Source organism: Seriola dumerili, unplaced genomic scaffold, assembly GCF_002260705.1.
Source record: "Seriola dumerili isolate Sdu_G_001 unplaced genomic scaffold, Sdu_1.0 BDQW01000052.1, whole genome shotgun sequence".
In the NCBI taxonomy this organism is placed as follows: domain Eukaryota; kingdom Metazoa; phylum Chordata; class Actinopteri; order Carangiformes; family Carangidae; genus Seriola; species Seriola dumerili.
Genome location: NW_019174307.1, coordinates 12,030,852 through 12,102,940, shown reverse-complemented (window position 1 = coordinate 12,102,940; position 72,089 = coordinate 12,030,852). Strand labels below are relative to the sequence as shown.

Genomic DNA, 72,089 nt, shown 5'->3' with positions numbered 1-72,089 from the left:
AAAGTGCCTATTGGGTCTAACTCATGGCTTTTTAATCTATACTAAGCTGTTTTCGCTTGGGTGTGTTTGCTGCAGTGTTTGTCGCAGTGGTGCCTCACAGTAGGTGTATTGTAAATCAACTGGGTGCTGTGTGAACTGTCATTATAGTGATCATTAACACTCGTGATATCATCAGCGCATGGCAGATACTTAATTATCGGATCCCTTCTTCTGTTTCAGAGGCCCTGATGTATTTTTCTTTTTCAGAACAATTTCTGATGTCTGCAAAATCCATATAAGCCTGTCTGATTAGAACAAGCTCAGTTTAATGAGTTTTTCCTGTGCCACCATTTCAGATGGATCTCATTAAGGGTAATCATACTGTAGTCTGAGTTCTAAGGAGGACTTTATACACAAGCCAAGGCTATGTAAATTGATTTTCCCTCTCAGTATTGAGTATTTAAGCGGTGAGATTCTGTTGGTCAGAAGAAAAATGTCATTCTACTAATCAGATATAAAGACTGATCAAGTAAATGTTTCTGTCAAACTCCACTGTGCTTTGACTATATAGAGCATTTGCCAGCATTTCAGTGATAATCAAATTTAATGATGGCATTACTGAATAGCTGAGGATTGCTGCAAATGCTCTTTTCTCTCCTGGGTCTTCCTCTGCTCCTCAAAATGTTTCAAACTTTTTCTCTTCCACAATTCCCTTGAGCTAGCCTCCCATCATATCTGAAATGTGCTTACAGCAGTGGCCGTCTTTTGCTTGAGAGCTCTTTGCCTTATGCTTCCATCAGAGGAGACTGAGTCTCACAGATGCACTGCTTAACAATGCCATCCCCTGCTCCCATCAGAGGGGGGAAGGTTGCGGAGCTGCGCCCCGCAGAATAAGGGGGGCAGGTCCCCTGTGATTGGCGAGAGCTGAACATCGATGCCAGCTTCCATCTGTCATGATAGCCTATCTCTGAACCTTCAATCTGTCAAAAGCTTGCTGCCTAGCTGAAGGCTCCAGGAGATTTGGCGTGCTAAACAGATTTGACAACAGGCATTATCACTGTGAGGGGCCCAGCGAAAATCGCCATCAACGTGTTAATTGTGGCTGTAGATGTAAACTGTCACTTCTCATCTCATTTAACACTTGCTTTGCCAATTTTTTCTCACCTCGTTTCCTCGCTGTGGAAAACATATGGAAATGTTAAGGCTGACACTCTAATCCTTGAATAACAACATCAGCTTTATGACTTTCACTTGTAGTTCATTCTTAGAGGTGATAAGGCCTCAGAACTAAGCAGTGTTTTTGCCCTTGGTGTAGTTGAAAAGTCAACACAGACACTTCTACTGCCTGTTCAAAGACATGCAGTCTGAATACAACTGTGATGCGCAATTTAATTTGAAAAATTGCTGCAGTATAACTGAGCAAACATTGTTGACATTAAAGTATCAAGTATTGCTGTTCAGGTCTCAGGTGTGAAGTAACATGTAACTTCAAGTTACCTGTAAAGCCCATTCACCTTTTTCACAGATTATGACTGAAACTGTGTGTAACACTTACAATTTTACAGTTTGAAGACACATTCAATATTTATCACAGTCTGTCAATTTCAAAATAAAACAAAATGAAATGTTATATTTTCTTTGATTTAATGGTGCCCCCGCTAAAAGTAAGGTTTAAGCTGTTAATGAAAGTCTAAATTCTCATTTCTCTCACGAATTTGTTGTCGTCTTTTTGTTGCTATTTTTTTCCCTAACAGAATGTCAAGCCTCCTTCCTATTATCACTAATTGATTATCCTCTATCAAAGCACCTTATTATTTGTGAGTTGTAGCGATCAGCCCTATTATTTGTGGGCTTTCCCCTGACAGGCCTTTAATGGTGATGGTTGGTTTAACCCCCAGGCCTTGCTAATAGGATTTAGCAGCAGGTGACTGGTAACACAGACACACACACCCCTCTAACCCATTCACCCCCAGGAATATCAGACCCTCCCACTGCCTGCTCACAGAAAAAAGGCACACACACAAACACTGCACTAATTCAGCCTCGTCATTCCCTCGGAGCTGAATGTATTTGGATATACTGTGGTAAGGCAGGACTGTGGTGTCAGTCCTGGCTCCCCCCCTTTGTTTTGATTCTGTGGAGTCAGGATGAATGCAGCAACGCAGTCATATGCAAAAGCCAATGCAAATAGAGCCGAGGCAGACACGGCGCCATCTTGGAGATGACAGACGATGGCCAGACGAAAAGGCCACGGCCCCCATACTCTGTTTGTTTCATGTCAGTGATGTCATTAGAAGGCACAAGGTTTGCAGTGTTTTATGATGTAGATTTTAATGTATGGAAGTAATTCATAGATTAGACTGCAAATTGATTTTTACCCTAAGAGAATAAAACTGATAAAATAACTAACTGTTATCAGGGATTAATCAGCATATTTTACCAGTGTCATTAGCTGGAGACCATCAGTGGTAGTGGGCTTGTCGAAAGGGTTTCCCCTGTGTATATGGCTAACAGGGCTGTCAGAACTGCTAGTTTATCCAGGTGAGGCCTCTGTGTCATTATAGTGCCCCTGTCCATCAAGATCAGAGCCGCTAACCGAGGCAGGGCCATTCTCTCAGCTTTTATCACTTTATTTGGTGTCCATCCTTCCACTGTCTGCAGACACCAGCAGAGGCAATCCATTTCTACCCCGACACTGATGGGAAGGAGGAGCGCAGGAAGCCTGGGTGGTGGCGACGTTGGCTGAGGGGGAAAGTAACATGAGGAGAACAGGACCATGAGGAGCAGGGAGGGGATGGGTTTGTTATCCTGGTAATTAAGGACAGAGTGGCTTCCATGCCGGGTGTGCGGACAGGATGTGGCAAATTACTGGAGTCTTTGTGAGGAAAAGCTGCTCCCTCTCTGCTCTGTCCATTCTCAGGGGACCTCATCATCTTCTCTAACAGTCAGGATGGGATTTTGTACCCTCTATTCCCTCACCCTCTCCTTCCCTCTTTCTGTCTCTCCGTTCATTTCTTTTCACTTCCCTCTGTCACCTTCCTGATGAAATGCATCTCAAAGTCTAAAGTAACATTGCAGCTTTATAACTGTAGATGAGTATGCTTATGGTGGACATTTTGAGTGCAATAGAAAACTTTCAGAAGCTATAGGTCTTTTTCCCCTAAAACATGTTTTCATGATTAAATATGCTTTCATATTTACCTACTTAGAAAATTTTCAATTAGCCAATTTTTCTAAGATCATTGGACTGATTTTGATAATTAACTGTGTGTGTGTTTCACAAGGTAATTCCCCTGACATGCAGAGAAAGATAGAGAAACAGACAGACCGTAAATGGTAATTTATGTGCACATTTCACTTCTATGAGATGTCACAAGCGACAGCCCACCAAACACCACTGAGACCAGAAGAAAAGTGTTTTGTTACTGTGGCATCGCTGCATAATTTCTGGAAAAGAGGATATCATGCCTTGTTTTCTGTTGCATGGACATTTTTTCTCTGGGATCCTTAAGTCGTGGTACTCAGGTGGAGCTAGAGAAAATGTTGGCCCTCACAACGACACACGGTAGCAGCAGCAGCAGCCGCATGGCAAGACAGCAAGAGAACACTCTGGGGTTTAAAAGTACCCAAAGCATCCTGGGTAATTAGCCATTACGGCGCTGTCACAGAGGGTTCTGCAGTCAATACAGAGATAATTTGGGCAATGGTGAATGACAGTGCTGTCCAGGCTTTTGGGATGATCAAGGACAGATCCAGCTGCACCAGGCATCTGTCAGGCCCATGAATCACTCCTCCAGCCAGCAGCTGGGTGAGTGGAGCAGAGAGAATCGCTGGAGAGGCATGTGCAGACACACAAATAAACATGTTCCCCCTCTCTCCCCTTGCCACACCGGGAAATGGCTATTAAAGGTCTGCCGTTACAGAGCACCGAGTGGAAAAGGCTTGTTACCTTCAGTGGCAAATGAATGACATTGGGAATAAGGTGAGGAATAAAAGTCAGACCAAGGGGACATTTCTCACAGTTATTTCGGCTGCGTAGCTAAAACCAAAGAATTCAGCTGGCATGCAAAATTATATCATTCAGGTTTTAAAAAAGAATATTATAACTAATGAGTTTTACACAGAAATAACTAGATTTCATATCTTGATGCAAAAATCTAGAGACTGCTCTCAGTGACTTACCTACAGACAGTTGAAAACAGTTCGTGTATTTTGATTCCAGTAGATTTTATATTTTAAGTACAATGGCAGTCACGTCCAACGACTAACACTAACAGTGAGCTGAGAAGATTGTGGTAGAAAGCAGCAGAACAGGGCTTGTGTGTCATACTGCATACACAACATTCCTCCTCTTTAAAGTGGTCCCATCCAAGTGTATGTCAGGCCTGATCCAACCATTTTTGTACCCAATATGTCAGCTAGTGTGGGTAGATGATTACTGACATTTTTAATTTTCATACCTGGAAGTGTAGTATTGTCTCTTACAGCATCCCAGGTGATACTGCAAAATATAATTTTGCCTATAGATAAATAAATAAAAAGAAACACTGGTGCATACATAAAATTCTATTTGACTGTTTTCACCATACTGTTGTGAGCTGCACAAAACTGATGGTTTGTGCAACAAAATTATAATTCAGATGTTTTTATGTTGGATTCTTCAGACCACCATGAAATTTTGTATTTAATCAAAATGGAAAATCTTTTATCATTGTTGTGGGATGAAAATATATGTATGTGTCACATATATACAATATACATATATATATATACAATGGGGCTTTATTACCTGGAAATGGGAAAAATGAGTTGATACTTAGTCAAACCACTTTCATGGTATCACTATAGCGTTTAAACAACTACAATCAACTTGACCATAACAAAACCTTGTTCCTGTTGATATCATATTTTTTTACATTTATTTTTATATACAAATACTTTAATACTTATTTTGTTTTTATAGGACAGAACATAGAGTGTAATTCTAAGCACAAAAACAACAAACATATCATTATTTTTTTTATGAAGTTGTGCCTCAACCTTGAAATCTTTTCAGCTGTGTACATGCTACATACTGTTCATGTCAGTTGTGTGCCACTGCCTTTTGAAACACCATGTCCCTTGTGCCAACTGCAAATATTTACCTCCACTTAAATTTACAGAGTAAAGTCTATTTGGATTGAATTTATAAATTCTTGCAATTCATTTCTATGACCCAATTTTATTGTGGCATCATTCTATTAGGGATTAGTTCCCTCAGTACAGTACTGTCCATTCCTACATGTATTAGTTGTACTAGTTGAAAACATCTTCAATCAGTGATTGCTTACCCATAACTACTCATTATAAAGATGTTCCCCACCTGTAATATAGTCATGGTTTATTTTAAGTCACTTACATTGGGCCTGACATCCAGAATAATAACATAACAAGCCCCTATTACAGCAACTTATATCTTATAATTGTCTCATAAAATGATTGTGTTATATTCACTGTTGTAGGTACAGTCTGGCTTACTTTTTATATTATCTACTATATTTGTGAGAGTAGTTTGGCTTTTCATCATTTTGCAGTTTCATTGCATCATCTTGTACCTGTTATGGCCAAATAATAAAAAGCTGTGACAGTTGTAGTGGTGTGATCCAAAACCGGGGATTATGTTTGAAATATTTGGGACAAACAGGTATTCTCTGAAGTAGGGTGCAGTCGTGGACTGTATCTACTTAGATATCAAAAGAGCTATAATTAGGGTTTTTAGGGCTCTTATACACTTTGATTCTATATTAGTGGGAAAGATCATTTGCTGTATACAAGGTTTGCTTCTCTCCGAGATATAGGTCCTAACTCGCTGCAGTGTATTTAATCATAACTGTAGAGGCTCTGCCCTGGGACTGGAGCTTCTTCTTCTTATCATACTTTAATCAATATCGCTCTCACTATGTTAACACAAAGCAGTCCTCTCAACACTGAAGAGGTGTAGTGTCCTGTGCTACGGCTGATGAGTCTCTGGAAATATACATGGAAATGAAATATGATTTTGCGACCTGTGCAAATGCTGTATTATTTCACTTGTGTGTAATTTTTCAGATTTAGATGAGCCAGTTCTCAGTATGTATTTAAACAATAAGCCTTTCTATATTCATCTTATTGATTCACAGCATGTCTTTAATTTCACCTCTGATGATTGCCACAGTATATAGTGTGATTGCATAAAAGAAAGCAACAACCTATTATAGAAAGGGAAGCGGATTTAAAGTAAGTCACCTTCCTCCAACATAATCACTACCATTCATCTAAGAATGGAATTAACTTCATGATAGACAGTGAAAGTACCTATCCATCTCTGATACAGTGAATTCAAAGGTGCACTGACAGTCAATTAAAAATGAAAGATAATCTGCTCCTTGCTTTTAGTGGAATCCTTATATTCAGGTTCACATATGCACTATAAATACTTGCCATGATTTTACATCAGTTTTGCCATTTATCTGTCTTTTTTTATTTTTTCCAAAGTGGAAAACCATAACATCTGAATGTTTACCTGTTTTAGCAGGGCTGCTAGCATCTTGGTGACTGTTGTATGACCACATTTTACTATTCCTCTGGGATCCATTCCCATATATGCATCTATAAAGGGAATTTGCCGAGAGCAAAGTGAACATTTTATGTCGGCCATTTGCTGTGCAAGGATATTTTCTCCAAACTGCATTTTAAATGCTGTGTTTCTCCCCATTACTCTGCGCCGAGAAACATTTAAATGCCCTTTAATTAGTGTGTCCTTCCTCTCTATCGATAGGCCACTGGTAATCACTCAGAGGTCTAATGACTCCTAATTGAATTGCTTTAAAGTGAAACACAATAGGTCCTGTCATCAGTACCCAAACAGCAACATTTGGGAGTGAATCCAAAACACAGGTCGTTTTGTTCAGCATTTCACTAATCGAAGTTACATATTTTCACAGTAGCAGAGAGAAGCCTGATGTTACTGTGGTGATGTCAGATCATGCTCTCTCAATAGAGCCTGGGGAGGGGGAACTGGGTGGGGGTGGCTTGTGGATCATCAAAATCTCAGTAGATATTGATTTGATCTTTTCATATTGTCAAGGAGAAATCTAATCATAATAGAGCAACATAGCATGATATCTCCCTCAAATGCCTTTTAACAGCTATTGCAGCTCATTATCCAGTTTGCCTGCACCAGACCCTCTGGTACAGTGTGAAATACTCCTGAGCACTACAGACCCGTGAGGCTGTCCTTTTCATTCACATCTTGTCCTAACAATCAAACACCGCAGCCTTAATCTGCAATAACTACATCTCACAACAAGACTGTTGGATTCGCAGAATAAGTAAAAGTGGGCAGTCGTGTGAAAGGACAAGAAGAATTCGTACATTTCTGCAGCAGGTCAAAGCAGTAATTATACCAAATATATCCGCAGGTAGTTATAAAGATAGTTAAAGTGGCTACATTCTGACATTCCTCTAAAACAGAAGTAAGGGCTGCACCTTAAATTAAGCAGAGCTCAGTTGTAATGAAATGAAAAGTTGTAATGAAAAGGATGAAGAGGATGAGCAATGTTATATAGATACACTGTACATAGAGGGATTTTATATAGAACTTAATGATCCTATTTCCTGTAGAGTGTCATTGGCATCGCAGAAACTTTCTGTCCTAATTATCCATTTCAGCCTGTCTGTTTCACATCTCTGCAGTCCCTCATTATCCCCACAGCCACCTCACAGTCTGCTCAGTGTTACATTAGTAAAATAGAGCCTTTGATTTGTCCTCAACAGCATAGATGTTTGAAAAACAGAGAAAGGAATGTGAGCGAAAAAAGTGAAACAAAGAAAGGGAAGAGAAGAGGGGAGAGATGTCTCCTATATTAGCCTGGACGTGGTCTCGTCTGTTGAATATATTGACCGTGTCACCCTGCAGTTTTTGGGAAGAAGCTACATTCAAGGCCACACCAGGGATTTGATGCATCACAGACATAATAGGGGATATTTTGGTTTGCTCTCTGAAGTATGAGAAACATTTTTTCTCCCCCCTGATGTAGGCAGTGCGAACAGCCGGAGGGCATTTGTAAAACAAAATACTTTACTTGACTGTGGAAACAATGAGTGCCCACACCCCCGTGGTTGTAATGATGCAGTGAAAACCAATTCAACTGATCAAAACTGGCCTGATTCAGAGAGGCTCACTCACGCCTTATTTAAGCGACGTTCTGCACGTTAACCTGTGTTCCTGAAACCAAGACGTACTGTGCAAAAAATATATCTGGGCTACATCTACAGTGCGTTAGCAGTCTTGTACTCACTTGCTATGACATTACGTCGGTCTTATTAAAGCACTGCCTGTACCTTACTGGCCATATTTCAGAGCAAAAATGACAGCAATAAGAACCTGATCATGTTGGGTCACTCTGTTTGAAAGCAGCTCCTGCCTCGGCTTCCCTTAATTAAACCCACACAGCGCTCTTTCATCTTTGCATATTCCACGGTTGGGACATTGATACTCATTATTTCTTGAGTCTAAACACCAAGACTGTGTCAAGAATGCATCCATCACCGGTGGGCTGCTCGGAGTCAGCAGAAATTTTTCCACTCTGTCAGCAAATTTGGCAATTTGCAATTTTCTTACTGGGGTTCTGACATGTATTTATTGGCGAAGATGACTTTCAAATGCAGAGATCATGAGGACAGTGGCTTGTTAGTCCTCTCTCCTAGCCCCTGCTCTAATGACAGTAATTAACAGGGCCATATTAGAGAGCCACCTTAGGAAGCATCTGACTGTTCATTTGCATGGCGTTAATACAGGAGGATGCCGTGCTTCCGAAAGGCTTGCCATGAGTGCAGCAGTGCAGTTTTGTACTGTTTGGCTGTCCTGTTCTTAACAGCGCCAGGGCCTATTCTCCCATTCATTATGTGCCTAAAGCTTGAGTTATCCTCTCCTTGGTGCGGGGATGAATGTTATTAAAGGCATAGCTGTCTGACACAACTCTAATGAAAAATAGGATGTTTCTGAAGGTTATGTTGCCAGCTAGCTCAGAAATGCCTGCTTCATTTTTCCCACCCCAGCACAGGGCAATGTAATTCCCACCTCTTGATAGATCTTTTTTCTTAAGTTTTTTTGTGCCTGTGTGCAGGAGCCTCATCATAAAGAGACCTTTATTATCCGTGTTTCTTCCTCTGTAGATGCTCAACAAAGGGCGAGACGGGACTTTTTGGCAGATCATACAATTGTGAAAAACTACATCTATGTGTTCTAAAGTGGTGGCTGCTGCTGTGTGGGTTTAATTGAAAGGCATTGCGCTGATTTTATGCAGACAGGGGAATGCTTTCATTTTTGCTGCAAAATTTGAATTTGCCGTGAAAATTTCAGGTATCTATTTTTCTTTTACTTTCATTTTCCTATAAACTCATATAGGTCTAGTTATTTTTGAGATTATAATTTACAAATTGCACAAATAGACAGTATGAACAGCGGAGCATAACACTAAAGTAAGCGATCTCCATTCAAATGACACAGGCTTGTGACAGTGAGGGACGACTGTTCAGCATTAGGGTCAGACTGCACTTTTCAGAGCTCCATCAGAGGTGGCAGGTCACGTTGAAGACGACCCGACCCGCCCACACTGACGGATCCCAGCTCTGGCCTTAAGTGTAAATCCTCCCCTCCCCCTCGATCCCTGCCCCGGTTTGGCCTCGCCAGTCCCTAACAGCCCTATCAGAGCCACATGGGAGGCCTGTGACAGACATGCAAGATACCAGGCTGCTCCAATTTAGCCTTGTATTTAAATGAAAGACTTTTCTGCAAAGTCACCATGTCAACATCTTTTGTAAGTTCATGACTGTTGTCATTGCCATGAACAAACACATACTGACAATGTTGCAAAACTTATTATGCACCCTAAAGACGTGTGTTTTCCCCTCGCGGCATTGATTCCTTATTAAAAGCCAATATTGAGGATATATCAATGCGACATATATTCTTTTTTTAAACCCAATAAACTGGAAACCTAAAACCTAAACAACACTCCCCTTTATTAAAAAGAACCTTAAGGTAGAAATCATGTACAGTTGTTCTTCCTTTGATCTTGTACTGATTTTCTAAAATGTGTGAACATAAACAAATGTCACCAAGTTGCAACCATGAAAAAAGTGAGAAAAAAAAACATTAACATCATTCAAACATAACACCAGCTATAGTCTTTTGAAAAGGTTTGCACTCATAAGTCATTGTTTTATTGGTGAATATTAACACATTGGTTGAGTTTCTTTTTATCTTTGGACAACAACAAAGATAAAAGAAAAAAAATCAATCTTTGTCACAGAGTAACTGCAAGCAGTTTTTTGTTGATCAGAAACAGTTTTGGACAGTGGCAACATTTTTGAGAAATAATGAAATATTTTAGCATTATTTTAGCAAACGACATAAATGAACATATTTTGGAAATTTGACAATGTACATTTTGAGTGACAGGAAAGGTGGTAGCGTCCTGTGCAAATACACTCATGGGAAAAGTGGGTTAATGGGGAACCTTCATTACCTGAAATCTAAAAAAAGAAAATCTCTATGTAAACACAGATGCCACTTACACTGTGAAAACAGCATCATATCTTTACCTTATAAAATACAACTTCATATTTCATAGTGAGCAAAGATTTCAGTTAGCAATTTTCTACCATTAGACTGATTTTGATCATTAATAATTGCAAGTTAACTGAACTAATGAAAAAAATCTAACAAAAAAAATCTAAAATGATCTGTCGAACCAGTTATCAATATGAAAATGCTGTCCGCCATAAATTGGCAAAATTACAGTTTTTTTCTCCTTATCACTTTAAACTGTTAGACTTGTCCCCAAATCCACATTTAACTAACAAAAATAAAACGTTACATAGAATTTTGTTTCAAGGGGAGTTTTCCTTTGAAGTCAGGAAACTAATTGTTGGCTGACTGAGTCAGTATCAGAAAAAATCTTAACATCGCGGAAGTTCACCTTCAGGCATAAAGATTTATCAGTAATGATTCATCTTTGAAAAACAATTTTTGACAAGACAGAAGACATCCAGCAGGAGATAACAGATAGAATGTAACTCCCAGCAGTTTTTGATAGAAGTTTTTATATTCTTATAAATCTTTGGAAATCTGTTCCTGCTTTGCTAAAAATTTGATTAAATTATTTGTTGTTGCCTTTCAGTAATTTCCAGGCTGCTCTAATTCCAGGGTTATATCGTCCTCTTAGCTGCCCTGTCTGCTGTGTAATCAGCAACAGACCCTAAACACAGATGTTTCGGGGTCAAGCCAGCAAGACCTCTGACAATTGGTCACCACCTCTTACTGCATGTAAATCACAGCCAACGTCAGCAGCCCCAAAAACCATGGGTATGTGGGTGTTCCCCTTGCCAAAAAACATGAGTTGCAAGCTGATAGTGGTGACGTGGTGGTGTCACTTTAACGCTTAATCCTTGGAACCTAAAATTGTGGGGTTGTGACCCGTGTCAGCTTTTTATTTTTTGTAAATGCTACATCCACTGAAGTGTAAACTGAAAGCTGGCGGTCATGAAATATACAGTATTTGGTGTAATCCTGTTTCATTAGCACTTTTTGTCTGAGCGATAAACAAAAGGAATGTTTTCTCTCATGTATAATACCTGGTTAATTTCATTTCTTGTTTCTTGCGGCTGGCTGATATTATAGCTCCATCACCTGTGGAGCGTTTAAAAACATGCAACTATTGTGGCTGTTGTCGGGCATCGTGGTTTGTTAGGGATGTTTTTGAAGCAGCGACTCGCCGTGTCAGATTATGCCACATATCCATTTGACTTTCATAAGCTGTTTACGCTTCAGAAATTGTGGCAATGGCTTCTCTCTTGTGCAAAGGCTTTTACATATGTTGTGTGTCTCAGAAATACTGCCCCAGTTATAGCTATCATCCTAACAAAAAAAAAAAACCACCACCACCACAAGGTTACATGAGGCTTGTCATTTTCAGTTTTCTTTTGTTATGTGCATCTTGTTTGGTCTTTGAATAATGCATGCAGCGACAATTTCATTGCGAAAAGGAGACAAAATTAAAAGTAACATTGAAGTCTTACATCTGTCGAGCCATAAAACAAACTAATTGCACCGGTACCTTTGATTTAGTTTAACTTTATCACCATTAACCTAACAGCAGTTCCATTATTTCTCCATTCTTATTTTTTTAAAGAGCAATTTCTGTGAATGTATTTATGGCTTATGTTTTACACAAAGCCTGGTAATAATGTGTTTAATGTGGACAATATTGCTTACACATGGGCTCTTATTAGTGAGTGGTAGTCTGGTCTCAGGATCAGTAGCAGTATCCTTAAGGGATGGCCTCTCTTAGGGAAGGATGAAGCAAGTACATGTGAAAAAAACCCAGCGTGAGTCCTGTTCAAAGGCACAGACGAGTTCTGACTGGATTAACATTTATTGACCGTTCAAGCTTTCCTTTTTTTTTCCACCCTCTTTTTTATTTTCTTTTTCCTTTTTTTGCTCCAGGACAAAGATTCAAACTTAATTGCAGTGGCTGTTCCACCAACTGATCACCAATGTGCCAACAAAAGCCTCCCTAATAGGTGCTTCATTAAGGATTAGAAACTCTCTATTACAAAACAAATTAAGCATGCTCTGATCTTAACCTATAGGTCGAACGGCATTACAGCAAAGTTTAAGCTGTTAGATGGCTGAAAAACTTATTACGGGTTAGCGCTGAGGTAGCAGTTTGGTATTGATTTTACGATAGCTAGGTATGATGATTTATGGAGTGCTTGTGTCAGTATAACAAGCTGAAGGACACACAATATCATCTCCAACATCATTAAAATTCAGAGGTCTCCAGAGCTAGCTCATCAAGTACTGTTCACCACCTTGGAATTTCATACAGACACACACACACACACACACACACACAAACACACACACACTCTCACATACACATACATATAGTCAGAAATATCAGGAGTGGTGCTATTATTTTGTTCCACTTTGATGCAGTGCTACATTACATTGTGAGTACATTTCTGTTTTCTTTTAACTATGTTTCAGCCTGTTTTGCATGTAATTTGCACTATTACGGCATGCTTACATTCTGATTTGCGTATAAGCTTGGTTAATGTTTATATCAATTGTACAGCACAGCAGTTCAAAAGGTCTACCCTCAACACAATCAGCGCCCTGATCTCTGAGCAGCAGCTAACAGACTCAGGGCCGTAAAATCTGTAGTACACTAGAGCCCCCTGTGGGCACATGAAAGTAATGCTGGCTGTTAGTAATGGGCCCCTCTGTTAGTTATTTATAATTGGATGAGGATTTGTTGTTGAAAATTTGTCCCAGTGATGATGATGAACATTATCTGATTTCTATTTTTTTAATTGTTTCTAAGCAGTTGTTGAGAATATTCTCTACAATTCAGCATCAATCTGCATTTTAACATATGACTAATTGCTACATTTAAAAGATGGCTATAAATCTAAATCTAATGTTGTTTTCTTGGAATGCTAGGAGTCACTTATTAGGCTAGTGCTGTAAATACTTATACTCTGAACAGACATCACGCACAGGGTGGTGCTCCTTAAACTTTCTGCAATCGCACTTGGCCAGCATTTATTTTTTTCTTAAGGCGCTAATTCTTTGCTGTTTTTTTTTTTTAATACATTCTATTAATTACTCTTGTAAAGTCAGTTGGACTGCCAAATATAAATTCTTCAATGGTATTTTAAACAATAATGAATTGAAATTGCACTGTCAACATCAAAATCAACATAAAGCTGCTGTGCTAAAAAGATGCCTGTAGAATTGATAGTACAGTAATAAGGGGAAGTGATAATACAATAGCAAACAAATCATTTAGCTGTCATTTCACAGAAACACCCCCTCCTGCTTCTCCCCCCAAAGAACCCCAACAAGGAGACTTCAGACTACCATATCAGGTCGTGCTGTCCGAGGATCGGCCTGTGGGATGGAGGTAAGCTTCTGGGCTTCTGTCTGTCTTTCTCTGTCTCTCAGATTCCTCTGGATCCACCCCCCTCTTGGATCCCAGATTCTCTCCATCATCTCCTCCAACCGTGAGGTCTAACCGGCAGGGCAGGGGCGTGTGGGCGGACATGCTGGGTGCTGGCAGCGTGCTCCGTCTGCTAGTGAGTAATGCGAGTACAGAGACGACCCCCCCACCCCCCACCCCCACCACCCAAACACACATCTCACACTCCTAGAAAGAGATGGGCCATAGATGGAGAGGCAGGCACTCCTGCTGTGACTTGGCGCACCCCACTGGACAGCTGGAGACTTAGGGAAAGGAGACGCTGCCAAACATGCCTGACAGAGCAGGGGAGTGCTGGAGGTGCAGGGCTGGGTGAGGCCTGAGGTGGCTCCCATACCTGCAGCTGATCACCGGCCCATCATCTGTAATTATCTACACTTACATACCAGTGAGATAAAAGGAGGGATGGTGGACATACGCGTGTGCGCGCGCACACACACACACACACACACACACACACACACACACACAGATGCACATAGACATTTATAATTACATTAAAATACTGTGAAAACAGACAAGTGACCAACCCGTAAAAACAATTTTCCAGTGAGTTTGGCATGAACACACCTACTTATGTTACCCTGATGAGGATGTGGTATCTGCTATTATTATTTTGATTGATATTCTTGTAAGCAGTAATAGAGATAATGAGCTTCTGCTTTGTTTAGCTAATGCCAATTATATTGTATAACAACAACAATTTGCACAATTTCAGCAGTGATTTCTGAACCCAAGGCAACAATGAAATCTATTAGTCTCATGTGAATCATATGAACGTTTGGCAAATGAAAGCGGTGTTGATTTATCGCTGCAGCTAATGATTCATTATCAATTAATGTGACAATGATTTTCTTGATTTTTTTGACTAATAGTTTTGTCAAAAAATTAAAGAAAAAGCTGAAAACAGGAGAAGCCATCTTGTTTATCAGAGCCTAAGATGACATCTTCAAATTGCTCATTCTGTCTGACGAACACACCAAAATAAAAAAAATAAAATAAATGTTAATTTTACCATCAGATATCACAAAGAAACTCAATCAATTCCTCAATTCCTCACACTAGAAAGGCTAAACCCAGAGAATGTTTTGCATGAATTGATTCAAATCAGATTTGTCGGTGATTAATTTTCTGTAGCGTGACCGACCAGCAGTTTCATGTAAATAAAAACTCTTCACAATTCTTCCAGAAAATATATGGAAACATCAAATTCTCCTCTTCCAGGTCAAACCGCTGTGGCAGATGCACATTTAGAGAAAAGTGTTGTAATCTACAGTGAGACTCTTCATCCTGGTGCTGTTGAGCTGGAGCTGTTTTGCAACCATAGCCTCTAATGCAGGATAGACCCCTCCCTGTAAGGAATAATACCACTTTAATGTTATGAATATCAAGCTAAGCCCCCTGCAATGTGGCTGTGGCCCATTTTCTCCTCCTTCATTCTCAATCTATCTGCTTAATCTTGATTCATCAGTTACTGCAGCTTATTATGGAGACCTGACAGCATGCTCGGGTCCTTGATAAATGACACTGCTCAGGCCAGATTCAAAATGTGAGGCTCAAGTGCCAATTATCTATGCAGACCTAGTTAATAAGGGGATCTCTTGTTAACTATCTGATCTCAGCATGAGCGTCATTTGTCATGAAGGCCCTTGTTTACCTCAGAGACAGGAGTTCCCAAGACCTCCCCTGCCTAACATATGTAAAACCTGGATCTTTGTTCCTTTAATAACCTTTTATTAACAGCCTGACATCATGATTAAGTTTGGTCCAAACACGCGCACAATGAGGTACACAATTACCCTCACCCACTCGCACAACCGCAGCAGATCACAGTCAGAGAGAATAATGAATATTGAGCCAGTGTTTGATCCATTCCACATCGAAAGCCCAATTTGCTCGAGCACCTGGAGCTGCGCCGCTGCATGCAGTTTTTTGAGGTGATGATGGATACTCATGGGAGCTTATTTCCATGAGCACATCTTCTCCTGATTTGTAAAGATGATAAGTGCTTTGACCTTAACTCATCATTACAGCTCATTAAAGCTTTTGTTTGTTCCACCTTGGAAGAAGATGCTGGGTTTAAATCAGCTCATTGCAAAGCATTATGGCTCTTGACTGTTAAGAAGTTGGAGATGCACTGCGCCTGTGTTTTAGTTTTCATTTAGCAACTTCTCCGAGGTCTCAAGGTCTCAGATTAATAAACACTCGCTGTGGTCAGAAGTGCGGAGCAGCAGAGGGAGGTGAGATGCCCCCTGTCTTCTCTGAAACCCAGCATTGCCATCCTGTCAGCCACATTTTGATGTCTGGCTCACAGGCTCACTGCTCGGTCTTAGTATGTATTCTCTTCCTGGGAAAGGAGCAAATAAAATATTTTGCAGGTCTGCCCAGCCAAGGGACTTTGTCTTCCATCAAGAAACACCTCTAAGCTCGTAAGTGCAGAAGTTGTAAAATACTTCCAGACGGCACTTGGAACATTCCTTTTAACCTTAGTTGTCCAGCATGAGATATAGAAAAAAAATGATTCCTTGAAATAAATAATTAATCAGTGTGTTTTCTATTATTGCTTGGATATGGAGTCAGTAGGAAGCCAGGTGGAGCGATCAGATCTTCACAGCATCCCCACTTCCTGTCCCCCACAGAATGCTAGACTGTCTAGGCAGCATCTGCTGAGGAAAATAAAGTCCCCTTTCCTTCTCATGTAGAGAAGATCATTTGCATAATATCCCCCTCTGTAAGGTGAAAACAGAATAATAATTGGTTTGCCCTTTTCTCTCTGTGTGTTGTAAAACAGTTAGGAATTAATTTGAGGATAACTGTGCAATTAATTCTAAATGCTAAAGATGGTGTGGGGGCTTTGATTCAAAGGAGGGGAAAGGATACACAGACTGAGGTCATGAAACAAAGACTTTGTGTTTCTGCTGCTGTTAGAATTCATTCCACTGTATTTAAAGAGTGCATGTGGGGGTTTTGGGGGATATTTTGCTGACAAACAGGGGCAACTTGCACGCTCATTTACCCCTCCACATTTATTATTACACTGCCTGTTAAGTCTCAACGTACTGCACACACTCAGCTGTGTTTGGATATTCTTGTCTTAATGATGAATAATAGTGCTGCAGGAAAAAAGGTTGCATGAATGCTAGAATTCATGAGTCTGTTTTTAACCTCGTTACACAACGCTGTAAATTCCACATGCATCCCCATTATAGCTAATGAGCAGCACTGTAATCAGTTCCTGACTGGGTGTTTTGTTTGTTTTTTGCATAATACTGTGTTTAGAGTGAAAGAGGACGCTCCAACTTCCTCAGTGAGACGAAGGTCAACATCAAAAAGTGTAGTTTGATGTGACAATAGAGTTGGTCTGACATGAGAGTTTAGGAGATCTGACACAAGCGCACATCTGTTGAGCTTCCATTTAGGCCAGAGATGTGATATTAGGACATAGTTTTAGTGCTGTAGCAGTGGCCTGGACGTGTCTCCCTTCTGTAGAACGTCCTATTGCGAGTAGCAGCTTCATTCCCTGATACTTCCGCGGCGGAAAAAGAACACGCCTCGCCATGAGTCCCAATTACACCTAATGATGGCGAAAGGATGGAGCACATGCAGATTGTGCCGCAGTTCCTTTGTCACGACAGGCACAAGGCGTGATCATTTATCACACCAGTCATATCCTGCACTCCTCCCTGAGCACAGACAATGAATCCCAGCACATCATCCATGCTGTTATTTGTGTTTAACTGCCAGGAAAAGGAAAATAAAAGCCCAGTTACAAGGCGTTGCGAGAGCACGGCTGTTTCCTGTAAGCACACGTGAGAGTCTTCACCTTCAGGGAGGAAATGTTGCCATCCTCCAGTCCTCAGAATAGGTCTGTCCTGACAAAGTCTACACACACACGACCAACCGCCTTTACCCCTTGTGTTTAGATGATTCAATTTGTAATCAATTTTGTCTTTGAAATCCAAATGAGATGACTGTAAGGTCTGTGTGCTACATGTGGAGAGGCGGGGGAGAGCTTAGTGTGAGATTTGGGAGGTGCTGTGTGAATGCGTGTGCTGCTGCAGCAGAGAGGCGGCTCGGCGCTTGTCAGTGGCTTTCTCCTAATCCTGGCCTGATCTTTGTGTTTGATCCGCAGCATGGTCCTGAGACAGCATGAGCAGCAGCTATTGCTGTAATTTAAAGTCAATATTGTACTCATGATCCCTCTCCCCGGGCTAACCGAACAGCCTCTCACCGCGATGGAGAAAGTCATCTCGGCTGCTTAGAGGGAATCCTCAGCTTGAGTAGTTCTCTTCTCTGTGATTCTCAAAAGAAACCTGGCCAGTGGGTTGTGTTTGCTCCTGCAAAAAAGAAAGATTTGGGATTATATTTGCTGTTTTCCTCTTTGCTGGTATCTCACCTCTTTCCTGACTGCTGACATGCCATATAAACCTTGTACTATGAATTGCCCAACTCTTCAAAAACACAAAAAGATACTGAACTGAACCTCCAATATTTCACATTTTATAGTTTTATTATGCTACAAAACTTAAAACATCAAATATTTCCTAATCTTTGAGAAGCAAAATGTAAGTACAAATAGCATATGCTCACTTTATATATATTTTTCAATAGACGATATTACAATTGTTCATAAAAAGTTAGTGTTTGCAACCATTCCTACAAACCCCATCAGAAATTGTTATTGACTCCAGGATCCAGCTAACAAGCCCACGGTGACATCAATAGCTTTGATGATTCATTCAGAAACACTTTAATAGATCTAAGATTAGAAATGGAGGTCTCATCCACAAATCTCCTTCCGTGTTATTACACCAAGAGCTAAGATATTTATCCTGTGTGAATGGCACGAGATATATAAGAGTGGCTCAAGGGCCCATTAAATCCATACATGTCATGATCTGCAATGTGTTACACTAAAACTTTCGACAAAAAGCGTTGCTGACAAACACTTTGATTGAGGCGCTACAGAGCTGTAAATTTAAAAGCCAGGGTCACTGAACTCTCTGTAGATAGAGGTGAAATGTCAAAAATTGATTCCTTTAGCGGCCACAATTTGTTTTGATATAGTGTGAACCTTTTATTATGGTACAATCCTACCATTTAGTGCAATGGTTCTGTAGCAGGTTTTGGTTTCAACCAAACAGCTGCTGACTTCACAGATTACCATGTGCAACCGGAGAAGAGGAAGTTACCAATCATGTTTTGATTTTTGTGGCAGTCTACATTCATTTCAGAAAGGTCAAATGGCCTTGTCCTGTAGGAATACAATGACTTGTTGGCAGATTGGTTGGTTGATGAGACAATCCATGCATTCTTGTGCTTCATGTGCTTCTTAGCATATACTGAGGTAGGTAATAGTGACTAGCATGTCCTCAAAATCCAGCCCTAAGGTTAAATATGTTAGTGTATGTGACAAGTCTGGTAGATAAAGTCTCTTTTTTTCCCTGCAATACTAATTGTTGTTTTTTGTGTCCTTCGTCCCGACACTTTTTTTTTTTTTTTTTTTTTTTTAATTTAAAACAAAAATGATACTGGGTTCTGGAAAATCACAAGTTTATTTGACAATCTCACTCCCTTGGCAGATTTATTCCACTTGTTTAGTATTTTAAAGGTGAAAGACTAAATGACTCATTATGGAGGTTTTTGCATACAGTGTACAGCAAAAAGTGAATTAAATTACCTATTTTTCCATAGATGTGTGTGCTGTATTAGTATATAAGATTGTGTACAGCTGTAAAATTACTGAACACACTCTCCTAAAGTAGCAGCATTAGCATTCTTGACTTCATTGCATTAAGTTTATAAAACGTATGAATCCCCTGATCATATAATTAAAAAAACATTTTTTTTTAATTACCAAACTGCTATTGAGTAGTAGTTTAGTTAAACCTTTGGTTTAGTAAGAGTCAGTCGTGCTGGCCATATGAGAGCCCTTAACAGAGCCAAGAGTTAGCATGGAGCAGGTGGACAATTCTGATGTCTTTGTTCTCTTCATTTACACAAGTCAGATTTAACCCTATAACCCCAAAACGTGGTGTATTGCTTTACTAAGATAATTTCCACCTGTGTGCTATGTGCTAGCTTAAGTGTAATAATGTAATTCATTCATTGTTATCTAAACATTCAGGCCCACAGATGAACAGCTAAAAACCGTCCCTTTCTGAACTAACAAAAGTAAAGGACACAAATGCTGCAATGAGTAAATTGTTTCTGTGAATAGAAAATTGAGCAAACTCTGAAATCACACTAAGCTTTTCAGTCGATTCTGTGAAATGATTTTGCGTTTACCAACACGACCATCACAATCTTAAATACAGCATGACTAATGATGAATAGTGGGACCACCTAATTGAATATGAATATCAAGCTCTTAATAAACAGTTGTCCTTGAACTGTACAGTGAGCTACTGAGGTTGTTTTGAAACCATTCATGAATTTGTTTGTACTTTTTGTTTCTGAGCATGTATCGTGACATTTACATTTTGTAATTACATACGGAAGCAACTCGAGTTAACACTGCTGACACCCTAGGGTGCACCTAACCCTGCAAAATATCCTCAAATTCCCAATTTGTTATGAAACCATACAGAGTGTATTATCAGTGCTGATGACTCCTGCAAAATGGCTGCTCTCACCATGTGTGTATATCTTTTGGTTTTCTCTGTTAACTTGATTGCGTTTCAGAAAAGCGGTAGCAGTTCAACAGACGATATTCATCTATACAGCAGCTTATGCACAGAAATGTTACTGTCAGTGACCTGTTATTTAACACATTATATCATGATTTCTGAGACCAATTCCTTTGCTCTTTTGTTTTATGGACAATTTCAATTATTTTGTCCAGCTTCTACACAGGGGTAACCTTTAACTCTTCCTCAGTGGTGATTAAACTTAATCCCCCATGGAGCATATCTGTCCACCGAACACCAAATTATTTAAATCAACACTAGGCTAAATCTAGGACCATGTCTATGAAAACCAACTAGAGTTACTGCAGCACTAAGCTTCATCCATATCTGTGGATGCAGACATACGCCAGTGGCCCACTTATAACTTAAATGACTAGTTTAGTTAACCTTCCTGTTTAAGTCTAACATATTGTTATGACAGCAATAGTGCACTGCATAATTTCCGTGGCATTAGCATCAGTCATCGGCCCGCCTGCTATAAATACACCTGACAGCAGAACAGTTTCAGTAGTGTTGTTCGCGGGATAGTGCACAGGACTCCAGAGGTGAGGTACTTTGATAGTACAGCTCATGAAATATTTGCTGACTTCTATCACCTATGGGACTACTGTTCTGATGGAGCCAATGATATGTGCCCCTATTAGTCTCTAAGGAGTTTTCCTAGCCCACTTTCACCCGATCCGTGCCAATTAAGCAGCAGAATTATGTATATTAGTTGGAGTCACTTGTACTTCCATGCAAAGGAATGCATATAGGAAAGGATGACAGAGGGATACCATTGAATAATTAGAGTGAATTTTCAGAGCCCTGCAAACTCAATCATATGCTGCCATATGCTAACTATTTTTAACCTATTCCTTCCTCTTCTTCTCCCCTCTTTTCCTTCATATATTCCACTGCAGAAATGAAGAACAGGACTCTCTGTCCTCACTGCTGCTACTTTGCCCGAAAATAATTGTTTTAAGTCCACATGGCATCTAAGGAGGTTGGTGGGGTGAAAACAGTTACTTTAAAAAAAAAAAGCCCCCCTTGAAATTATAAAAAATCCCAATGCAAACTTCCTTTGCATGAACTTGTTTGGATGATTTGTGAGTATCAAAACAACTTTCATTCTCATGTCTAATTCTCATTTTCCCTCCATCAATGATAAACAAGTAAATGGATCCCAAAAGCTACGCATGAAAAAACATTAATTGAGCTCCTCAGACTTTCTGTAAACTCATTACGTCATGCTTGGCTTGTCATCCATACAATGCTCACAGCAATTGCTCTTTAGTCTTCTTTATGGTGCCGGCTGGTTTGTGGAAATATGGAGTGTCACAAGCAGACCTCTCATCCTCACAGACACTTCCCACAGTCATCAGTATTCTAATGACTCACCACCGCCATCCCAGGGTGTTTATTTTTAGAGATAGAGAGATTGATGAGATGCTCATATCATCCTTAACCACCAACTAATTAACTAATTAGGACATTCAAATGAAGACTTGCTCTGGATAATGCAGCGTGGCTTTGGCATGGGCAAACAGCTCTTGATTCTAACTGCTTGACTCAGCTGAGGCGGGGTTCAGCATCATGGTCTCTTGCTCATGGTTCATGTTTGCCTCATTGGTGCCAAATAATTCTGCTGCACTATTGATGAGTGCAGGTATTGATCAGACAAAATGATGCCGCATCGGGTGACAACAGCAGTGACACTTGACGTTATCATTTTAACATTCATGTATTCAGGCACTAAGCAGAGCGTGTGTTCCTTTTTACCGTTTCTCACACAGGTGTACGCGACGCAGCCTTATGTAGATCAATGAGGTGTCATCGAACCCCGGTCACACCAATGCACCCCCTTCATTGTCCGAAACACACTCTTGTTTTTCAAGATATTCAATGATTTTCAATCACACTCCACTTAGGCTGACTTTGAACTTTGAACACACCTGCTCCAGAGGTGAAAGGCCTTGAAGGCTTGCCATGGCAACGATTTCGCTTTCTGTATCATAATTAGTTTTTTTTACCATTGACTCACTCAACCCTTCACCTTGTTCTCACCCTATTTAGATTCTCTCTGGTCAGAGCTGTATCATTATCCATCTATTTGCACTGATTGTTATCCCGCCAGGTATAACTTGTCAGCATTCTGCAGACTTTAATTGGAAGGAGATATGGATAATGGCTTATTGCTGATGTAAGTCAGCTCCTTATAAAAGATAACATATAACACAGCTATGAGCCATCTGACCAACCAGACAGTCTCCTGATTGTGATTGAAATGATGTACCTCATTCTCAGCTTGTTTAGGATAAAAACGCTTTTGACACTAACATTCAAGGGTTTAATCCCACATGGCTCAATTTTAAAGGTTAATAATCCTTTTAATTAAAGGATAAGTCTAGTATTGAACACAAAATGTAATCACCAAAGGATTACCAGAGAGATGAATATAGCCATAGCAATTAGTTCAATAATTAAGGTTTTAGTGCTGGACAGAGATGAGAGAGCTCTGGTGATGTGTCATAAAATTCATAGAGTTGTTAGGACGCTGTGAAAATGTTGGTTGCAGCTTTACAGCAGCGTGCCTGCATGTGCACTCAGGGTGGTGGTGAAACATGGCGTCCCAGTGGACGGAGCCGCAACAGCTGTTCTTGCCTGAGCCTGGTGTTTCACACAATATGATCGCTCCATCAGCAAGCCCGCTCTCCAAACAGCCGCATCTGCATTCATCAAACACACTTATCAATAAACAGGGCCGCGCAACAATAAATGATCTCTGAGAGGGAACAAAACAGCAAGCCCGGAAAAAAATGTCAGCCGTACACTTTAATCACTGATGTTGTTAATCAATAAAACAGCTTCATATCTTTTAATTAAAGTTTTATTCGCAGCAAATGTTTGCCGAATCTGTCTGCAAGTCTTTTGTTTTGTTTTTTTCATTAATGGAGCCAGTTGGGGCTGGGGAATGGAGGTGGCAGCTGCTGATGACCAGTCACGATGGGGCACTTGTGTTTGTAATTGCATTTTGTCACCTACAGAGGGTGTTAAGAATCCTTGTTAAAAGCTGGGGGAAATCTCACAGTAACAATTATTGTAGAGCAAATTACCAGGTAGGCAATATCTAAGCTGTCAGGAAAGGTTAGGAGAAATGAGAGGAAGAAGATGGACTATTCAGACATTCATCATGGCCATAGTTGCCACTTCCAAATTGAAAATTGGAGCGAATGCATCCTTCATTTTCTCAAAATTTGAATGAGTTACTTCTGATTATTGCTGTGATTGACAGAAAGGCCTGGATAAATAAATAGGATGGTAATTCCGTGCTTGTGCCTTAGATCCTCTCCCACATATAACTTCACAGTGTTTTGTCGTTAACAATAAATGATGAACGAGATGTGGCCACGTGTAGATCAGGATCTGACAGCTCACATGAACATGGATGTGAACAGGCACGTGATAGATGCACATGAATGCGTATTAATAGATCTAATCTGGCCTTGGATGGTGTTGGGAGGATTTCTTCTTTGGCACTGGCTGCAGTGGTACCATTGCACAGTGTTGCCACATGAGACTTTCACTCTACCATCTGTCTCTTTTAACTCTGTATATTACATTTACACCACGTGCTTGGAAATGTAGCTTCCTCGTTTTAATGGGAATGTGAGGCAACCGTAAAATAAATATTCTCTCTTTCCTCTGGCAACCACGGTGATGCTGGAGCCAAAAGCATCGTCTGTGTTCATTTGCAACAGCATTGTCCTTTGAATTCCATTTATGGCGAGCTATAAATTGAATTATTGAAAAGCTATTGTTTGTTGCATGAAATCAGTGAAGCAGTAAAGGGGTTAAAGTCAAAGAGTCATAAAAACAATAAGCAAGGGTGTGAAAAAAATCTACTCCAATCAGGATTGGGTCAATATTTAGCCCCTCACCATATCACAGATTTAATAGGACATGCTCCATGTGTATTTATAGATTGCAGACATCTGCTGAAAATGGGCTTAGGTTTAGGCGGTATTGATTCTGGATTTGAAAAGTTTTGCTCAGTAACACATAGGTAACTTTAAGTTTTGGGGATGATATATTTTGGGACATGATCTAGTTTGGTAGAAAAAGTAGGCCTGAGTCTGAAAACAACTTCTGCTAGTCCTGTGGGTACAGTGGACAGGCCGAGTTTTACCTGCTGCACGTCAGTTTGAATTATAAGTAATTACATGCTCTTCTCATTCTTTTTAAAACATATTTTATCATATTGTTTGCATATACAGTATATGCAGTGTAGGGCTGAAATGATTAGTTGATTGATTTATGGGCAACTATTTTGATGAGCAATAAACCAATAATTTTCTTTGTCTTCTATCATACTGAAGTGAATATTTTGGGGTGTTGGACTGCTGGTCAGACAAAACAGGCAATTCAGGCTTTTGTAAATTGTGATGGCCATTTTTCAGACTATTTTCTGAAATTTTTATGGACCAAATTATTAATTGATTTATTGAGAAAATAATCACCAGAGTAATTGATAATGAAAATAATAGGTAGCTGCAGACCTACTACAGTATATACCTGTATCAAGCTGCAAAGACACATGTCACACAGGCCCCGCTGTCTCTGCTCTTATCACAGTCTCTCTGTTTAGCCATTTGCGAGCTGTGACCATTGTTGATTCAAGGTGAGACCTGATATTATTGCCGTATAGGCTTGTATTTTTATTGTTGTTATTTTCAAGAATGGGCCCATTTTGTCATTTAATTGAGGCTCATGGGCTTGGCTGTGAAACGGCACACAGGGGAATAAGACGTCAAGCGGCTGAATTTCCACAGCCATTAACTGTTCCACACTCAATTAGAATGCATAGGATTCTGACATTTCATAACTTATGGGTCTCCAGGCTGATATAACCCCTTGCTATAAAAGAATCCACGTTCTTAAGACACAGAGCCAGATACTTACATCCTCTTGGAGATTTAAGTGATTGCTTTGTGAATTTTTGCAGTGCAAAATCAAGGCTGAACAAAAGGACATATATGATGTGATGAAAACCTTCCTGGAGCTCAGTGTTATTGCTGCAGTTTCTGTGTTAGTGTGGCATAAACATATCATGCAGCTCTGCACAGAGGATGCCACAGATTACTCTTTAGAAGCTACGTCTTCTCTAACTATCAATTAAATTTGGCTTCATGGCAGAATTCTCATATTTCCATGTCTAATAAATCATGGTGCAAACCAGAAATCACAAGAATGTGGAATACATGTATGACGCCGTTGTAATGCAACATAAATATGAAATATGAAGAGCAGCAAATTGAGCCACTTAATAAAAACTGGGATTTGTTGTGCTGTTATGAGCCATCTTGGGAAAGGTGATCCTGACAATCAGAATTATGATGATAGAAATGTACTTTGATTGCTGTTTAATTTTCTTTGGTGATCTCTCGCCACCACTATAACTCAGTTTCAAAACAGACAGGTCCTATTTGCCAGGTAATTAATAACAGGCCGCTGAGGCAAGATCTAGCTATTATTTCTAATATGTTGTGTGATTGTGAAAAGCACCTTTTCCAACAGTACGATTGCATTCATTTATATCTTGTTATTTTGTAAATGCTTTTCCAGAGCTTTAATTTATACAAAGTGAAAGCGAATTTTCAGCACAACCATCAGTAATCTAATTTAAAGAGAGCCTGCTGCTATCTGAAGGGTTACCAATTAATTCAGATTGATTCCTTGTATAATTTGGTATATTACAAAGAGCAGTATTAAGCTTTCATTATGCTGTGCATGACTTGTTCGCTCCTTTGAGCTTCTCAGCTTATTTTTCATCATAACACTTTGAAATAAGAAGCCTAGTCTGATGCTTAATCACTCAAATCACGAATACTAAAATGTAATGTAGAGGTGATGAGTTTTAAGAGAGTCACTCCTAATCATAGAGTACCTAACATGGATTAGGACCAGAGCAGAGAAATTGAAGTCAGAGGTTGGGCAATAGATCACACTTTCTTTGGGTTCTCCGTTGGTGGCAAACCCATAAACTTAAAATAGGTGAGGCCCTCTGCCATGAACAACAAAGCACCATCAGCCGTGCCTCCAAGGTGGAGCCTCCTATGGGTCACTGCTGCTGTGACTCTCGACAATATGACAGATTAACGACAACAGGTTGAGCCCTGCACTTTCGGCCGCCCACAATCCCACTTATGTCTGTCGTAATGTACACTGAACAGCCACAATCGCAGGGCCATGGACAGGGTAAACACACTTGCAGGAAGCAGACTAGTGACAGGATAATAAAGTGCCATGATTGATTCGGCTTGCTGTGTGCCAGATCGGTTTATTGTGTGGGAGGAGTGGTACCAGATTGTGTAGGTTTCTGTGGTGAACTATCTGTTGTCTTGGTTCTAGAGGGGAGCTGAGACTGGGGGAATGATCCCATGTAAATGTTAATGATCTGGCTTCCTATAACTGTTGTGTTGTACTGTGTGTGATGTTTTTGTATCGTTTTTTTTTTTTTTTTCACTACCTCTGTACGTCTAAATACTGTTTTATATTTTAAAACCCATATTATTCCAGTTGTAGAGTCTCCTTTAACTACTCGTTGATAGAGTAAAAGGTAATACAAACGTAACACTGTTAGTTTGGTGGGCTCCATAACAAGCTCAGTTAAAGTTGCCATTTTGACCAGTTTTTGTGTCACTTTTTGTGCCACACTTTTGGTTGTTCTTACCAACATTTAGTTTTAATAAGGTACAAGATTTCAGTCATTTGAGTTTAGGATCATAAGTTAAAAGTGACTTTAAGTTAGCTCTGCCTGGTGGCTAGGCTAACCGGTTGCTTTTTTCTAAGGTATTAAGTATCAAAATTAAGAGTACTCAGCAGATTGCAATGCAGAAAATTGCCCCCTGTGAGAGTTATACTTTCAAATACCACATTATCTGATTATTATTATCGAGGCACCACTGTATAAGTAGCATGTTACTGTTGTAGCTATTTGAGGTGGAGTGAGTTTTATCTGTTTCATAGACTACTAGGTGGTTCAATCTGTGACTATTATTACTGTTACTATTACTATTACATATTTTGTATGGTCATCATGTTTTGTATGTAAAACCTTTATCTGCAATGTAACTAGCTTCTTTAGCTGACAAATAAGTGCACTGGACTGGAAATTAAAATATTTTAGGGCTGCAGCTAACAATTATTTTCGTTTATGATTAATCTGCTGGTAATTTTCTCAATTCATTTATTGATCTTTTGTTCTATGAAATGTCAAAAGAAAAAAAAAGCCTAAAACCTAAGTAACCATATTGAAGTGTGTTGTTTTATCTGCCCAAAAGTCCTAAACCATCAAATAAGTCTGTTGTAATATATGACATACAAAATCAGAAATTGTTGATCTGTTATTAAGGAGTAGAAGTATAAAGTACGATGAAATGGAAATACTTAAGCACAAGAATCTCAGATACCTCAGTACTTGATTCTATGTACTTATTTACATTCCATCACTGTATTTTTTAAATGTAATTGTATTTCAGTTTCAGCTTCTTTCTTATTTCTAACATTGGTTATTATGATGCCAAAATGATTAACGTTCTACAAAGGGTTAAAAAAAAAAAATCAGTGTTACCTGGCTGATGTGTCTGCAGCAGCGACTGTTTGTCTGTGCTCGTGCATTGGAAAGAGAGTTAATGCATATTAATGGGGCCTATAAAAGCAACTAATTGAGCATTCCGGATCTTGCTGAGTTGGGCATCTGTGAGTGACATTGTGCAGCTCCAGGACCTACACCAGACTGCCTCTCTGAACTGGGATGTAGGTCAGGCCATTAAAAGCAGGAAGGGCTCTTTCACTAAACGTTGTGACAGCCTCATATTTGACACCCCACTCTGTGAGCAGTGCTTAGGACATGTTTGCAGCAGCCACACAGAGAGCGGCTCTAAGTAAGGAAAAGTGATATAATTGATTGCCGCTCCAAAAAGTTAATCCTAGTTTAAAGCAATTTAATTGAGCACAATAAAATGCAGCCATATGCGTCCCATAAAAATCAACAGTGTTCCATATGAGTGCTAAGTAAACATGCCTTTAATATCAGCTTATGTGTAACAAGTCTCATATCCAGTGCTGGTAATGTAAATTTAAATGTTCACCTGCATTCATTCTTTGCTTATGTGGTCCTTTTTGGGGATATTCACATTAGTTAAAGGGTGACGTATTGATGGTAAATAAGTTTAGAGGTTGAAGATTATGTTCCCATCATTATTTTAAAATATACATTTGTTCTGTTTAACAAGAGAACAAAGCTTTGACAGTCTCCATATTCAGGCATACACGTATTTAGCAGTTAAATAGTCTTTAAATCAAAACTCAGCCATTAAATTTCAGCGCGACGACTGAAATAAACTAAACTAGACAGAACACCTCACTAAATCACCATCTAAAACAGTAAGTAGTAGGGCAATAATATTTCAATAGGGGGCAGCACACTGCCATTACAGATTGGCCTTTAAATCATATTTAATTGCTCTTTTGTGTAGTAGACTGTAACTGCAGTTTGACTGGAGCTTGAAACGCACCATTCTTCTAATCTACTATACTGTGTGCACCATATACTGTCTGTCTATCAAATCCATTCTCCATATGCCATCCTTAACAACCTTCTGTCTGCAAAAACTAACGTGCATATCTTTGTTAGGTGTTGTAATAAAAACAGACAACAGCACATCCCAGTAATGGACCACAGCATGAGGTCAAGCAGATCCCCCTAAAGTGGCCGACTCCTTTTCTTTTCCTGTCATCAGCTGTGGGTCGCTTTTACTAAAGTGTCATAAGCCATTTGATTGTAAATCTTAGTGACCTTGAAGTCACTAGAGAAAGCACAGATCCGTAAACCAATCATCGCACGGCTGCCCCTGTCAGCCACGCTCCTGTTCACACAGTCACTGCCTGAATTTCCTGATGTTAAACAGAGGAAGGAATAAAGCTCAGTTCACGCTAGCATTTGTGAGAACCCAATGTCAGTTTTAAACTTTATTTAAAATCCAGCCTATATTGGCATTATAGTATTTCTGTTAAGGAATTATTTAATAAAATCGCTTTGTTCAGTTGAACACTCCTAAGCATAGGGCATCCAGTGGATATAGAGGTGTTACAGACTTCAGTCAGGATAAAGACGGATACTGCAAGCCTCAGCATTTCTTACACCACTTCCAACTGCTCTGCTCACCAGCTGCACAAAGATCAGTGTTATTATGGATTCGTTGAAAAATCAATTTTGCAAATGCTAATGTCCTTTAAATCTTTCAGAGATGAAGAGTGCATTTCTGTAGGATGATTTCCAGCAGTATCAGAGATTTGCCGATGTACTCTGACTGTGGATTATTGGACCAGCTGCTTGAAGGCTGTCTACACTCTCAGTGAAAAGAGTTCTCAGGTTCTCTGTGTGACCTACACAGGTTAAACAATCTTGTTTTTTTTTTTTTTTTTTTTTAAAAAAAAAAAAAGAAGAAAAAAAAGCTGAGACTTTGTAGAACTGTGTTTTTTTGTGTGGGTCTTTAAAACATGTGACCTGGATTCAGTTTCCACCTGATTTTCCACCTGTTCTCCTGTTTGCTCTGGGAATAAAACTACAAGCGTTATCATGGTGTATGATCATCACTGTTGTAATTATCAACTGTGCCACCCAGGAGAAATGGCACCATCATAATGTACTTTCAAAGCTTTACTGGCTATTTAGAAACGCTTCCTTGTGATCATTTAATTATCACCTAAACTGAATCTCCTACTCCTGCTACATGTTCCATAACTGGCTTGTTTCATGCTGCCTCTGAGTGTCTGAAAATCTTAAATTGATCCAATGATATAAAAGCAGAATACGTAACATTTTAATCGATAGCAGAAAAGAAAACAAGTTCCTTTCATACTGTAAAGACTAAACTTGGAAACTCTTCTAGGGATGTAGTCTTCATGCCATATAATAAAGGAATCCAAATTACACCCACAGGTTTCTGAGTCTTGAGCCTGCAATACATTTCTTGCATTAAACGGCAGAGTACCTGTTCAAGCATCTAAGCACCAAACCCTGCAGAGTGTTAGCTACCCTCTGACTCTGCTGTGGTATTTTTCAGTGTTGGTGCTCAAACCTTTAACTCCTCAGGTGTGTGAACTACCACCAGTACAACAGACATGTCTTTCTAGGAAGGCAAAGTTATGTGTTGACCATTCATGAAACAAAATGTCATTGGAATCACTGGAATTACAGAAAATAATGCCAAGTTCAAACTAATGGTTTTACTTTTGTGAACTGGGGACGACTGGCTTCCAGCTTTGTGCACCTCAGCACTGGGATGACTAACACCAAAACCTCAACGAGCTGAGAATATGTTCCTCTTTCCTGCTTTATGACTGTTTTTTGTTTTTCTTTTCATCTCAAAATTGTTTTTAAAATGGTTTCTCTTGCTCAATAAGTAATATTGAACAAAAAGGAACACTTAATCACTTCTGGGCAAAAAGGAACACTTAATCACTTAATCATCAAATTTGGAGATACATGGTTTTCTCTGGACAGTTTTGAAATGTGGTTTGTCCTCAGGTCTCTCCTTAAAGGATTTTGATCTCAGATAAACTTGATAAGCCTGAGTGAATAAAACTCAAATCTTGAGTGCAGACACAAAATGTTGTGGTGAAATATTAATGTGGACGACTATAATTTCATGTAGCTCAGTCCTTTATATCATTTATATTACCCGAAACAGTCAAAAGCAAATGTTCTCATCTTACTTAGGCTACTCTTTTTTCTCTTTGTCCCCACAAAGAGATTTAGCAAGTTTTGAATAGCTTTTTGCCTTTAATACCGACAATGCGATTAAATCCAAGCCAGATGTTTCCATAAGAGGCAATCTGGTTTAATCTGTTACTGGGTCTAGTTAGTTACTTCTAAGAGAATAAACTGCCTCAGTTGATGTACGTGAGAGTAAGAAATCAGACATAGTACACAGGTGAACTGTAGCCGCAGAGGCTGTGTATCCTTGGTCTTGACAAAGAAAGGAGCCTCAATAGTTTTGTGCGCCATCCAGAGATGGAGATTAGCATGGAGCCATCAGCAGCGCTGCAGTCCCTCCCTACCCTGCTTCTGCTGTCAGACCGCCTCCTCCCTGCTTGTCAGGAGCTCCGACGAGGAGCTGTAAAAACCTTTTCCCCTCTCCTTAACAACTGCAAAACAACACGCACACACCCCGGCTGAGGTGCCTGCTTTTCTGAGGCCTCTGACAGGACGTGCTGCAGGCACAAATTGTAATTCATAAAGGTTAAGGGGGTCAATGCCTTTTATTACCAGTCTGAGTGCATCCAGCTTGATGGGGCGGGCATGCAAATGGAATGTCTCAGAGTGTTCTATGCAAGAACTCAGACAGCGAGTGCGTGCGTGCCTCTGAATGGGAGGAAGTAAAAGGTGGGTAAAGGGTGGGGGAGGAGGAGGGGGGGGGGGGGGTGCGTGAGATCGGCTGCTCTCTCCACCTTCCACAGCCATGTAGGACCACACAGCCACTGCCCGGTTAATTAGACAGTATGACATTGACCTCAGGTAGTTAACGGCCACTTTGATATGTGCTGTCTTGCAATTAATATATTGTAAATCTTCATGTTTTATCATAGGGTTTGCTCCGACCTATAAGTGACTCCATTACACTCGGCCTTACAATACTTTCTTACATTTTACATTTGCATTAACAGAAATACAATATCAACAGTATATAATTAAAGATCTGTCATGTAATTATTTTGCTTTGAAAGGTCTCTCTCTCTCGCTGCTCTGAAGATGAAGAGGTTTCGGCCAAATCTGGTACAGTATCAAATATGGGATACAATGATTTTATCTTTGGGACATTGGGTTATTTAGGTGTATATCAAGAACATAAAAATATTCTGTTCGGATTAATCCATCATTGATTTTTATAACTGTTGAAATACAAAATCTGTTTCTCTTCCCTTTTGTGTAGTTACCATGACCCCCGCAACAAAGGCTATGATCACACTAGACCCTATTGCACCCTCTGCTGGACTTGATAAGAATGACCTTGTTTTTGGTTTGCCATGTTCCAGCTCCTCAGGCTCAGGCCATACATGGCATGTAATGGTGCAGTAACAGTTTTGTGACTTAATGAAAATTACTGGACACGACAAACAGTTTAACCAGATTATAGTTCGCTTTTTTTTTTATGGAATTTTGACACAAACATTTGGTTTGATCAAAGCATATGATATTGTTTACACAATGATAAATGCAATCATTCAAAATATCCCTTGAGAAGGAACTAACTGGAATCCTGAACAAGTCAACAAGCTCAAAATAAAAATATGCCAGAACAGAAATGAATAAAATAGAATAGTAAATAATGAAATAGAACAAAATGGAAAATTAAAGAATAGATAGAATAAATCAGAATAGAGAAAAATAGTGTATGCTATTTAATTCCAATCTCTTTTGTTGTAAAACAGAATAAAAATGAACATAATAGTCTAGAATAGAAAAGAATAGAGGAATATAGCAGAGAGGAGTAGAATAGAATAAATCAAAATAGAATGGAACAGGGTAGAGCCGAATAGAATAGAATGGAACAGGGTAGAGCCGAATAGAATAGTATAGATTAGAATAAATCAGAATAGAGTAGAATGCATCCAGCTGTTCTGTGCTTTTTTAATGCATGAGATAGTTCACTGTCTCAGTATTTCTGGTACACAAATGATCTGCTGACTGTTTCTACTCAGTGCTCATGAGGTCAGGAATCTGTGGCTTCATGTTCGCTGTAAAACTGAAAAGATCATACCTGAGGAGCCACTGGGACATTCCTCCCTTAAAGCCAGCATTCAGCAAAGGCAGACTCCCTGTGCTCATTACCTTTCCATCACAGACCAGCTGCTGTGGAGTCATTCATCACGATTACAAATCCACCCGGTGTTGGTAGCCTACAGCTCCACCATCAGCCTATGAGATGCACAGACAGGGCCCCAAGCCATCAGTCCCTCTGGGCAGAGTGTTACATTCACACCACAACAGGTGATAGTAGTGGACAGCAGCAGGCAGGTTTTGTTTTGAGAGAAGAACTAATGCTGGAATACTAGTTGAATTCTGCCTCCTCTGGACCTGCAGCCATAGGATGTTGATAATTAGTCAAAAATAGGGTGTGATGTCCTTATTTCCCTGAATATAGAAATGTATGTTTAAAAAGCAGTGCTATCATGTCAGATTATAATTTAGAATACACTTGAACTTCCTCTTTTTCCAGCTAAATTGATGATCCAGTTGTTAATCCATCCCAATGAAAATTGTATCACTGTGCTCCCTGTCTTCATAAGCAAATATACAGGAAAAGGAAAGCGCATGGTCTTCCAGTGAGAACCAGGCTAATTTCATCTAAATTGTCATTTCCTGGTTTGATGTGGCCCACAGGAATGCCACAGTCAAAAATTTCCAGCCTTGGAACAGACTCTTGTTCCCACAGTTAAGCCAAGGTCAAAATATAAATATATAAATATAAAGAATGACATATTCATACTTAAAACTGAGTGCTTGGTCATATTTACTTGTTATGCTGAATGCAGCTTTAAAGAAATCAAATAAAATTCTCCATAAGTTGGAGAAATCATTTTGTTCTACACTGCACATTTTTGCATCATGTTGTTCCAAGTATTCATTGCAGCCACATGTTCTTCATGTTTACACTAGTTACATATTCAAACCCAAGACTACATGTTTTTATAACTGCACCATTCCATCAAATGGAAATATTCTACACTGTCTAATAAATTGTCCTGTCTGGTATATTTGGAAACTGTGGGATCTCCAACTAAATTGAACAACCTGTTTCAGAAAGCAGGTTTAACCCTGAACTCTGAGTCGACTAAACCTGAGATGGGCAGAGTTAGTTCAGTCGCTTCTGAGTATGTTCACTGTGAGCCGTCATCACTGTGATTATTACTATGATTCATCATGGCAATGGGTAAATAACGATAAGAGCCTCCCACATTTTAATACAGTGGAGCCAGAAATATTCATGTGTGACAATGCACATTTATTTAAAACACAGCAGCAGTGAAAGAGCCTGAAGAGTCAGTAAGTTAACACATTTACGCTTTATTCAGCATAGCTCACACATTCATTATTTAGCCGACTTGAATTCTTTAGTGGATGATAAAGCTGGAATCCTACTGATAGTTAGATTAAAATTTTAAATATTTTTATTCAGCTGCAACCTGATGGGGACAAAGTGCTGCTGGCAGCAGAAGATGAAATCAAACAGTTATGTTTATTCATAGACTTATGACTTTAACCTCATAGTCTGACCCAGTAACACTCTGATTTGGTGACTTGCAGTTGATAAAAAGTTGATTGATTGTATGTTTATAATGCATATTCTGCATTTGAAAATCTTGCTGCATTTAATGACTATATTTCAACATGTAGTAAATTTAAACAGCAACTCAAATGCTTTTAAAACAAGTTAAGACTATATAGACCTATATTGAAAAACTTAATTTTTTATTACTTTCAGTCCAGTTTAGTCAGAAAGAAATATTCAAATAATCTCCAATATGAAATGATAACTATGACAGGAATGCGCCATCAGTGCAACCAGTAACGGAATGATAAATTATTATTAATTGATCAGTGTCTTTTTTTTTTATTATCACTTAAAGTGATAACTACAGTAATGTGCGGTAAATGTTTCAGTGTTTAATGTCCACAGAGTCACAGTGTTATAAAGACAGACACTACAGATTTTATTCTGGATTGTAAGGATAGACATTGCTGTCTCTATCCTTCCATTGATGACTGATTGGTCATAAAAGCAGTGCCGTTAGTAAAAGATAGTCCTTGGGCAAAGAAACTAATGTACAACCGGGATCTTCTTCTCCCGATGCAAACTGCACTCCGATATGTGGTTTGACATCCACTGTATAAATGAGGAAATGAAGTGTCATGTCAGACAGCTCCTTCAGGCTCGCCAGGAGGAGACAGACAGAAACTCTTGGGTTTCTCTAAGAGAAACCTGCCAGTAAGCAGGTTAGGTTCACAGTGCAAGTTACTACAGTAACTGACTCAGAGTTTAAGTGATTTTTGTCTCTGGAACTGAAAACTCTGAGATTCCTTCAGCACAGTGTTAACAAATGAAACCTGATTTCTGGAATACACTTCAGGCAAAGTGAGCAACTGCCCCATAGCCCCAGACATTCACAGACCCAAGAGGTTCCACATTCACTTTGTGTCTTTGTTTAGAAATACACACCATGAAATCAAATCAAATGATTGTGGCCTTAAAGCCTAAGGCTGGAGTTTTTCTATATTTTTATTATCGCCAAGAAATTTCATGAAAAGGCTATAACACTAAAAACATTGTGTTGCTTACCTGTCAACACTTTTAAGCACATTTGTTTGTGAACCTTTAAAAATGAGACACAAATGTATACTGTTATTTAAAAATAATGATTTCCTAAAACTGCTGGGCCCTGTTTTGTTTTGTTTTTAGCAAATGTTACTCCAACTTGAGCAAATAGTGTACTGTATTTGATTGGGACTATTTTCAGCTCTAGCAAGTAATTTATGGCAGCAGGATGGTATTTGTGGGATTGACTTTAAGTAAAGTACATTAAACTTTTTGTTAATATATTTTAAATAGTTTTTGTTGATTTTGTGCTTTTCATGTAATTTGTTGACAATAAGAAAATATTCCCAGACTTATCCTTTAAGGTGGGTCCTGCATTATTACCATTCCTGTCTACATGTGTCAAATTCTGCATGGTCCATTTTCTTAATAAAAGAAAAGTATTTGATAAATGTCAACTTTAATGTCTATACTTGATTATGGAAGTGTTCTGTATTGTCATGGTGCTGTATCACTACTTCAGCAGCTAAATCCTGTTTATCATAGTGTTTTATGCTTTATCAATAATGACAAATTTAAAGAAATAATCATCTCATGATATTGATTTTTATAAAGCTTTGCTGTTAAAGTTTGCAAACTACCTCACATTTCCTTTAACACTTAAATATTGTAAGTACAGCACATAATTCAGCAACTATCTAACCCTAGTTATTTCTTATGGACCCACTAATCCTGGCATCTTGTAACTGTTTTCATTTGATGTGTCTAAGCTGTGTTATTTCTGTTTGCCAATTGTGTGTTTGCCTGATTCGAATGTTTTTCTGGTTCACAGGTCTCTCTTGAAAAAGAGATCTGTCTCAATGAGTCTGCCTGATTGAGTAAAGATTCAATAAAATTCTTTCATACTAGCTGGTTCATCCTTCCACCCACTTTATCTTTACATTAAAGTATAATAAGGTCATCATTACTAGCACAAACTGTCGATTTATGTCAACACAGCTATACATTTTTATCATTGTTCAACAAACTGGCTTTGTGAATAAACATTGCTGCTGTTCTCATGTTGAATAAAGTTTCTGTGAAATGACCTTCCATTGTCATCATCCGGGTCTCTACATACTTCACATCGCGCATGCGCACTCTTCCACTGTGGTTCGACCTCTGCAGTCGGTAAGTGTGATGGCAGTTTGAATGAGAAAGTAATCTGTAAGAAATCCCTTTTCATCCTCTCTCTAAACTTAGCATTGCAGCGCAAAAGTGAGGACATTATGCAGAACGGATGTGAATATGCATATGAATGTGTTTATTTTGTCTGTGGAGCGTTTTTACACCCATTTGACCTTACTTCTCTCCGGTCTTCCCTCCACAGAGAGACCCGGGCTTCAACCAGATTTGACGGAACCGGTTAAAACAACCCAAAGTAGAAAATGTACGCCTGTGCAAAGTTCGTCTCCACGCCGGCATTGGTGAGTTTGCTTCCCTTGGTGTGTCTCCGTGCTGTGAATGTGAGTCCCGCTGTCTTTAATGTCACCGTTAAATCCGGTTGGGCCTCCGTATGAACTTGACTGTAGCTAGCTGGCAAGGGTATCTGCAGACTAGGCCGGCTAGTCAGCTAAAGCTAAAGCACTGAACGACACAGACATTTAATACCGGTGGCATTATAACAATGACCTTTATGACCAATGTGCATGTGAGTTACCTTTATTAAACTGACTGTTCCACTGATGTAGCTCTTGGCGGACATCTTCAATCATGGCCGTAAGCTAAGGTCATTATAAGCCTCTCTTAGCTGAGTTTAGTGTGGAGTATATCTGAAAAGTCATACACAACCCGGTGCAATTGATGCACAAATGTTCACCTTGTCCATTTGGACATTGTACGCTCTAAACAGGTGTAGCCTGGGCTGTTAGTCGTTCTCCAAGGTCATATTTCTGTTTCTAGTAGCTTCAACTGGCTAACCAGTTTAAATTACAATAGGTCTGTTTGATGGCCAGGTTGCTCTGCAGGATTTATAGTAGTTTGCCAGGACCATAGATTCATAGAATCACATTTACATTAACCACAAGTGACAGACAGCAAAATACTACACTTGCAAATCTTCAAATGCCACAGGTCTTACAGTGTGTGTGCTGCAGTGAATGACAATGACACTTAGGAAGTGACACTCAAGGTGCCTTCCATCTGCTTGGCAATGATACCAACAATGTGTTTTGTCTTTTGAGTGTACATGTGTGTTGTGTTAACTAAACCTGTACTGCTTTTGTCTCTGTTTTGTTGCTGCTGCAGGTCCGTGCTGGTTCCCGGGCTCTTTACAGACCCCTGTCTGCCTCTGTGCTGTCCAGGCCTGAGACCAAATCAGAGGTAAGAAGATATGCAGGCTTTCTATTGAAACTGCAAATGTCCTTGAAACACTTAGATAGTTGCTTGGGTATTTATAATATTTTTTTAGTTGATTCTAGTTTTTTTTTTTTTTTTTTAACTCCATACAATGTCAGAAAGGATTATACCCTAACATGACAGCTTGAAGCTAGTCTGACCAACAGCCAAAAAACTCCAGACCTCAAACATCAAAAAAATCAAAACTTATTGTCCCCTTACTAGCTTTTCACAGCACCGTTAGTGTTTCCTTTTGAAATGAAGAAAAGCATCAAACTATTTGCACTCTGAATGTTTAACATGACCAAGTACTTGACAAAATTATTAGAAAGTGATCTTGAATACTGGAATTTAGTTCTCATTTAATTCAGTTAATTCTGTCAGTAAGACTGTTTGTTTGAAGCACTGTTTTGTATGTCCACTTTTCATATCTTATGGCATTGGCTTCAGAGGTGAAAGTTTACGGTTTTTGACTTTTCTTGCTCCAGAGCAGTGTTGCTGTGATGCCACAGAGCCCCCTCACCCAGGTCTCACTGAGGGGCTTCCAGACCAGTGCCGTCAGCAGGGACATTGACACTGCTGCCAAGTTTATCGGAGCTGGAGCTGCCACAGTCGGAGTAGCTGGATCCGGTGCAGGAATTGGGACAGTGTTTGGCAGTCTCATCATCGGCTATGCTAGGTTTGTTTCAGTTTTGCCACAATATCTGAAAATATCCATAGAATATTAATATTCACTTGGATTAATAGAATTCTGGTGCGTGCTTTGTTTTTTTTATAGATTCACTGACAGTTTGTTCTTGTTCGCAGGAACCCATCTCTGAAGCAGCAGCTGTTCTCATATGCCATCCTGGGATTTGCCCTGTCTGAAGCTATGGGACTGTTCTGTTTGATGGTTGCTTTCCTTATCCTGTTTGCTATGTAAAAAGATCTGCTGTCATACGACACTTTCATTACAGATGTGACTACATATTTTATTGTGGCTACCAAAATTGTTCCGTGTTGGTGTCATGGAAATGTACATTTTCAAGTCTTTCAGACACTGTCAAAATAAGCAAAACATGTATCGTACGAATGTAAGGAATTACGTGATTAAAATACATGTTTTTGACTATTTAACAATGGCAGTAACTTTTATGCCTGGAATATCATGCTAGCACAACAGAACGTGGTCTGCTTTCATGAATGCCATCTTTGAAGCAGCTTAGACTTGCCATGCATCAGCCTTGTTTTCTCAGAGCATCACATGCAAGCTTTTGGGGTCCACCTTAATGAGTACTTGGTTCAGCTGAAGTTAAATAGTTATGTAATTAGGCAGCAAGTGAGTGCTTGCTTTTGTAAATGGCATTGAATAAATCTAGACAGTTAAGTTAAATAACGGGTTTTGACTTTTTTTAATGTCATGAATGAAAGTACTTGCTGGGTTGTTTCAAAAACTGATAGTCTGTAATTTAGGCTAATAGGACTGAACTTTGTTACAACCTGAAACAGTCAATCAATTTAAAAATGTCAGTTTTAGTCCTGTATTATTGTTTGGGTCATTTATCAAGCACTAAAAACCCTAGAATTTTATGTTTCCAACTTCTCCAAACTCTTTTAGTTTTCCCATCTTTTTGTACCATCTTTTATGCTGATGATCTTTAGATGTCTATTAAATGAAGCCATTACTGCAGATGAAAATGAGTAGTTGTGGCCCTAAACTTGGTGATTAAAACAGATTATATAATTGATACATGCCATATGAAAGAAATATGTGATAGTATCTGATAATTTGCACACTCAATGAAAGTTTTTGGTTGAGAATTCAAACTTGAAAGCCAATGTGTGCACTGCTACATTTTAATGGTTCTGCATGGTAGCCTTGTGGAAATATAATACAAAATCCTCATATTACCTGCTTGTATCAGTAATAGTTGTTAATAAATCACCCTGAACCAAGTAAGCTAGTATTTAAAGTTAACAGATTACTGCAATGCAAATCTCTACACAAAATATATAAACATATTCAGCAGTTTCAAGGTGCAATAACCAAATGATCAGTCAGAATTTCTACATTTATTGAATAATATGAGCATACATTTTCCAGCAATAACAAATGCATGATTCATTATTTTTCAAACAATTGCTTATATGAATGTAATTTTATAAGAATAAAATAAAATTTAGAAAAGGAAAGTATACAATTAGCAAATTCACCAACAACTAGTCATAATTTAGTTGTGCATTTATGCCCATTTGTTCGTCATTAGTCACAAGTTCTATCAAGTTCAGTCATTTTTATTTGGGCAAAACTTGCATGTAAAATTTGTGCATTATGAATATGCATTATGAGATTTACAGTAATGCGGAGAGAGTCAGTGTTTCATTTCAATGTAGTCGTGTTTTTCTACACAATTGCTACAGAATGATTAATTTTGTTTAGAATAAATTCCAGTAGTAAATGAAAAAAACTATGACAAGGGTCAGTCGTGACGAAATAGATGCAGAACCGCTTTGTGTGACGTTTACGGAAAAGACCAAGCACATCTCGCGATATTTTGATACAGACGTGGGATTTTGGAAGTCGAGGGTTGTGGCTGAGGGTAAGTGACCACAGAAACTGACAGCGACTAGTCACAAAGCTGCTGTTAAAGACTTAATTTCTGGCACGGTGCGGGACTTGTGCTCCGATACAATGAAACTGCCTCGAAACAAACGCTGATAGGTCCTCTGTTTACAGTGGTATTTAGGTCCAAACATGGCGACGGTTGTATGTTAACGCAGGGCTCAGGCTATTTCATGGAAGCGACTGAAACAGATGATCGCTCCCTCTGTTATAATATTACAGGATTTATGTGTGATGTCTTTTCATCAAGTGTTCAACACAAAAAAACGTACGAGTGGTTCATGGTGTCCTTCTCGGTCGCATACTCGTCCCAAAATAAATGGACCGAGAATTTAGCGTCTTTTGTGGTGACACTGAGGGTGTAAACAACCACAGCAGCCGCCCCTCATCGACATGCTTTGTCCGTAATTCACAGGACCTTCACCTTTACAGTGCTACTCAAACCCTCCGTTAGTCACACATAATCCGATCTCAGCTCTGAGCATCTGCTGAAATTAATATTAACTACAACCACAACGTTTACTTGACACGTCGAAGGATGCAAAAACCTTATCAGTAACACACATTAACGCTCATCTTTAGGTCTGATATCTAAATCCATCTGTGCTTTTTCCTGTTTTATTTCAGGCTGACATAACAGGAATTCCTTAATATGAGTGATGATAAACCTTTCCAATGTACTGCTCCTGGGTGTGGACAGGTAAGTCATCTCTTCTCTCATATTGTCAATTATCCTGTGTTGTACTGTTTTTTAACTGTGCGGTGATAAAGATACATTTTCACAACATGGAAAATGAAGGTCGTTTGCTCCAGATTTTATCCTTGTACATCATGTCTCATCATCCTGTCTGTTTTCTTTTTCAACCTTTCAATAGAGATTTACAAATGAAGACCACTTGGCTGTCCACAAACACAAACATGAGATGACCCTGAAGTTTGGCCCAGCAAGGAATGACAGTGTCATCATTGCTGGTAGGTGCAGTTGAAGTTCATATATTTTGATGTAATTGATACTTTAAACCAGTGCACTTAAGATTGTCCTCCACTGCAGATCAAACCCCTACACCTACCCGCTTCTTGAAGAACTGCGAGGAGGTCGGGCTCTTCAATGAGCTTGCAAGTCCGTTTGACCATGACTTCAAAAAAGCCACTGAAGATGACATTAAAAAGGTTGTTCTCATGAAACTTGTCAGCAGATTACCGGACTCGCGTCTGTTCCATTGTTAGTATTTCCATCTATGCTCTCTCCGTGGCTGACCTGTTCTTCTGTGCCTCTCACTGTTCTGCAGTTACCACTGGATTTGTCACCTCTTGCAACGCCTATTATACGCAATAAAATCGAGGAACCCACAGCAATGGAGGCACATCGAGATAGCCCTCTGCCTCACCCCGAATCTACAACAAGTGACGACAAGGTAAAGGCATTCAATAAGATGCCTCTGGTATGTGTGCTAATCACAGAGAGTTTACAAAACTGTCATAAAGGATTTTCTCCTGGTTCTGTGATCAGTAATTTACTCAGATCTACTGGTATGAATATTAATATAATAAGTATTTGGATTTTTTGGTAATTTTAATCTGACTTTGAATTGACTAAAGTAATACCTATGTCTTATACTGTTGTGTAAACACTGAAAAATACAGTGCTGCACAAAAGATTATTCATAAAATTATTATTATTATTATTATTATTAGGTGGATTTGAACAATTAGCTCTAATTATATTCCTCATATTTATTGTTTTAATTCCTAAAATATCAGAATCATATACTAGGAGCTAATTAAATCTGGTTTTCATTAAACACTTCCTGCAGCTAAGGTGTTGTATGATGTTTCCAGGATTTATCTTTGCAGCCAGCCTCACTGCCAACATCCACTATAGTCCATCCTGCATCCCTCCAAGTTCCCAATGTACTTCTAGCAACCTCAGAGGCTAATGTTGTAATACAGCAAGCTCTCCCATCGCCAACATCTAGCTCTGTTATTACCCAAGTCCCATCCACTAATAGGCCTATAGTGTAAGTAACTTGAAATGTCAATTTTTAAAAATCATAGTTTTTATTACTTCATCCTTTCCTTTTTAAAATAATTTTTGTGCAGTTTTGTCTTGGTGAGCTCATATTTCATGAGGCATGTGCTTGTTTGTTTTTGATTTATCTGCACTCTGCAGGAATGTTTATTTTTTGGCTGTAGACCTCATAAGGTCCCGTCTTCATCAGTGTTGCTCAGATATAGACATACTGCTTAATTCAATTTGTGAGTGGTGGGAAAAAAAAAATGAACGAGGTTTTCACAAAATCATCACTGTCACAGGTGTATTAATGTTTCAGACTGACACAGATGATTTGATTGAAAATCCTCAGTGTTTTAAGAACAGCAAAATTTATTTGGAACCAGAAGTCCATATATGGGCAGAACTGATGTTACTTACTGGATCTAATGTGGCAGTAAAACCTGTTCTTTTAATAATATTGCTTGACTCTGTTATGCGACAGGTGTCTTATTCACTTTAAGTCTTTTTTGAGTTGGATTTTGTCTTGGGTTCCATTTTTTCCCATCAGTTGTTGCCTGAATATGACTTTATGTTAGTAGCCACTCTGATGTTTAATTTGTTTGTTGTTAAGCACAAAGATGTTTTCCTCACTGGGATTTCTTTTCTCTCCTCCTTCAGCCCGGTGTCTGGCACCTTCCCTGTGCTCTTACAGCTGCCTAACGGCCAGACCATGCCAGTTGCTATACCTGCGTCTATTACAAACTCAAGTGTACATATTCCAACTACAATCCCTGTGAGTGTTCTGCTGGTTATATTATGTTAATATTGTGTTTCAGTGTGTGTTTAAAACTGAATTTTAGTCCACTGTGGAATTATAAATGAGCCTTTTCCCTTTTCTGATATTTATAACTAACAAGGAAAGACAACAAAGCATTTGTTGACAAAACATTTTCACCTCAGGGTCCATTAAGTAACTGTTCTGGACCCTTTGATCATATTGCATGATCTTCATCTGCAGACACAGAGTTAGCCCAGTTGTTATAGAATTGTAAATGTTTATGCTTCATTTTGTTATGTTTTATGAGCACTCGAAGGACTTCTTGTCCATGTTAGCTTGAGCTTCATAGTTCGGTCTTGTCCTTGGACAACAGTCATTGTTGAAACACTCTCACCTCAGAGTCCATTTAGTAGTATTCTTTAGCTTTCGATCATATCACAAAGCTCCAGAACTAACGCCAAATGCTTTTATAGATGAGATTTTTTGTTGACGGCTGTTTTCCAGGGACTAGAATGAACAAACTAATGAACTAAAGCATTTGTTTTCTCCAGCCACGTAACTTTGGATTATTATTGTAGTCCAGTGTGTAGACTAACAAAATCACTGGACTGTGTCGAATAACACGCTTTGCTGGGCATAAGTTTGCTTGTGAAATGTTGCCTTTGTGCATCCAGGAGATTTAACATAAAACACATCAATCACAGCGGAATAAAATTACTACTGTTTATTACTCACATTTTAAATTGGAGAGTGTGCACAGGCAGTTGTTTACATCAGCAAAACTGAAGTCCTTCTCAGGTGACATTCAAATTAGACTTGCACTGTGGCGAGGCATTAATACCACATACCTCCTTTGCTCTACTTGGACAGAGGGAGTATTTACAGCTTTGGCACCTCAGATTTGGCATTCAATTCAAAGCAATTGAGGTTGAGTGAAATAATGGACTTTAGAGTACAACTGTGCGTCACTGTGGCAAAGACACAGGAATTGGCTGAGGCACAGCAGGCGCCAGTCCAGGATACTTCACTATTTGTCCTTGTACAATTAGAATCAACGCTCTTGATTTCTGGCAGAGCAGATAGATGATGCTACTAATGCATTTTGCAAAACCAATTATAACAGCAACCCATGACAGTGTCTCATATAGGAAATTTGTTGTAAATGAAGGTCTTGTTGATATTTTTTTTAACTCCCTCATGTGGAAGCTTGTCCTGTTGTTCACTGTAGTCCTGATTGTCTGTGTGGAACACTGAGCAGCAGATGATTATCTCCTGATAGCGGCACAGCAGGGAAAAAACCTGTATCTTTCCAGTCTGTGGGGACTGGGAAAGCCGTTGACAAGCAAAGGAGGGCAAAAGTAAATGGAGAACATGAGCCACCAGTGGGCCTCCCTTTCACTCGATCATCTCCTCCCCCCTCTTCTTTCTTTCCCTCTCCAGCTCTCCCCACCTCCCTCTGTCTCATTGTCAGCGGCTGTGAGAGGAGGCCTGGCTCTGCCCTTCCGACTCGTGTCTCTCCATCCTCTCTTCAGTTTCCCTGTCCATATGCTCTCACGCAGGCAGGCAGAGGTTCATTAGCGTGCACACTGCATCTCCATGTGGCGCTGCCTCCACAAAATAACAGGCCATCCAACCTAATGAGGCTGAGATATGAGGAAACTCTGAGAGCCTGCCGCGACTGCTTGTGTGTTTGTGTTGTGGGGCAGCGCCGCCTGCCTTTTTACTGCCGAAGACTAATTTTCTCTGTGCTGATCTGTGTCTCTGCTGTCAGCTTGTCAGACCTGTCACCGTAGTGCCTAACGTCCCCGGGATCCCAGGACCTCCCTCGCCACAGCCACAGGCACAGCCACAGGCACAGCCCGCCCAATCAGAAGCAAAACTGGTATTTATTATCTCTTCTTTCACATCAAATATAATATCTATGTTGCATCTGTTATTTCCTGTCGGAGAGAGATAATGACAACCAAAGTAATGAGAGAGTTTGATGATAAGGAAATAGTTGCTATCTTTGACCTAATGAGGGCGCTAGAGTAAACCTGGGTGCGCACTATCCAAAACATTTTTAATTACAATCACCCTTTATGAATGAACTGTCCAACTGGATTTCTACTATCTGATATTTCTTCAAAAACTGATTTCACCGTCTCATGGAGCTGCAACGATTATCCAATTAATCAACAGAAAAATTAATTGGTAACTATTTACAATAATAATAAATAAAACATTTGATAACAATACAGTAAAATGTTAAAAAAAAAAAATACCAGTAAACCCAGCTGTGAGAATTGCTGCTCTTGTTTGTCAAACATGATAACGAAGTGAATATCTCTGGCCTTGGTCACCCTGGACTCTGGGAAATGACAACAGGCATTTCTCACTATTTCCTGACATTTTCTGGATAAAATGCTTAATCGATTAATTGAGCAGATAGTCACAAAACAGAAAACAGAAATACTCCAGCTGTTTCTCTGTGGGGAGAAGACAGTCACAGCAGTCTTGTAACTTAAGTCCTCCTGTATAAAAGTGATAGTTGAAGGGCAGGGATATGAAGCGTTGTGAGAGAGATCAGTGGCAATGTGATGAAGCACGGATCACAGAACCTGTAAGTGTTCGCAGCATGCTCCGCCTGTGGAAATTAACAGATAAACTATTGAGAGGAGGTGTGTGTGTGTGTGTGTGTGTGTGTGTGTGTGTGTGTGTGTGTGTGTGTGTGTTGGGAGGGAAGGAAGGAAGGAAGGAAGGATTGATCCTGACTGGCGAGAAGGAGGGATGGGAGGGGGTGGGGGTTGTCGGGGATCATGGGGTACGGAGATGACAAACGCGGAGACAGCGTTGTGCTCAGCACGCCGTCATCGGGGCCAACCGGAGGGGGGCTACCAGCGAAAGCCAGCTGGGGGGCATCCTGGCACACGCTCAGCGAGGCACATTAAGTCGGCCTCACCCTGCATGGAACCTTTTGTTCAGCAGAATCCTGCCTGACCTGCATCCCCCCTCTTACTCCCGGCGCCTCCCACCGCACTCAGCTCATCAGCAAACACCTAATGAGCCCGCGTCAAGAAAACAGACCCCCGCTCAACCTGCCTGCTCCCCGCCCCCACCTGGCTCTCAGGGGGCGTGGAGACGGCACTTTACAAGGACTGATGATGCTGCAAAGACCACAATAATGATAATTAACTTGCTGAATTTAGAAGATTATGCTGTTAATTAGTTGCAAAATAAAGATAAGTAATATAGTAGCAGATGGTTGAATAACACCCATGAGATGGAGGGTTATTACACTGATGAGGTTTCCATGGCAGAGATGAAATATGAATCTGACTGGCTTTTCCCTCTTTCTATGGGCCATTCCAAGAGAATAATATCTTGTTTCTGCCAGAAGAGCTTCTGGAAGGGTATTACACGATAAACTAATTTGGTAGATAGATTGCTCTGGCAAAGGTAGTTGTTAGAATAATGTGGTCCTCTGTTTTCTCATGTAAATGTATTCACTCTCACTTTGTTATTGCTTCGAAAGGCTCATTCACTTTCACCTTGTTTGCTGAGTGTTTGATGCTGGAGGAATTGGCCTGTGAATCATGGGCACCAATCTGTGGAGAAATAGTTTCTGTGAATGGGCTGCGTTTTTGTGTGTGTCCCATGCAGTCAATATTCTAAAGTAAATTTTATAGTTCAGGTGACATTATGTGCCATGGATGTGCCTCACCTTTTTGTATCCAGATGAGTGTTAGGAGTGTGTTACATGCTTGCATCAGTTCTTTTTTTGTTGTCTTTTTTCGTTGCAAGGTTATTTGAATTCTCCTTTTTAACTACCTTTACTGTTTCAGGATTACTTTCAGCTTCCTTTTATTCTTGACTTGTTTGATTTCATTTTTTTACTTAAAATCCTACAGTATACCTTAATTTTAAGGGGAAATGGAATGCCACAGTAGTTGTAGCAGTATATGTCATATAATAACTTGTTCATATAATAACAACTTGTTCTCTGCTGACTGCTCTAAACTCAGTAGCTTCATTGGAGCAAGATGTTACAGTCTGTTCACTAACTGCTAACTGTCTGGTGTTGTTCATCTTTTGGAACCTCCTTCCTTAACTTTTTAAAGCGAACATTTTTGTTTGCAAGTTCTCAAATGCAGCTATCAAGAGACACTAAGACACTAATTTTCAGATATTGAAAACATTGAGCCATCATGCTTAGTTAATTTTAGTCTAGTTAAAGTGTATTTCAGTTAGAATTGGATTTTTTCTACCAATAATAATAATAATAATAATAATTTTTCTGTTACAACGAGATTAATTCCTAATGAGGTGAAAATCATAGTTGTATAGAGTAACATGCCTTAACAGCCAGTGAAAATAAACTTTGATAATCTACTTCAAAAGTTTTACCTTAAAAGGTCTATTTTAAAAAATATATATATCATCTGCTGGCAGCATGACTTCTATCTACTTACCATATTTACTTGTATATCATTTTGCTCTCACAGTTTATGACACAGTTTTCTTTGTGCTGAATCCTCTTCACAGAAACTGAAAGCCACATTAAGCCAGCAGCTTCCTCAGGTAACCAATGGAGATGGTGTTGAAGTTCAGAGCAGCGCTGTAACTCACACGGCCGCTCCCGCTTCTCCCGCCCCGACCGTGACCCCGACCGTGACCCCGACCCCGACCGCAGTCCTCACACCCACTCCGGCTCCTCACCTGCCCACAACTGAGGAACCTTCTCCCCATTCCCTGCAACAGCCAGCCACCTCCACCACAGAGACACCTGTGAGTATTCACAACTACACTATATAGGGATGATTATCCTCTCATTACAGTGTTGCATCAGTGTCCCATAGAAGAGACTGTTTTATTTCTTTTATCTGTGGGTATGTGGACATGCACTGCTGGCCTGCATTAAAGCCTTTTGTAAGCACAACAGCTGTTTTAACAAGATGTCAGTTTGACTCAAAACTGGATCTCATTATGTCATGTCTTTGTGTGTATAAACTGACATGACAAGATCATGTGAAGACAGACAATTAAACTGAAAACTGAATGTGATTAGTAACAGTGGAGTTAGTATTTTTTGTGTGTAACCACAGTCCAGTTACAGGTGCACAGTGACGTCAGCAGTGCATACACCACAGATGTGGTGGTGATTTTGCTGTGATAGTTGTTGTTCTATATCATTATTCTTTGTTATTGTCCAGGCTTCCCCGGCGCCCCCTGCGCAAAACCCGCCAAGCACAGGGGGTCGGCGGCGCAGAACCACAAGTGAAGACCCTGATGAGAAGCGGCGCAAGTTCCTGGAGCGTAACAGGGCTGCCGCTTCTCGCTGTAGGCAGAAGAGGAAAGTGTGGGTCCAGTCTCTGGAGAAGAAGGCTGAGGACCTCAGCTCCATGAACGGACAACTACAGGTGCGCTTTACCTCTGACTCTCACCTGCTGCATGTCACTTAATGTATGTATTCATGCACATGTCTGTTTATCATCGTCTGCTGCTGGCGTAAGCGTGTGTACACAGACTTTTCCCTTCTGCGGTGATGAAGTCATTAAAGCCGATTAAGAAGAGCTGTCATGTGACAGCAGCAGTGTGTGAGCCCTTTACATCGATATGTCCCTGTCAATAAAGATGTATCCTCCAGATGTCAGCTGCACACAAGCGTGTCTTCACTTCTGTCTCAGCAGTTTACTGAATGGCCTCAAAAATCTCCTAGGGAAAGGTGTCTTTTTGAACCTTCATTTCGCTGGAAGCAATTAGGATCTGATGCTGACAAGTTCGAAACAGTTCATGTATCTGCTGTCTCTGTTGATAAGTGTGAGCCGGGGGTGCAGCACATCGGTGTTCCAGACAATTAAATGAGATGTGGTGTTTATTTGCTCACTGTCTTATTTTTCCATGAAAGCAGAGTAAGATGTGGAAGGTGGAGGAGGGGACAAGCAGCAGTGGAAAAGAAATGGGTTCGTGTCATTAATATCTGGTTCACAAAACAAGTTATCACCACTTGTCACGGGTGCACTAGCTGAGAATTTTCATAAATGTAGGTAGATGAAAGGGGAGGGATAGGTGAGTAAATGCTGTTATAAACAGTAAGAGCATTGCTGTTAACTACAAAGAGGGGAACAACATGTGGCAGAGAATAAAAGGGCGTTTTATATGAAGGCATTAATCAGCAGTTCAGTTTTTGTAAAAACCCCCATGCTGACATGGCCCAGCTGATCAGTGAAACTGCCTCTAATGATGCACAATTATTTTAACATCATCCTTAACTGGCTTTTTAATGAGGTGTCAGACCAGGCAGCTCACAGGGCTCCCAGCATTACCCAAGGCCCATTTGCTCAATTTTGATTTAATTCACAAAGTTAGAAACAAGTTAAATTCTCAGAAGTCCATCTTAGTCAGGATTCACATTCCCTGTATGATGCAGTTTGATGTTACTGTAGCTGTAGCATCAGTGGCGGAGCTTCTGTCATGGGTTTGACTTCACCTTACAAGTCAATGATTTTATAAACACATTTGTAAGTCAACCAAATACTGTATTTTCACAGCTAATCGCATAATATTATTGCATTTTGTGACTTTTATTTACATGTATATTTTGTATGCTTCTTTTAAGTGAGTCGGAGGGAGAGCAGAAAGGAACGCCGGTGTTTAAATTGGCTGTATATTGCAGCAGTCATGGTGGAGGCACAGTGAATATGGCATTGGCTACATGTGATACATACGCTCTTTCCAGCTGTGTTTAAATCTGTCTCACAATAACTCAGCCCTGCCAACACCAGCAAGACTAAACAGATGGAATCAAATAAATTGGCTGCTTTTAGACTAATAGATTAAGCTGCCCATAGTCCTTTAAAGGAGAAGAGAAGGAGCTTAAATCTGCCATTGGGTGTTCTCTGGGCCCCTGGCCGCTCTAAATCCAGTTAAAGTCACCTTCAGCGTAATGTGGCTCTCTTTTACGACATGCAGAAATCCTCAGTTCCCTTGGGAGCTGTAACAACACAAGAGTGTAAATCTCAGCAGCATCTACAAAGTTGCACTGACAATCCGAACAGCTCACCTCTGACAAATGTGCTGGTCGGTAGCCAGTGAAGGCCCATAATTATTGTGTAGGAAAAACATAAATGAAGGAGTACATCATACTTTATTCTGAATTCATACACTGTGCTGTTACCTTTCCCTGTGTTTGCTCTTTCTTGTTGGACAAAGTATGAGTGTATCTGCAGTAATGTAGTGGTCATGTGCGCTTACTGTACAGAGGAGGTCTTGAATATTTGACCCTGTGATCCCATTAATAATTGGCATTACATAAAAGATACAGCTATTCATGCAGGGCACCAAGCCACATTCAGGCTGTGATGTAGCTTGTATGCTGTGCAGGGTCTTGCAGGTATCCTGTTCAGACTTAAGTCTTAATCTAGCTGTCTATTTTACTAGAACTAGACCGTTAAGTCACGTGGGCAGACAGGTTTACTTACAATTTCGTTTTCCAGGTATATCAGTATCAGCTTAACGGTTTGGTCAAAAACAAGAACAGCACAGAAAAGCTAAACATACATTTCAGATAGGGTGGAATGAGTGCCATCATTACATAGTTTGTCCACCAGAGAGCACTGACACATTTGTTGTTAAAGTTAAAGGTTCCGCTCACATACATACAGCTCATCGCGGCCCTTTAAAAAAACAAATGCTCTGAACTTGCACTGTATGTTATGAGTTAAAGTTAATACCAACTGATACATTACTGGATATTTGTAACTCTCAAATATCAATATCACTATTGGTCACAAAAGTCAAGTATTAGTCAGGCTCTACTTCAAAGAAAAGGTTAAAACCTTGTAAGTACATGGGAAAAGGTTCTAATTCATATTTGAGTGGTTGAAATCTGAAATCTGACCTCCATCTAATTTGGTAAAATTGTTTTGGAAAAGTTGAACTGCACATGTCATCTGTTTGTCTTCATTTTTTTTTTAAATCTGACATACTGTACGCTCTAGAGTGACCATTTTATTGAGTGCTGTTGTGTGTCTCCTCTCTCCCAAAGAATGAAGTCACCCTGCTGAGAAACGAAGTGGCTCAGCTGAAGCAGCTTCTCCTGGCTCATAAAGATTGCCCTGTAACCGCCATGCAGAAGAAATCTGGCTATCACAGTGAGTAATGCTCCATTATTCTCAGCCCGAGGCTTCCACTGAAACGCTTCTAAAATGAGCTCCAGATAACCACAAGAAGGACACGTCTTACTTATGGCCCAATGGAAAGAGCTATTGACATATTAAATCCCTTTTTAAAAAAAAAAACTTTGTAAAAAAGTTGAGATATATTTGGACAATGTTGTATGAGACAGATTGTTACTGGAGTCCTTTCTCGAGGCCACAGGTGGTAACCACAAGAACGCAGTTGTTGTCTCCTCATTTGACACCAAAATAAACATTTGTCAGATGGAACTAAATATCTACTGCGAATGAATGCAAAAGCATGTAGCACCCACATAAGGTAATTGAAATGTACCTTTTACATCTCCATGATCATCTTTCTAAATACTTGAATGTACAAGAAGATTCTGCCATTTACATCCTCTTCATTTAAATTTCCTGTTGTCAGCCTGCGCTGTGCAGTCGCATCACATGGTCTCATTTAGAAATATATCGCCTATATTTCTTCGTTTCCCAAGACTGGGGTTCTGTCATTCTGATTTTCTGGTCATAACTCACCCCCCCCCCCCCCCCCCCACACACACACACACACACACACACACACACATACACACACACACACACATAAGCCAGTATGCAACAAGAACAAGTGCGCTGTGAGCCACTTCTCCACTGTGCTCTAAACACCTCCGCCGACTTGTATTGACAATGATTGCCTCTGAAATGAGTCCATTAAAGCAGCAAGCTTGACAAGACTGCAGAGCATACTCGTTGTGGGATGTCCACCAAGCTTGGCTGTTCATTATGCATCCCTTACTGCTAACCATCCCTCTGACACACGTCATGCGCATTATGGGACTGATGGTTTACAGGCTAGAGTGGGCTGTCAGAGCCAGGTCTCATTTAGTGTCGTCTGGATTGTTTTTATCGGGATCCGCAGATGAATTGGGTCATCGCTCTCATGTGTTTGCTGAGGACGTCTGTCCTGTGTTTCTAGACCTTTTGTGAAGGATGACGTTTGGAGCGCTTTTTGTGCAGTTTGGGGAAAACATAACCTCATCGATATACCCCAGTTCATCAGTTTGGTTCATTATGACAACCAAGAAGGAAAGACAGAGTGAAACAAAAGTCTGATAGAAAGAATGAAACAAACCAGCGGTTCCCAGGCTTCTTCCTCTGTCTGACCCGCACAGCTCTATCCGATGAGCTCAAGAATCCCTTCATCAACTCCACCTATCATTCTAAATTGATCTTAAACAGGATGTTATTTAACATTATTATTCATGTACGTAACTAGATATTACAATATCTACATTACAGTTGAACTGTTTAGATCGGTGTGGTCATTTTTGCAGTCAGAACACTCAAAGTCGAGTTGTTATGACTGATTCAACATGTGTATATATACATATATATTTCTTAAATCAAATATATTCTATATTTTTTCAAATTACTGGAACTACTCCACAATCTTTGCACTTAACCCCCTCTCAGCTGTAGAAGTACCCCCTCGAGTACAAGTGCCCCTGGTTGGGAATCAATGAAATAATCGATCTCACTAATTAGTAAAACACATTATTTGATTCTGACTGATCCGTGGCTCTCAGTCATGTAAAGGCCTCATCAAGCGCTCCGTTTTCCGAGAGTTACACATCCCATAAGGCTACACTGCCCCCCAGACCCAGTAATACCCTTCATCGTCCTGACCAGGCGTAACCATGGCAGGTGGGAGGAAATTACCCAGACTGCCCCACAAACAAGCCAGGACATGCTTTCAGTTGGCACACCAAGCTGTCCATCTGCTTAGAGCGAACCCCACTTCAGAAACCAAGAGAGCAGAAAGAAGCTCCGGCTGCCCAGGGAACCAGAATTTCTGAGTATTATTATACATCAGCCAGCCAGCTCTTAATGTCATTAGGAGTAATAATGCTCACTTGAACATGGAACAAAACCACAACGCTGATTTATTCTGAGGTTGACCTTCTGCATAATAAAACAGCAAGGGAGTTTATAGCGCTTTGACATTCACTTGCACTAAATCACACGGTCAAAGTCCAGTCAAGAGGGCGGATGAAGCTCCTAATGTAAAGACATTTGTATTGCACTTTAATTGCGTCCTCTTGCTATGGAATCTGTATTTAACAATCTCAGATACGAGTCCCAGTCATTAATTACAAAGTGCCATAACAAGTGACTTCATATCATTAGCAATATTAATTATCATTGTGCTCCTTATTCCTTTATGAAACAGAGCATGAGAGTAGAGTCTCTTTTCTTTTTTTTTTTCTTTCCATCCGGATCCAATTAATTCAATGCAACTGCCTAACAGCTGGTGGCATTTCAACTCCAAGTCTTCCCTACTCTCCAGTGTGAGCATCATTAAAATCAGGTGCTGTAATCATCTGTCGCTGCAGTAGTTGGCAAGGTAACAAAAAACAAATGAGAATGCAGTTAGGGATGGGAAACACTGCCACATGCCCCAGAATGTAATGCACCCTTATGATGTGGGTTTAAATTGACATTGGAGTTTTAATTAAAGGAAGGGATGCAGAAGTAGCATTATGGGGATTAATGAAATGGTTTGCATACACCACATGCAAATAGCTCTTTTACATCTGGTTAGGCCTACATGACAAAGATTTCCTGAGCTTTTCTGGATTGTATCAGGTAAATGCTGTTAATTAAAACAGCATGAAGCAGCAGTGTAGGAAAAGACATTATCGCGATATATCAGCCGCCCAGCGGTGATTTTCTGTGTTTTCTTTGCAGTCTCTGACAAAGACGAGAGCTGCGAGGAGATGTCCGTCCCTAGCAGCCCGCAGAACGAGGCCATCCAGCACAGCTCCATCAGCACCTCCAACGGGGTCAGCTCCTCCTCCACGACCCCGGCCGTCTCCGCCCCGTCCAGCGCCGCCGCCGCCGCCGCCATCACATCAAACCAGAGCACAGAGGAGAGCCAGTCGCGGCGGGGCGCCGCCCAGTCTCAGCCTTCAGGGAGTTGATCATCCCAAACTCTGCCCGAGCGTCAACACTGGAGCTCCGTTGCCTCTTGTATCTCTGTGACAAACAGGGGAAAGCGATTCTCTCTCAGCTTCAGTTTGGACCGTTCTGTTTTTAATTTATTCTTGATTGGTTTGTTTCATGTTTGGTCCATTTTGTCCTCCATAGGCAATGCTTTTTGAAAATGCAATGTTTTCTCTGGAATTGATGAAGACAAAAGAACAGGCACTTTAGGTGTAAGATGTAAAATACGTGGTTCTAAAATGTTTTTGTATTTGTGTGATTTATTTATTAATCTTATATATTTTTTTATTTGAAGGCGATCAGCCTGAACGGTTGATCAGTGAATTGTTAGAGACCTTACCAAAGTGTGTTGTGGCTCATTTGTAATTTGTTTGTTTTCATGACTTTTATAAGCACTATCTTTATGATACAGTTGCATAAAGAGCAGTCACTTTTTGTTACAACTTGCTTTTTCCATTTTGCACATTTTGAGAGATGACGGGTTTACCTTTTTGGAGTTTGACAGTCCACACGTTAAGTACTGGCAGCTTTTTAGAAGTAGATTTGAATACTGTCACATTACACAAATGTAAATGCCAGAATCAGATTTTAAATTTGACAACTTTTCTGTGAGTGAGATCAGCTGTAGTCACATTGTGCAGTTTGAATGTTTGAGCTCACCTCTGCTTGTAAAATAGTCTTAAGGAGGTGGGTTGGTTAGAAATGTTTGTTATTTCATTGACATTCCATCTGTAGTCGGATTGTTCCTGAAGCAGTGATTGTAGGATTGCAGTACATTTTCCATTACTCAATCATGGTGATGTTGACTTCATTCAGTGCCATTAATGTTTTTGTATAAATTACTTCTGTACCTTTTCAATGCAGATTAGCTTAAGTTCATTGCCGTTCTTTCATATTAAGGGTCTCATGAACATACTTGCTCAGTAGAGGAGATGTATTGCTTTTATATACTGTCTTTGCTTTATAAGTGACTGTTTATGGCTCCAGTGTCTAACGCAGAACACTTAAGGACATTATGCTGTTTTCATGATTGCAATTCTAGATGACGTTTTTAGACAACATTGTAAATAACATCAATGATACATTGTACGTGATCTTTTGAGGTGTTATGTACTCTGTTTTTATTTGTTTTTTCTATAGGATAGTCTGGATTCAGTAGCTGAGCTCTGTTGATCACATGACCTAGGTTAGCAGTTAAAAACTGACCTTTAAAATCTTCCAATCAATAGGATAGTCCTCTCCCTGACTCAATAATGTTGCCATGTAAAATGAAAGCATTCGGATGTGAACTGGAATCACATCATGTATATTAGAGTAACACTACTACTGCTTTGTAAGAATTGTGAGCGTTTCATCATTGAAATAATTGTAGGAAGCAAATCGCACCATGAAGTCAATTTGCCTTTTCTCTTAGTCTGTACCGGCTTACTACTGTGTAGTTTTACGAGAAGCTAACACATTGTTTTCTTAAAGTATGTTTGTTTGTTTTTTTATTTTACTGTTATGTGCTATCTGCATGAGTTAATAATTCTCTGCGAGAATTTAACGGTTTGTTCAATAATGTCTCAGTCAGATAAATATCATTAAACAAGTTGTTTCAACTTGAGTTGTGGCTCTAAGATTATGAAAACTTTGGTTATTTGTTTTACCATGGCTTAACTGCTAAAAAAAGGGGTGTGATACTGTGTGGAAAGTGTACTTGTAACTTGTGAAAGTTCTGTATAAAATTTGAATTGATATGTTGTTGTAATAAACCTTTTAATATCTCTTTAAAATCCACGTCTGCTTCCATTTAATTCTCCAGGCTGATTTACTCTCTCATTAACTACACGTCGAATGAAATGTGTGAATGTTTTAAGTAAAAAAACGAATAATGGTGGCAACATTTTACTAAATTACATTTCTTTAAAAAAGATGATAATGTCATTAATGGATTTAGTCCAGTCCTGACCACAAGGTATCACAGCATTTTCCCTTCACATGAAACCACCGTGTATTGACAAGAACAGAGCAGCTGAAGAGTCACTGTTAAAACGAAAGAGATCAAACTTGTTGCTGGTGACAAAAATATTTCTTGCGGTGTATTCTGCCACCTTGTGGAAGATCTGCATGTGACCAGATTTCATCCAGCTGTACACAACTAGAGGTAATGACTATTTTTGTTCTTTATCATAATTCTCTAAAAAATAATACTGAACTTATTTTACAACAGCTTCAGTGAACTTCTCCCCAGGGGCGGATCTACTGATTTGGCCCTTGGAAAAGCCATACTGTTGTGCCGTGTTCTCACTCTTTGGTGACAGTGTAGGAATATGTACTTAAATAAAACTATCACAATATAAAAATACTCTTAACTCCTTCACATACTGCTGGATATTTTAATTATAAATATCTTATCTCATTAAATTGTGGCTTTAGTTTAGTTATAAATCCAAACTTTAAAAAGCAATATTTGGTAACAGATACTGCACCAGTGTGTCTACTGTATAACAGTCATATCGTTATAGTCATACTGTAAATCTTTATTCAGAGAGGCTGATAGATGCAGATATATGTGATAGATTGTTTAATCAAGTTTCTAATTATCCTAAGGTGGGGGTGGGGCAGAGGGGTGGGGTCTCATGTATCTTTTAAATCTTGTCTTATTGCCTTTTTCTGTCTTTATGTCTAAAGCAGTTTTAATTAAATTGTTGCTGAAAGGCACCATACAAATAGACTCGCATTGCATTGTCTACGTGGCCATGCAGCATACACAGCTGAAGCAGAGCAGCTCTGCTGATGCTGATGAAGTAGCCAGGATGTAAAACTGCCTCTTCACTGCAGCAATAAACCGACTGGAGGCAAATACACAATACATGGTCTTGGAATCGTCATTCGATTGTTAACAAGTACTCAGAGGGGATGATGTGGGGGTAGACAAGATGATCACTGTTATGACCTGAAAATGTGACGTGTGTGCCTGATGATGACATTTCAGATGTAGCTGTGCCTTTTATTTGTTAGTCAGCCACTGCCACTGTCACCAGTAGTTGCCTTTTACAGCTATTGACTGAAATGCGCTGGCCTGCACTGACTTCACTTGTTGACTCTGCACATGCCTGAGCACATTATTGTCAGAGTACAGGCCCATGTGTTTTCATTCAAACTGAATGACTTGAATGTGAAAGCTGGGACCTGCTTCCAAATCCCCTTTGGATTAAAATCCTATAAACTTTAGTATTTCATTTTTAGTTTTACAGCAATTTTTGTAAATCTGGCTCGACTGTACATCATGATAAAACACATGATGGATGTTTAGATGGATTATTATCACACAGGACATACAAGAATCCATAAACATAGCTTTTTATGTAAATGTGTGATCATTCCCAGGCAGAATAAATAAGAAAAATAATTTTTGGCCGACAGATAAACTGCTCCAGGACCACACCAGCCTGGCATTTACACAGATGTTTGCACACCCAGCAGAACAATACAACATATAATGTGAATACTGTATGATAGAATGACTGTGAAAAGTAACATTATATGAACAAACAGAAAACCTGAGCAAAATATTTAATTCTCTTAACTCTTAGCTGAACCTTTCTCCCATTAATCCTCCAGCACCAGCTTTGAATTTCCAGCAGGTGGCGCTACATCCAAACATAAGCCTCATATTGAAGTCACTGACTTGCTGCTTCTGTTATTTATGGTAACACAGTTCAAATGAATGAAGAATTTAAAGGAATCACGTAGAATGATCCCTTCAGGTTAACTGAGGGAAACAAATTCAACTAGAGATTTACTCAAAAATAAGACTAAGATAAGATCAGTTCTTCACTTATTCCACTTGTATCATTTCAATGTGAGACAAAATGTCTGATAACACGTTATCATTGGAGTGATATGCTTTCTCTGAGTCAGTTGTGTGTTTTTCATCTTACAGAAATTCTTCCCCGCCAACAGACTGATGCTCCCTAACAGTGCCTAAGTGGGGCAGCCTTGATTAGCTGCTGATCACAGAGGGGAGAATTGTAAATGTTGCTATGTGGGTCACAGTGTTGGTGAATAACAACACTTTTTGGCTTGATGCAACGTATTTACAAAGCTGAGAACCCGGTGATGCTACAGTACGGCTCTGCATCTTTGAAGTTAAATCAAAGGGGAGGGGGAGCGGAGTGTCAGTGCTATTTTTCATTGGTTTTCACCTCCACATGCAGGCTATTCATTTTAATTGTTGGATTAATTGAATTCCCCCTGGCAAACAGCTCTGTGTGATTCATTATTCATTCCATAATGATTTTAATGTTAATTTCATGAGGTTTTCATTAATGAATGCAGAGCGTTTAGAGGTTTCCCCATTTTCTGGCTAATGCAGCAGGAAAGAGAAGCTTTCAAACAGACTGTCTTGGTGCTGAACATGATCCACACACTGCTTTATGAAATGAAAAAGCATTGTTTATGAATTTGCTGTTTTCCCATCAGCAGACTCCATATTTCACAAAATGACGAGCCACACACACGGAGCCATCACATACGGCAGAGCCTAATTGGGAGAGAATGGCAACAGAAATAAAAATGGCCAACATACCACAATAGCTGGGAGTCTCCCTGTTTTAGCCTCTCCATAAATGAGCAGGATAATAATGTGGAGCTGATCTGCTGACAGACAGGCTGCTCCAGCTGTTCCCATAATTCGACAGGTATTACGCTTTGGCCCTTAGCAGTCTGCCTCAGCAGACCGGCACTTAATTAGCCAAAGATTAAGGCCAAACAGCCTCATTTACGTGAATTGTATCATAAATACAAAGTGGCTACCCTCTTTCCTTCAGGGGGCATCAGGGGTAAATATGAAAAACGCAGGTTTGCTGAAAAAGACGGTGCTCCAGGCCTTGCACTCCAGATTTCTCAACAATGAAGACTCTTTCCCCCTGCTGAGGGGTGCTGCTTTTGAGCACACGCTTTAACCCTTCAAATCCAGGGAGACGGAGATGAAACAGCTTGATTTACATTTAATTCAGATTATGTAAATACACTGGTTGTGTCCCAAACCAAACATGGGACACAATGCAAGCTGCCTGCAGCACCGAGCAAAGATGGCCTCTATTGTTATTCAAATTTAAGGAATAAGATATTTCTTTTATACGTGGTCTCTGCTTTTAATTGAACTCCTGATGAGATATAATATGTTCTTCCCACAAAAACTGATAACTGCTCATTATTTTCAGTTGGCAACCTCCACATACTATCATACTAAGTCTGTTTGCTTTTGCTCTTGTTTGGAGGGCGATTGTGCATGGCATCTGGCTTTGCCACCAGGGTTGTGCATCTATTTAATAGCATTATAGGGGTGTATCAGCTATCACCAAGTGCATGGGTGGAGGCAAATCCCCAGTGGGCATGTGCACGTGCATCGAGTGAGCCCGACTCTGCCAGTCTTTCCCCTGGGCACTGGGCCTCCTCCGTGCGTCTGGAGGCTCCAGGATGTCTCCCCCATTATTCTCTGCTGACATTAGTATGCATGAAGGTCTACGGTTTACCTATTACTGTATGTGTGGGTCCTACTCCATTACTCAATACTGCTTCCCATGTGAATGTGCTTATTTTGTTATCAATATTTTATGACAGTCCCTCCACTCACACTGTGCCGATGACACAAGGCTGCACAAGCTGGTAAAACCAGGCAGGACTGTTGGCAGACTTCTTGTCAGGCTGGGATTTGCTGTTTGCTGAAAAAGGTATTCAGATCCTTTTCTCAAGTAAATGCAGCAAAACTACAATGTAGAAATATTCCTTTACTCCTCCTTTAATTATGCATTCATATTTTTACTGAAGTACGACAAAGTACCTGCAAAATAACTGATCTCTCTTTATTTCTCTCCAATAGTAGTAAATAGTTGTTTGTCTCTGTATGTCAGCCCTGTGATAGACTGGCGACCTGTCCAGGGTTTTCCCACCCTGCTTCTTACCTAAGGTCAACTGGGATCGGCTCCACCTGCCACCAGCTGTTGAGTGAGCCTACCCTCTTTTCTTTTTAAGCTTCTATAACAAACTTTCCCCCCATGTTTTTGCCTGGGCCGCCCTCTGTAAATGTACAAGTATATTGTCTGTAAAAGTATATTGTCTGGACCTTGTTGAGCAAAATGCTCCCTGGTTTTTAACCTTTACAACTTAAAAAAAAGACATCCTGCCAGTCCGTTCCTACCTCCTGACACTGACCTCTGGGTAACTGACTTTAAATGTGATTGATGTATCAATCATTATATCCAAGGGTTGATATTGGTTATTCCACAACACATTAAAAACACATTGATCAACCACAAACCACATGTTCCTTTCTTACCATGATAGGTGCTGTCGTTAATTTTGAGTCAGTGCCTCATACACTGTCCCGCTGCTGCAAATACTCTCTGAAAGATTGGTTCCTAACCTTTTCTACCTATAACCTCTAACATGAAGCAATGGCTGCCTGCAAACTCTTTACATGTTTATGAGCTGTGAGCAGTTGAATTAAGGAGTTAAAGTTGGTTAAGCTAAACAGTATTCATAAGAGAAGGGCAGAAAATCAGACCAAAAAAGTGTTTGAAAATAATCTTAAAAATAAATAGATTAGAAATGAATGTAATTTTGTGTCTTGTGAAAATGCCCTATACCCCAAAAATCATCTCCTGATCTATTTGATTGATGCACAATTTACTACAGTTTGACGAACGTTTGCTAGAGAACAATACGGTTCACCTCTTTTAGCAAGTTGTTAAGTCTTTTAAAACAGTTATACTTGATGTTTTGACCTGACTTACATCTTCAGGAGGAACAAATATGCTTGGGGCTGAGAGCCACAGACAGGGAAGGATAATCAGACAGTACAGAGAGATGGATGGACACATTGTAGGTTTTGGTCTTTTCATGGGATTTGATGACTGTAAGAAAGGTGTCGAAAAATGCCAGCCTTACTTAAACCTAAACTACTCACATGTTCTCTGCTTTTGTTCCTATTCTTTTGTTCAAGATGACAGACAAAAGCTGCTGTCTTCTCCACTGGCATCTCACTTTCTTTGTTCGTGACAGAATTTTGAAGGCAAAACTGTCTTGATGTTTGTTTCTGATTCATAATTCATAAATATTGATTCACTGATGACAACAGCAGTGGAATTGTCTTCTGATCTCACCGTGAGGACGATTTATTTTTAAATGATTTCTAAAGTTGCTGTCAGGGAGCCTCCTAAGGTGTCTCTTAACTGAAGTGTTGATTGACCTTTTGCTTCAACTTGCTCACGCGAGGGAATCTTCTTCACTAACTGCTGATCAGTGCAAAGCCGTATTGATTGGCAGACACTTCAGCGGGAATCTGAGGATTGATTTTATCCAGAGAGGTGTCAACAGGAATTCTTATTAATTGCAAGAATTACCATACCATAGTCATCATGAAGCTATGCGTTTAATTATTTCATGATCATGCTTATGAAAAAGTCCTCATTTCATATTTTGCACAGAAAACGAAGCTGTGCTCTTTTTTTTAAAGCCATAAAACATCATCAATGTGCTCTTGACATTGACTTGCTTCACATTGTAGACCCCTGTCTCCGTTGCCCCTCCCCCCTCTTCAGTCCCCCCACCCCCCTCCTGCTCACTGTGCACTGACCAGTGTTACTGATTGCTCCTGTATCATTGCAGGCACAGTTGTGTTGATTTATTGGCTCTGCAGCGATCTTGATCCCCCTCATTAGCTCCTTCATTACGCCGTCGATCATTTCACGGTGGGCCATATTGTACAGATTGTACTCAGTTTTATTGAGCCGGCTCTGAGCACATTCTTGTGGTCGGTGGTTATTGTGATAGATTCCTTATTGTCTCACATTTGATCTTCAAGTTCTATTTAATTTGTTGTCAAAAAGCTCAAGCTTTTCCTCTGTTTACATGAAAAAGAAAGTATTTCTCTTGATGAGGATAATGTAAAAGATCAGATTCTGGATAAATCAAACCAAAACAATATCTGGACTATAAGTCAGTCACACTATTTAACTGTTAACCGATTATTTCCATTAATCATTTAATTTTTAAAATGTTAGAAGTAGTGAAAAATCTCCATCACAATTTCCCAAAGCCCGAGGTAACGTCTTATAATGTCTTCTTTTGTCTGATCATCAGTCAAAAACTCAAGATATTCAGTTTTACAATTATATAAACCACAGAAAGGTATAAAATCCTCACAGTCACTGCTAAGTGATGCTAACACTGTTTTCTGCAGAAACAAGACATGTTACTCTTCCTTCTCTCCTCACCTCATTTAAGGCTATTTTTGTCTGAGGACACTTAATAGTTGCTGTTGGTGATTGGTGTATGTGATATTAAGTATTTTTATGCTTCATTTTATATAAAGTAGTTTTTCATGATGTAAACTGTATTCTATATTTTTAAGTTACTTACTGTATGTATACCACGCGTTTGTTTTTAGACATGCTAGCAGCGTGGTTGGTCGCTTGGTGAGCCCACCACTTTGGTCCAGGCTGAACTAGTCTGACAACTATGAGATGCAGTGTCATGAAATTTTGTTCAGACATTCGTGGTCTCCAGAGGATGAATCTCATTGACTTTATTTTGGTGACACGTCCTGATTACCTGAGACTTCCTCTTGTGTCACCATGTGGTTTACATTTTGTTTTGTTTTTTATTAAAATAGGTCAACAACTAATGGATGGATTGCTGTGAAATATGGATCACACATTCATGGTCCTCACAGGATGAACTGTAATAACTTTGACCCCTTGATCGTTCACATAGTGTCATCATCTGATCCAAATTTCATTTTGTCCAAAACTTTATTATCACTCTGTGTTTAGTGCTAGTCAGCAAATATTAGTATGATAACACACAAAGCCAAGATGGTGAGCATGGTCAGCATTATACCTGCTATACATGGACATGCTAGCATTATTATTGTAGCATGTTGACATGCAGATGTTAGCATTTATCTCAAGTACAACCTCACAGAGTTGCCAGCATGGCTTAGTCTTGTTCTGCTTCTGCTGACATTTTAATTTCCCTGTGTATGATCAATATATTTATCATATCTTACATTTTTTTGTTTTGTTCTTTGTGTTGACTCTACTAACCCACTTAACAGACCCATCAGCCTACGTCAGGAAGTGTTCAATAAATCCTGCATTCTACTAATCGTTTGGGACATGGAGTGAGGGAAGGTTTTAGTTTTTAATTTAATGTGATGAACAAAATAAGCAGCTTTAAAAACGTCTGTGTCTGCTGCTGCTCTATTCATTTATTCATTCATCAAAGTAACAACACAATGCGCGACAAATTCAAGGTTACATGCAAGATCGCACATTCCTGTAAATTGGACAAACTGTTGTCTTCTCTGCTTTGCAGGTTTCAATAAGAATACTGATTTATTGGAAACTCATTGACTTCTAAAAGGCGGTTGGCTCCACTGCCTCTGAATGTATGAAGCAGTTGTCTCAGGTGACTCACCGTCATGCTTGGAGGGTGCAGCTCCACTGAAATGACCTTGTGGGGATAAAGGCTAGGTGAGAATTTCACATGTGAATCAAAATAATACAGTATGCAAAGTGACCATTTTCTACTGTCACTTACAATTATATCAATCAAGACACTCTCTATGGTTTTATTTTCCATTGAATTGTTTTCTATGAGGTTAATAAATCTTTTTCTTTCCATCAATAAACATAATGGGTGTAATGAACAGGCATCTCTCTATGCATTCTTACTTCACAGTGCTACTGCATTTTTATATTCATTATGTGACATGAAAGATGAGCTAAGTCCATTTTTGTCGCAACAGCTGTATTTTCCAATTTCTACAGCACTAACTCAAGTCAGTCACCCTTTAATGGGATTTCCATAAATCTACTAAATGGGTCTGGGGTGGATTTCAGAAATCCTTATGTGGACTTTAAAAATATGTTCAAGATGCACACAATTTGACAGAATTAGTTCTGTCTCAGCGAGGTCCCACATGGTCTCACACACATTTTCTCCAACAGTTAAGTCGGGGCTGAGCTTGATGAAGTTAATGGGATTACAGACGAGACTGCTAACCCAGGATTTAACTATCAAATGTTTAAGAGCAGCGCCGAGCTAATGAGGGCACACATGAAGGGGAGCGTGATTACTGTGGTTTATCAGATGACACCAGGGACTGTGAGGTCACCGCTTTTATTGGCGGTATTAAAGTCTGTCTTATGCTTCTAATGCTCATAAACTGTGTTATCGAGGTGAAACGAGGATCGGGCCGGTCTGACAGGCCTACAGAGACTAAATAAACTCCTCAGCTCGGCCGTGCCAGCTGTTGACAAAGCTGTGGAGCCAAACACTTGGCTGTGAGAGGGACATGACGTCAGGAGATATATTGTCTTCAGTTGACATATGACAAGTATCCACTGTTTATGTAATCAGTTATTTTAAAGGATAAGTCAGGTGACTTTCTACATTCTAACTTTTTTCAAGAAATCCCATGAAAAGTCTAAAACCAACCATAAATTAATTTTACCAACAATTTTTGTCTGTTTATCTAAAACATGATGTTTGGTCTATTGTCCAGTGAGACCATCACTGTCCTGCTGCTGTAAATACTGAGTATCACACCAAATGTGTATTAATCCGCAGCTGGAAATAGTCCCCAACAAACACGCTGTTTTACTGCTGTGTTAGCAATGTTTGCTAAAAACTACAGTGCCCTGCTGTGCTGAACATTACTGGACCTTCTTTCTTAAAATAATAAAACCAAATATTTGCAACCAGTTCTTAAAGATTTACATCTTCAGCAGGAAAAAATGGTTCTTAGTAACACTGAGATCTGGATTAATATGAATGGTTTCAGTCTCCTCATGGGATTTTTGACAACAAGGAAAAGGTTGAATACTCGCAGCCTTATCCCAGCCTTATTTAGTGCAAATAATTTTAAATAACTTAATATTTAGCATTGAGGCACCTTAATTCTGCCAAGCACAGTTTATGTCATCACAAAGATAAGGGTCAGTATTGTTAGTGCTTGGTATTGATACCTTAACTAACCCTATTAAACCATAACAATGGCTCGAGTTTTCTTTTCTATTTTAACTGTGAGCTGTGTTCTGCACTGTGAGGTCTGTGAAATACGTCGAAGTACCTGGGACATTGTGTAGCTAATAGCATTAGCAGTAGCTTTGTTCAGTTGAAGTGCCATGGTGAGCCACAGCACGCTGTCAGCAGCAGGAGAAGTACAGGTGAAGCTAATTTTGTTAACGATGGCTCAGTTCTGCATCAAATGTGCCAGGAAGTGGTGAGAGTGAGCCAGCATGCGCTGTAACCGGACTCTGGAGCCAGCTCGCCCGAATGCAAAACCACACCTGTCTGCTGTGAGAAAGGTCTGTAGCAGAGAAACCATTATCAATGTTTTAAGTCACACCTCTGCTTTTCCTGCAATTATCTGTCTGTCTGTTGATGTTTTAAAATGATTTTAATAATTTATTCAGTTTAATTTATTTAGATAAACATTTATGGCCTTGGGTGTCTGGTTAATCTTGTAGGGATTTGCTTCATTTTAAATCTGGACAAGGGGAATATGGAGGTTGCCTTCACTGTAACATTACTGTCATGCTGATGATGTTAATTAGATCACCCACTGTAAAGAGGAAACAGACCTTGTTAAACTGGTGGTCATGCACAATTTACAGCTGTGTACAAAGAACATTTCACATACTAAGAAGAAACGGTTTATACGTAATAACTGAAAATGTCTCTTTAGACGCTGCAGTCACAGAAACTCAACAGATACAAACCTCAGATCGTTCCCAAACCTGTGAAATGAGAAGCTCCTGTGTTTTTTAAATGGCAGCAAAAGACGTCATCTCTTTAACCTGTCACAAACACAGCTGTCATGTAAACCTTTGAAATCTTTCCTGGTGATTTTAAAAGAGTAGTCAGATTTGGCTCTAGGAATCAGTTTATTCTCATGTGTTCCTAATTTTTACTTCTTTCACATTTTCCATTTTCATTCCCTTCTTTCACGTACAATTTAATGTTGAATTGGGTGTTAATTTGACCTATTATCCGTCTGTGTGTAACATGTAATGTATGAAAAAACAGTACAATACCTGGCATGAAGCCTATAATTAAAATTTGTAAGCAACAAAGACATGATCACCATTACTGACATATGGAAAAATATAACGGTGGTATTTCCTGTAATTGACCCTTTAACAATGGATTTTGGATATGGTCTTGTCCTGAAGTCTTGGTGGATAGTTGTGTGCACTATAATATCTTTTCCTCACACCAGACAGTCATGGAGATTGCCGTGTTGTGATGATTGCTGCCACTGATTAGCAGACTTGCAGCTGCTTGCTTTCACACCACTGAATGAATTAATCAAGACAACAAAGACAAGCTAATCACTGTTTTAACATTCGCCCATTAAATGAAGTGATGGCTAATTACTGTTTGTGCTTTAAGACAGGCTTTCAGGAATTTTTAAATTGCTTTGAAGTCAAATATCATCTCTGATTGATTTCTAAAAGCTCTCTTATTCTAACCTTACACTGATGGTAGCAGGGCTTTTTCTGTTTATGTGCACAGAGATACAAAATCCTCAAATTTAACTTAATCTATGTATGTGATATGTACATTGACAAAACAACATATTTACATTATGTCAGATACATTGGTAATTTAAAGGGTAAGCACGCAAACCCTCCCCCCCCCCCCCCGCCCCCCCACCAAAAAAACCCACATTTCCCCACTTAGCTGTAATGATGTCAGACACACAAATAGTTTTGCTTGAGTCTGGCCAGGTTTTGTGATGTCTGAGTTTTATGTCTCCAATGCAACCCATAGGAGAATTTGTTGTGTGCCGGTAACAGCATTCTGTTCAGCATTCAAGTCTCTTACCAGAAACAGTGATCTCTTTACTCTGTATAATCCAGGGAACGGGTTGTGAGTCGGTATAAAAACAACAATTTCTTCACTAGCAAACAGGGCTACTGAAAACTGAAACCACTAAATGGACCATGTGGTAAATGGACTGTTTTGTGAGCTACGGTTTCAAAGATCAGGAATGAACTTTAATCTCAACAGGACATTGTTTGTACCAAGACAGCTCTGAATATAAACCTTTCCTTTCCTTTCCTTTCCTTTCCTTTCCTTTCCTTTCCTTTCCTTTCCTTTCCTTTCCTTTCCTGTTAACTACTGTTAATAGTGCATTTTATCATTATCCAGAGTAACCAGGAAAAACAAACTATTGTACATTTTTTAGAATGTACAATAGTTTGTTCAATTTTTCACAGTGTTAATTTCCATGTGCACCCTAAACTAAATTCCATTCACTGCCATTGCGTTTGTGTGGAGGAAGAAATCTCATAGACGGATTATCTCCAAACCAGAGCAAATCAAATCACTACTATCTGCAGTGGAATACACAACCAGGGATAATTGAAGAAATATGTTTTTTTGAGATTTTAAGTATGAGATTTTAGTGAGATTTTAAACAGTTGGTAAACATGTAAAATTTAATTTCTTTCAAGGGATTTAATGGCCATGAGATGACAGTGGAAATGTATCTGTGGATGTAACTGTTTAGTTTTATTTTTTCTGAAAAAGAAATGAGTCACTATATAATATTGCTCATTCAACAGCCACATTTTTTATCTTTAATTGTGAGCAATTATAACAAAATTTGCAATATTATCTTTATTTTTTTTGTTGATAAAACTGTTACATTTCTGGTATAATAAATTTATGTGAGCAACTGCTCCTGTTGTCCTAACACAGTCTGGACTGCCCAGTGTAAACATGCAGCTCTGGTATATGTAAGCCATGACAGATATCGATCATTCCAGACATGCGTTGATATTTTCACCCTTTCATTACATTTATGTCTCAGTGCAAACACACCTAATGCCTTTCCACACTGTGTCAAATCTAAAATTGCAGTTCTCCACTATTCCCTGGTCAGTAAAGCAATAATGGGGAATTAGGGCGACTTTAACCACAATCATTCTGTCCACCTCATAAGCCTCGTCTTGTAAAGACTGCCAGCCTGCTCAGTGAACTGTGCACTGTATGCCACAGCTCTCTCTGCTGCTACATGGTGGAATATGGTCTAAAGAGAACACAGAACAACACGGAAATGCTCAAGGAAAAGGAAAATACAGTGTCTTTATTTTGCATGCAAAAAAAATAGCTTTTTTTTATTTACTGTATCTCAGTATTATTAATTTGATCCATTTATAATCAGTTCAGCTCCTGAGCGTCTGACTGGCTGCTTGGTAAATAATCAGTGTGAGATCAGTGGCACTCCGTTCTGCTCATCATGAGGAGAAGCTCGAGTGAATAATCAGAAAGAGGAGGCCTCCATAATCAAAATGAAAAACGGTTTCCACATCAGTGCTTCCAAGTCCATATCCATATATTCATTTAGTTCACATGATAGAAAAGTAAGAAAAAAATGTGATTTTTTTTTTTTTTTTTTTTTTTTAAAGATTACTTCCAGTTGAGGCTGAAAGCTCATTCTTGACCTTGGAAACAGAAAAGAATCTCAACACAAGATCCATCTGGAGCTGTGGGTCATATTATAGGATTCTCATCATCAGATGCTGTTTCCATGGTCAAGAATGAACCTCAGCTTTCAAGCAAACAAGAATGACTCCACTTCTGTTGATCAGTGGCCGCTGTTGCTGCAAGGGTCAATAACACTAATGCTACACTACTGTTTAGCTGAACTTGTTTTTAGCATTTAGCCAAAATGCTATGCTACTATAGCACAACTATTTGTTAGAGCAACAATGCATTATTTCTTCTCCAGAAAGTAACTTTATTTTGTTTTATGCGCTCAGAGTAAAATGAAAATATGAACATCCACAAGTCTATGACAAATGGACAAGATCCATCTGCTAATGAAGATCATGTGATGTAATGGAAAGCTCCAGAACAACTACCTAATGGACCATGTGGTAACATTGGGTTTGTAAAGTGGGACTGCAATTAGAAAGTTAAACTGCAGAAGTGCTCTTGAAGCATAATTCAAACTATTTTTGGAAATGATGTAACAGTGGCAGCAGGGTATCATTAACCCACCCGATTGTATTGCATTGTACAGATTCTCTGATGTTACAAATAGCTGGGGTCAAACTCGTTAATTTAATTATGGGCAAGTTAGACCTTTGCTTATTTTTATTGAACTTAAACACAGATCCATCATGAGTTACTCATCTGATGGATACAAAGGACGGTAAATGAACTCTGACTCCAGAGAGACAGGCCTCTGAAAACAGACAACCAGCCAGAGGCAAGTGAGACAGCGTGTCGACAATGAGCGAGATTGTCTTTGCTTAACAGCGCAGGAGGAGATGACGTATTTGACAATTTCACATCGCTTTGAAATGTATTCAGGGAAGGAAGATTGGTACAGGGCGATCTTTGCTGCTGAATTATGTCTGCAGCACACTTTCCCTTTTTTCTGCAGTGTGTGCTGTGTTCTCACTGTGCAGGGAGCTCATAAACAAGGTTGGATAACAGTGGTGGGGGGTGTGGGGGTGTTCAACCTCAGCGGTTAAAAACAAAGAGCAACTCTGTCTGAAAATCCTGGCAGATTACACTCATTAGCCCACTGCTTGTGTAATGTCTTATTCTGGATATTATGTAAATTAAAGGTGTTTCTCTATGGAATAAACCATCCAAACAAAATGATATTTTTTCCCTGTTTCTGTTTTTCAGTCTCTTCTTTCAAATCAGTTCTCTTTTCTCTTTCTGTCTGAGAAATACATTTCTGTCTTTGATATGCTAAGGAGCAGGCAGCATGGGGAGAGTATCATCCGCAGACACCGGTTGACCAGATGTCCACCAGTCGCTCTGCTCTGTGTAATTTTGAATGATTTGATATTCATGGCCTGCTGATTTGAAAACTGCCTCGAGCCAAATGCCTTGTTTTGAACAAACATAAATTCATATACATTTCAATCTGCCGGCTTGTTTATGCAGCAATCAGTGTCAATCATTTTGTCTTTGCCACCTGCCATGATAACACAAAACCGCAGTACAAGGAATACTCTTAGTTTGACATTTGTAGCACTGTTAACTGCAACTAAAGGAAAATTCCAGGTAATTACAAATTGGGGCTTATTTTGATATGTCTCTACGGATTATGAAAACATTGTACTCTCAGAGTTAACTGCTGAGAGTTGGGGGCAACATTGTTAAAATGTCCAACAACAACAATGATAATAATGATAAATAACGGCAACAATAAAAAGTCCAATGGGGAAAGAAAGATAAGAGAATCAGAAAACCATGTGTGAAAAAAAGTGACATTTGCACGTCACTTCAATGACGTCATGTCATCATGTGTGTCAGAGCGCGTGCCCTTTCTAGTTTGTGCGTCATTCCATGTGAGAGTCTATTGAAAACAGAGCATTGACGTAGATATATATAGATATAGATATATATCTATATCTATATATATAATTTTTTTTTTTTTTTTTCCCAGGATCTCAGCAAATCTGGTTTCCTTCGTTTTACAGTTCAGAGTTTGAACATCCAGCACACAATCAAGCTCAGAAACTCTAAGTCTCTGTATGTGAGATTTGCTACGAAAGAAAATCCTTTAATTAAATGATTTTCACACCTTCTACAGTCTCCACTTGTTTGTGAGGTGTGAAGAGCAGAAACTGACAAATGATAATAAGGATCAAACATACAGGCTTCAATTTGTAGCTGATTATATGAAAAGAAACTACTGAATGTGACTGATCTGATGTGTGAACATAACAGTGTAGATGTTAGAAACTTACTTTATGTCTGCAGATTATGCCTGGCATGTTAGCATGCTGATGTCTTTGTATGATGAGAATAGAGAGTGTATCCTCAACCTATTCTGTCATTCACCACAGAAGTGTTCACACTGCTGTTTATAAATCTGTCAGGCATTTTAATGAGCTGAGCCCAGAACATTTTCAGGGATGATTAGGGCTGCAGGCTACTTTGCCACAGTTTTGGAGAGCTCTGTGCTGCAACGTTACATAATTATGTCTCATTTTTTTCTACTAGTCATGATTTTCATTCTCTCTCCTCCCCGCATTACTTACAAATGAG

General features: G+C 39.5%; 2 protein-coding genes across 3 annotated transcripts; both read left to right on the top strand.

Annotated features, from left to right (window-relative positions):
• The first annotated feature begins 37,212 nt into the window (after positions 1 to 37,212).
• atp5g3 (ATP synthase, H+ transporting, mitochondrial Fo complex subunit C3 (subunit 9)) lies at positions 37,213 to 40,202 on the top strand. Of its 2 annotated transcripts, none has more exons than XM_022740834.1 (5): positions 37,213 to 37,269; positions 37,469 to 37,565; positions 38,386 to 38,460; positions 38,964 to 39,154; positions 39,283 to 40,202. In XM_022740834.1, the coding sequence occupies exons 2-5, from the start codon at positions 37,527 to 37,529 to the stop codon at positions 39,395 to 39,397; spliced, it is 420 nt and encodes a 139-aa protein (XP_022596555.1). In that variant the 5' UTR covers positions 37,213 to 37,269; positions 37,469 to 37,526; the 3' UTR covers positions 39,398 to 40,202. The 2 variants fall into 2 exon arrangements, with proteins under 2 accessions (XP_022596555.1, XP_022596556.1); XM_022740835.1 differs by lacking the exon at positions 37,213 to 37,269 and adding an exon at positions 37,277 to 37,356.
• An 821-nt stretch (positions 40,203 to 41,023) lies between these two features.
• atf2 (activating transcription factor 2) lies at positions 41,024 to 56,717 on the top strand. Its single transcript, XM_022741350.1, has 12 exons — positions 41,024 to 41,054; positions 41,705 to 41,777; positions 41,953 to 42,049; positions 42,129 to 42,247; positions 42,367 to 42,492; positions 42,917 to 43,095; positions 43,749 to 43,863; positions 45,620 to 45,730; positions 48,373 to 48,615; positions 49,041 to 49,247; positions 51,875 to 51,980; positions 54,753 to 56,717. The coding sequence occupies exons 2-12, from the start codon at positions 41,730 to 41,732 to the stop codon at positions 54,983 to 54,985; spliced, it is 1,584 nt and encodes a 527-aa protein (XP_022597071.1). The 5' UTR covers positions 41,024 to 41,054; positions 41,705 to 41,729; the 3' UTR covers positions 54,986 to 56,717.
• The last annotated feature ends 15,372 nt before the right edge of the window (positions 56,718 to 72,089 follow it).

What these genes read in the sequence shown, in the direction of transcription:
- atp5g3 (XM_022740834.1), top strand. Translation starts at nt 37,527, where the DNA reads ATGTACGCCTGTGCAAAGTTCGTCTCCACGCCGGCATTG. An exon ending in GGCCTGAGACCAAATCAGAG is followed by an intron (nt 38,461 to 38,963) that starts GTAAGAAGATAT and finishes TTCTTGCTCCAG; the next exon opens with AGCAGTGTTGCTGTGATGCC. An exon ending in CTCATCATCGGCTATGCTAG is followed by an intron (nt 39,155 to 39,282) that starts GTTTGTTTCAGT and finishes TCTTGTTCGCAG; the next exon opens with GAACCCATCTCTGAAGCAGC.
- atf2 (XM_022741350.1), top strand. Translation starts at nt 41,730, where the DNA reads ATGAGTGATGATAAACCTTTCCAATGTACTGCTCCTGGGTGTGGACAG. An exon ending in CCCAATCAGAAGCAAAACTG is followed by an intron (nt 45,731 to 48,372) that starts GTATTTATTATC and finishes TCCTCTTCACAG; the next exon opens with AAACTGAAAGCCACATTAAG. An exon ending in CCATGAACGGACAACTACAG is followed by an intron (nt 49,248 to 51,874) that starts GTGCGCTTTACC and finishes TCTCTCCCAAAG; the next exon opens with AATGAAGTCACCCTGCTGAG.